This window comes from Amblyomma americanum, chromosome 3 (assembly GCF_052857255.1).
Source record: "Amblyomma americanum isolate KBUSLIRL-KWMA chromosome 3, ASM5285725v1, whole genome shotgun sequence".
Lineage (NCBI taxonomy): Eukaryota > Metazoa > Arthropoda > Arachnida > Ixodida > Ixodidae > Amblyomma > Amblyomma americanum.
The window spans coordinates 152,704,379-152,775,547 of record NC_135499.1 but is presented as its reverse complement, the minus strand read 5'-3'; the positions used below and the strand labels follow the sequence as shown (position 1 = coordinate 152,775,547).

Sequence of the window (71,169 nt, the reverse complement as noted above, 5' to 3'; positions counted from 1 at the left end):
AGGCATCAACGCTTGCCTGATGCAAAAAATGCTAGGTTTGCAAAAAATCATTTTTGCAAACCTAGCTCTTTGATTACCAAGGTCAGCGTGTTCAGCCAGTCAGATGTAACAATCTGCCAGGGAAGAGGAAAATCAACAAAAACCAGTAACAGGGGTTGTTCATTCCATTGTCCTTTCTCATGTCAATGCCAGTCCTTTCGAGCTACTCAGTCACCTTGGCTTGAACTTCCAGGGCAGGGCTCACCCATGACAGCAGTTTTCCATCTCTGCTGCAAAAATTAGGCAAGCACCTATTCCACTTGCGCTGCTAAATAATGATTGCAAAATGCAGTCTCTGTGCAAAAATTGGACACAAAAAAGCTTGCACTACAGGAGAAAAAGTTTTATAGATGCCGACATAGACATGCAGGTTACTGTACACTGCAACAAACATTTTTGCAGCACATTCCGATGTGGAGGGTGTGGTAACTTCAAGTAATCACAAACTTTTGTAAATGACTGAGCGTACATTCCGGACACAATAAAAGCAAGAATAACAGAGCCTTGTGCCTATTTCTTGAACTTTTATGTATTGTACCTCTCAAGTGGCTGCAAATGCAATGATTGCTAGGCAAACCCAACTGAACAGTATGGTGTGCGATCTGCACCAGTTTATGGAAATGAATGATGTGCTGAGTTTCCTTGAAACCTGTGGCAAGTATGCTAAACTACAAACAGGGGAAATGTGTGCAGTTTAGCATGCTGTTTCAAAACTGCATCGAACATGGATTGTGTATCAGAAACGCAAATCAAATATGGACTGAATATTTACATGAATATTCGGTACTTGTGCAAATATCCATAGAAGATTAATACTCATGCAAAATCGCCAAGCACTAGTGATGGCACTGCCGTGTGGTGCCATAACCTGTACAGTTATAGCTATTACTTTTAAAAGATGCAACCCTGATCTCCACTAGGAGATGTACGTAGAGCACTGTCATTATATAGTAACTTTATGACCATCATGCTGCACATGTAAGGAAATTACCTTTTCCTACTGACGACAGCAAATAAAATAGCGCCACATATCAGTAAGCGAGAGAGACGAGGGCTACGTACGAGTCACGGATTCCAAGATCAGGCATCAAAGCAGGGTCTCCTAAACCTGCCTGCGTGCTGCATCGCTTAGTCTTGGAGACCATGGCACTATGAACAGACCATATTGTGGCACCAAACCCTTCTTCTCTCACAGACCAATCACAGCAGCATGCTGTGCGGCGTCGGAGTGGGCCCTGCTATTGAAACAGTCATAGAAGAAAGCTGTGCTGTGCCTTATTCGAACTTCACACTAATTATTCGAAAACTATACAAAATGTTGGGAACATATTCAGTCCATTTCGAATACTCTGGAACATGCACTATATTTGATTTGTTCAGCAAATCGAATAGGAGGATATTCGGTTCTCTATTAGAAAATTTCAAATAATAACACAACCATAAACAGTTTTTCCAGTGACTAAACTTGTAGCTGTGCAGGTTTGAGCAACGATACCTTTTCTTGGCGCTGCACAGAATCAGTTTGCCTGCTCAGGTTGTTAGCATCACGACTAGAAGGAATTTCTGCAAATCAGGAAGTGGGTATAACTGCAAGACTGCCGGTGACATACCCAAAATGCTGCAATAATTAGGGAAAGTGATGTCATTATGTTGGAACAGAGAGCAAGTGGAGAAATAACATGTCAGGGTATTCTAGCAGCCAGAGCAGCATCCTGCCAGCAGATTTAATTGCACATTGGAAGGTAGTGATGGTCTCAAACCTCCACATGTCGCAACTTCCCCCACTGGAACTGTGCCCATGCTCCCCATTTGCATTGCTAGCAAATGCAGGCTGGAGAAGCTTAGGCAGAATAAGGTTTATTGTGTGGTGCCTACATCCTTCCTCACTTTTGTAGTAGCGCAGATTTGAGAGTTTTATTTCCACCAGTCAGTAGAGTTAATAAAAAACAGGTGAGATATAAAATGTTATACATAGCTCAGTCTGTATTGAAAGTAAGCTTAATACAATGCTGAAGCAGTTTTCGAAATATCTGCCTATTTGACTAACTGCGGACACCACTTCAAAGATTGACATTGGTAAGTTTTACCCATAAGGCTCAACTAACAAACTTCTGAGCAGAGGCGCACAGAAACAGCTGAGCAGCACCTGTGCTTCCGTTTGTTCACTTTTGATAGCCATGTTATTGCACAGTCACTGTAGCACATTGGAAAGATGAGAGTGCTTTGGCAGTGCGCAGTCCAGTGCTGTCCTCCCATGAATGTCTTTCACTGCAAGCAAATTGGGACATTTCTTCAGCAGTATCCTGCAGACTTCATCATGTCCATTTTCTGCAGCCTGCAAAGGCAGCCACAAAAAGACCCATCCAAATTTTGACATATCAACTGCTACATCTACTCTCACTGCACAGTCATAGCAGCTGTTCAAGCAATCCACTCCTGACATTCATGCAGAAGAGCAAGAGCTTTAAAGATCTTAAGCTGAAATAACTAAGCACTGCAACAAGTTGCAAGTATTAATGAAATATTCACTAAAGCATGGCAAAACAGCAATATTACGAAGGTTGTTAATCGTACATTCTTAAGACATGATGTGCACTGTAATGATGCACAAAAGAACTGGGGACAGCACAGAAACAAGACAACACTGCACAAACAACATTACTCGCCCTGTTTCTGTGCTGTGCCCTGTTCGCTTTTGTGCATCGGTACACAGTGTGCTTCATACTTTTACAACGGTGCAAGAGCGTTTAAAGCTACTTTCAGATGCTGATGCCCTCCGTACTGACTGTGCACAAATTAATAGTTTTGTCCAGTCTAGCTAGGGTTGCTGGCTACTCAGTCCAGATGCCAGGGCCTTTTGTAGCAGTTCTTCTTGGCACAGCTCATGGCCTCAGTGATTACACGGTTTGGGAAGTGGGGGTGTGGGCACCAGTGCTTATGTCACAATCATCACAATGAAACTCTCAGTAAAACATGGCCTTTTGTTGGCACTTTGTGCCACACAAGCAATGCATCCCTGTGTTGACAGTACGGATAAAAAAATAAAGACATGCCTTTAAGTTCACAGCAAAAATTTCATTACCTTGTGCAATGCAGTTTTTCCATCACTGTCAACAAGGGCACAGTCTGCACCTTTGTTGAGAAGCAAGGAAACACACTTCAGGTGTCCATGGTAAGAGGCACGGTGGAGAGCCGTAGCACCTCCTTTGGTCTGCACATCGGGACGTGCACCATGCCCGAGTAGCAACTCAACTATGTCAGAATGTCCCTGCCTGCAGGCATAGATCTGTAAAGTGATGACACCATAAAGACAGGTGTGACTGCTGTTTGTACCCTGGGAAATATATGGCACTAAATGGAGACTGTGTTCTATGCAGCACTAGGTTAAAGTTTGCAGTCCAGTTTATCTCAAGCTAACAAGAATAAGGTCAACGGGAGACCGCCCTCTGGAGAACACCGCACACCTTGCGTGTCTGTTACTTCTGTGTCGTTGGGGTGCAATCCTATGCGTTCCAGTAAGTAAAAGTAATGCTTGGCTTGAGGAAAAGTAGCTGTACCTTTAAAGTTTGAGTTTGTTACTCTCATTTGCAGCGCAGCTGCTTGAAGAGAACCAAGAGAATATTGCCCATGCATGCACAAAGCAGATATACGTTCCCTATAGCAGTTCAGCTGAGTGGCAACAGGCAGCCCAAAGCTTATAGTTTACATCTATACTAAATTACAGAAAGTCTATCCAGGAAATAAAAACACGGCTAAATCTCGAGACATCGTCAACGTTGGCCAATTTGAAAGAGCCAACATTTTACTGCTAAACTACTAACAGAGAAGGCATTTCGCGGCGCAAGCTTCGGTTTGGACTTAACAGTTTCCTTTAAAGGCACTGACGCAGCTCTCCGAAACGGGGGAAGAAGTGTATGCTTCAAAGGTAATCGTGGTATTAGCTACATCTGAACATCACCTCGACATTATTTTCACTCCACTGAGTGGCAGCGCCAAAACTGGAACCGCAAGTTGGATGCAATTGCCCTGGTTTCCATGATTTCGCTGAAGCTACGTTGCGATAATGTTCGGAAAAGCGGGTAGAAACAGTGGCGACAAATGCCATTTTCACAGACAAGCAACCAAATACACTTCATTGCTGAACTTCTAGAAAGATTAGCGAGGCGAAGAATAGCGACGATGCGCGAGGCGGGGGCTTTCACAGACCAACTGTGGTTCGGTCGCAAGCGCGTGAGCGCCGCGTACTTGTGGGGGCCATCGTGACGCACCCAACTATTCACGTGTAAATTCGACTGAACTGTGAGGCTGTACGCCACTGTAGCTTACGAGTGCGCAGTAGCCGTAAGCATCCACTTGGTCAGGGTCAATGCCTTTCCGAAGCAGTGACTCGACTTTCTCGTATTTTCCGTCGGAGGCTAGAAAAGATCGAGAATTTAGCCACCACAGCGCACTAAGCGTGACCAGGCTAACCTGCACCGAGTAGTCCCCTGCTGAAGTCCAATTCATCCAACGTTTGGTGAACTGATGGCACCGCTGAATCATGAGAGCAGTCGTGCGGGCAGTGCATCATGCAAAATTACACAACCAGCGCACGCGGCGCTGAATACTATGAGCTAGCTTTACAACAGAAAAGCTACATTATTTGTCTGCCCGTTTAAACACTGACTACAGTCCTACAGTGCGCCACACTACCGCCAAGCAGAGCAGACGCTGCTGACTTGAAATGACGATGATATGTAAACAAATGTTGCCCTGAGTTAACAAACTGTTGCATGCAATAGAAAACCTCTATATTTTTATTGCAATGCAACAATGACGAGGTAAAGATATGACAACGATTAATTCATCATACACGTGATCAAATGAATTCACACTTGTGTCGCATACAAATCACTATCCCCATCGCATTCAATGTTGAGCGCGAAATTTCAATAGCTCACGTTGAACACATTTAGAGCGTGCGCTCTAAATGAGCTGCATTCTCTGAGCTGCCGTTTTTGGGAAATCTTCGGAGCATTACCCCGTACCCGCGAACAGCAGTTCTGGCAAGTCAACGCCCTTTTCTGTGTGCCTCACGGACTTCTCTACACGCTGCCGTGCCCTCAGGGCCCTGGGCCCTGCGCTCGCTTGTTCAAGCCAGCCGGCCTCAACTATGAACTACACTGTCGTGGGGGATGACATTTCGCCCGCGGAGCTGGCGTCCGGAGAATGGGAAACCGTTCTTCGCCTACAAGACCGCGCCCGGCGCCTGCAGCAAGACGCCGCCAACGATGACTCCGGCGTTCCTGCCCAGAAGAAACGGAAGCCGCCCGCTATCAAAAGGCGAGTGCCGCTACCGCAACTCCCAAAGAGCGACTACAAAATAGTCTGCCGTCCGCGAGGCTGGAACTTAAACGACTTTGCGCCACGTCAACTCGAACTCGCCATGTGCGCGGCAGCCAAGGTTCCTCTTCAGGCCGCACTAACTGAAGACACCATGCGTGTTAATTCTAATAACAACACGCTCACTCTAAGCACCCCGGCACGCCAGCGAGCTGCAATGTACTCCGAAGTCAAAGCGTTCCAGCTTGGAGATCACACCTATGAAGTGGCGACGTATGTAGCAGCGCCAGACGACTCAGTCAGAGGTGCCATTTATCAAGCCTACGACGGAAGCTCGCCGGAGGAAGTCCGACAAGGCTTCATTAATCGCAACCCGGGTGTCGTGATCCTCGACGCTCGTCAGCTGGGTCGTTTAAAAACGATCCAGATAACATTCCAAGGTAACAAAATTCCGAGCCAGATCTACTATTGGGGATCCGTATTCCATGTGCACCCTTACCGGGAAGAAGTCGAAACCTGCTACAACTGCAGGAGAGTCGGACATAGAGCCGACGTCTGCTACAGACCCAAAGCCAACCTGTGCCACCGTTGTGGCGAGAACCATCCTGCACCTCCTGATGGGGAGCCACTCACATGTAAACCCGACTGCATCGTGTGCCATGGGGCACACCACACCGGGAGCCGGAATTGCAAGCACCGCCTCGTGGTCCGGAGACAACAACCACATAGGCTTAACGAGGGTGCGGCCCAGCATCACGTGGAAGGTGCGGCCCAACGTCACGTGGAGCATCACCCGAGATCCAGGCACCGATCTTCGAGCCGGGCAAGGAACCAAACATGGAACCAGGGCAGAGATAGATCCAGTTCCTTCCCGCCGCTGAGTGCATGGGGCGGCTGATGGAGAGAAGAGCACAAGTTCAGACCGAGGCAGAAGCAGCAGCCGAACCAACAAAAAGGTGAGCTGGCCAAATCCGGCCTCCCAACAGATGAGCGCTCGGGAGAAGGAACTTATAGAACAATTCCACAAAGTGCTTAAGGCGCGTGACGAGGAAAACGCCAGACTAAAGAAAGAAATGGCGGAGCTTCGTCGACTTGTCATGGCCTCGAGAGAGCAAAGAGCACAGTCACAGCAAACACCTGTGCAAGCCCCTCTTAAAGCACCCATTCCCGCATGCGAGGCTATGGAAACAGACAAACGTACCGCAGTTAAAAGACCCCCTACCCCCGCGGAGACCCCCGCGGAGAATACCCAAAACAAACGAGCTGCCGAAGCCTCTGCAGGCGATGTACCGCAGCCGGCTACGCCCGCTCCATTAAGAGCTGACCCTAATGCAATCACTACAAGAGTGGATAGCATTCAGAACAATGTAGACAGCCTAGAGGTTAGAGTAGGAAACTTAGAGGCTAAGGTAGATGCCTTAGCAGTGGAATTCAGACCGTTCCAAACTCAAGTAATGTCTATGTTCCAACAAGTGATGGAGAAGCTGACCGCATTGGAGAACAGCTTAACATCATTACAGCAAAGAGTGGATCACCAATATGGCCCCGTCGCAACAAATTGAGGTATGGCAGTGGAATTGCAGAGGCTTTCGACGCAAACGGGGGAATCTGCAGTTTCAAATTCAAGCACAACAACGTCCACCAGACATTATTGCTCTACAAGAAGCTAGTGGCGCGGTCAAATTACCGGGCTATAAGGCGTTTCTTCCGCCAGGATATGATGCCGGCTCAATTACGGGCGTGTCCACCGCCGTATTATTGCAACGCAATATTACTGCTCTACAGCACTCCATAGAAAGTTCAAAGGAAGACTACGTCCTCCTTGAGATTTTACCCAAGAAACGAGGAGATACAAGTTTGTTCCTGCTTAATGTATATAGCCCACCCAAAGATAAAGGTACCGGTATACCGGAATTACTTATCAAGACTGAAACTAGCGACTAAAGCCCAGCTATTAATAGTAGGGGAGTTTAACGCACCACACCCGGAATGGGGATACACTAGAGCCGGTCCCAAAGGCAACAGGGTATGGCAAGTGGTCCAAAATCTAGGCCTAACTGTCCTGAACAACCCCCAAGAAATCACGAGACTAGGCAACAGTATATGTAAAGACACGTCGCCAGACCTAAACCTGGCAAAGAACATACAAAACCGAACATGGACTAACACAGGACACACGCTAGGCAGTGACCATTACATTATATCTACCACCTTTGAGACAGCAAAGCATAAATCAGTCTTCAACAAAGTAAAAATTACGGACTGGGACAAGTTCAGGGTAATAAGAGAACAAAGACAAAAAGATGAAAGCACAGACCCAGTAATTGAACATCTCGGGGACTGGGTGGAATCACTAAAAATGGACATTAAGGCTGCCACAGCCGAAATCGGCATGGAAGAAGGTCAAGTCACTGACTCTAGGTTATTGCATATGTGGGAAGCACATTTCAGCTTGCAAAACCGCCGTAAGAGGAACAAACACAACAAAAATCTTAAAAAGAATTGCACAGTTGCAGAGACTAATTGAAAAATATACTCTAGAGCTTCAACACAAACAATGGGAGCAAATTTGCTACCGCATGAATGGCAAGCTCGAGTGCAGGAAAACTTGGCATCTGCTAAGGCACCTAGTCTTGACCCCACAGAGGCTAAATTAACTAAACGAGGTCAACTTATGAGATTAGTGCATCAGTATCAAGACACCACAGAGGAGTTCTTAACGGAACTACGAGATCGATACTTAAACACAACCCCAGAAGGACCGCTGCCAAACTATCAGGGAACACCAAACGAGGACTTGGACTCTGAGATTACGGAGTCGGAAATGTGGCTTGCCATGGGGCAACTACGCACCACGTCTGCAGCCGGGCCTGACGGTGTTACTAACAAAGCACTTAGAAACTTGGACGCAGGGTCAGTGACAGCACTCACTGATCTCATGAACAAATACTGGACAGACGGAAACATTCCACAAGAATGGAAACATGCAAAGATTACATTCATTCCAAAGCCAGGCAAGAAATTGTGTATAGAGAATCTACGCCCAATCTGTAACATCCTGCTTAGGAAAGTTAATGGAACATATAATTCTCAATCGGCTACAAGAATACGCTGAGGACAATAACTTACTCCCTAACTCCATGCTAGGCTTCAGGGCTAATCTTTCTACCCAAGATGTTATGCTGCAGCTCAAGGCAGACATAATAGACATGGAACACAGCAGAGGAACTAAAGCCATATTAGGCTTGGATTTGAACAAGGCGTTTGATAATGTCACGCACGATGCTATCTTAAGGAATCTCTCGGACAACAACCCAGGGGAAAGAACTTTTCAGTACATCAAGTCATTTCTCAGTAACAGAACGGCAGAGATAGCAGTGGGAGAGATTAAATCAGACTCTATATCACTTGGAGGTAAAGGAACGCCACAGGGCTCAGTCCTGTCACCCTTCCTTTTTAATCTCTCACTAATTAAAATTCCTTCTAAATTAGCAGCCATCCCGGGGCTGCAACACACATTCTACGCAGATGATATCACTTTATGGACCACAACTGGCAGCGATGGTCAGATAGAGGATACCCTGCAACAAGCTGTAGACATAATACAAGACCTGGCGGGTAAAGCAGGGCTAACCTGCTCGCCCTCCAAGTCCGAATTATTTCTAATCAGCTACAAACCAAGGGGCCCTCGAGCAAAAAATTACGAACCTCCGCCTCAACTGAAAATCTGGGTGGAAGGGCTCCCTGTAAAGGAAGTTCAAACTATAAGAATCCTAGGACTCTTCCTTCAGTCGAATCGGAAGAACAAGGAAACACTAGAAAAACTCCAGACAACCGTCAATATGACGGTAAGACTAATTAGACGAATTGCAAGCAAAAGGAAGGGAGTGAAGGAGACAGAACTTTGCAAAATAGTACAAGCATTTGTAATGAGCAGGCTTGTCTACGCACTCCCATACTTAAAATTAGACAGAGTGAAAAAGCCAAAGTAGAGTCTATGATTAGAACAGCATAGGTAGCATTAGGGCTACCGAACTGTACCTCCACCGAAAGGTTTCTGGGCTTGGGAGTACACACCTTAGACGAGCTTACAGAGGCACACTTAACAATGCAGAGAGGCCGGCTTTCCCGCACCAAAGCAGGAAGAACCATACTTGATCGTTTAGGACTAGGCATACAGTTGCCACCCCAAGATACCAAAACACAGATACCTAAACGCATCGCTAAGGTAATAAGAGTTAAGCCACTAGCTAAGAATATGCATCCTGCTGACCACGAGGGGAGAAGAAGGGCTAGGGCAAAAGCTCTACACAACATATACAACCAAGATGTACATGCAGTATATGTAGATGCCGCAGAATATCCCCAGAAACAAGCGTTCGCACTAACGGCGGTGGATACGCAAGGTAGACTGATAGTCTCCGGCACTACCATAACGAAATCCTCGGAAACGGCAGAAGAGGCGACAATCGCCCTTGCTATCATTAACACAGAAGCAACTACCATACTCAGCGACTCTAAATTTGCCATACGCAATTATGCGAGGGGCAGAATTTCTCAGGCAGCAATGAGCATATTGGGTCAAACCAAAGACTTAGACAGAATTATTGAATTGATATGGGTCCCGGCTCACTCGGGGAACCCTGGTAACGAAGCGGCACACATAACAGCTCGAGGATTCGTCAGCCGAGCAGGGGACGCTGTCGTTGCTGAGAGTTTTTCGAAGGACGGCCTATCATCTTTTCACGATATTACTAATCATTTTAAACTTGAAAGGAGGATATTCCCTCCTCCAGACAAAGCCTTTAATAAGGAGCAGGAGACCACTTGGAGGCGACTCCAGACGCGATCCTTCATAACGCCTTACCTGTTGTCAAAATTCTACCCCGGTGAATACGACCCTGCATGTACATTGTGTGGTGATTTAGCCACTTATGATCACCTATTGTGGAATTGTAAAGAGGAGCCGCCCCCGAAATCTCTAATACAGGTTCCTACTCTCGAGCAGTGGGAGGCCGTGTTGGTCAGCTCAGACTTGGGAGTTCAAACCCGGGTCATTGAATGGGCTACCCAGGTCGCTGTCAGCCGTGGACTGATAGCCACCTAGCACGGATCGTCTGCATTCTGGCTTTTCTGACGAATTAAATGTTTTCCAATCCAATAGAGCGTGCGTTAACCGAAGCATATAAAAAAAAGATTCTTTGTGCGTTTTTTTTTTAGGTCTAGTTATTTTAGGTTTAGCACGTCGGTTATCGCAAGTGATGGCAGCAACGTCCGAGCATGACACCTTGGGTAGCCTGATGGCAGGCATTTTCGCCGACGAGATGTACCGACTCTTTGGCGGCGGAAGTCGCTGTATGGAATGTTCTCAAAGGGCATAGGTGCAGCGGTCCCTTCGTCACTTTGCACAAAGTTGCATGCGTACAGCCATCGTTGCGACCGTGGCTGTAAATTTAACGCGACAGTGTTGAGGGTCCCGTTCAGGGGTAATCCCGGCGTCGTCGACGCGTCGAGAAAAACAGGCGGCCCAAGACGTGGCAACTGCAAAAAGTCTCGACCTCAAAATTTCGACCTCGCTCAACCTAAAACTCACACGTGAGGTAGAGGTCTGATTTGCTGACCTCACTCACAAAATTTCGAGCCGTTGCCGACCTGACCTCACGACGTGAGGTTGAGGTCGAAACATCATGAGGTTGCCCACCTCTGCCCGAAATACTTAGGCCGACATCCATAACCTGCTGTGGGTTTGTTCGGCGATGAAGCCGACTGGAATCTGATACCTGCATGGCGACTGCGCCCATCTCACCGAACTAGTTATGCACAAGCAACAAGAACGGAACTAACGGCGAAACGAGTTTTCACCGATCCTCTTCTCTACACATGCGGATAGCGGTATACGACGACGGCGGGTCTCAAACCTGTAGTACATGGACCCTGCGCTCGAAAACAATGTTGGCATGGGGAAGTGAACCCGCCGCGGTGGCTCAGTGGTTAGGGCGCTCGGCTACTGATCCGGAGTTCCCGGGTTCGAACCCGACCGCGGGGGCTGCACACTAAACAATTTCTCACCCTTTAGGGTGTAAATCAGCTGTCCCCAGACGAACACCCTTTTGCAATTGTTCGGCGCTAAAAAAGGGTGCAGAGATCAGCACCCCTAAGGAAGGGTGCACTTAATGATACTTTACAGGATGTAATGGATGCACCCTAATTAAAGGGTACTATTTTTTCATAACACTTCTACGAATGCATGTTGGAAAGGTGCTCCACATTGATCCACCCATGAAGCAAAAGCCTTGGCCTGATGCGCGCCCTCTAAACTTTCATGCTGTGCACCCTTCCTGAAGGGTGCTGATCTCTGCACCCTGTTTAGCCCAAAAAAGGGTGTTCTTCTGGGGACAGCTGATTTACACCCTTAGGGGTGAGAATTTGTTTAGTGTGTGCGTTTTTATGGAGGCAAAACGCTAAGGCGCCCGTGCGCTGTGCAATGTCAGTGCACGTTAAAGATTCCCAGGTGGTCGAAACTATTCCGGAGCCCTCCACTACGGCACCTCTTTCTTCCTTTCTTCCCTCACTCCCTCCTTATCCGTTACGGCGCGGCTCAGGTGTCCGCCGATATGTGAGACAGATACCTCGTCATTTCCTTTCCCCAACAACCATTCAATGGCGCGGCGTTTAAAAAAGTCTGCACCGATGCAGACGGCGCGTGTCGCTCAGCGATTGAAAAAGCGCTGGCGCACACGACGCGTGTCGGGCTGGTTCTGATAAGAATTTGCGCGGCAAGCGAAGCATTCCGCGCGGTGTTCGATAAGGCGCCAGTGCAGGTGACGCGCCAGCTTTCGATCCTCTTTTTTTTTTCCCTGTGGTTATTGCTTGCTCGAAAAACGCGCCCGTCCAAATTCTTCAAACAGGAAGTGTTGTGAGGCTAAATCGCACTGTTTACAGAACAAAAAAAAAACTTTCGACAAACCCATGTACAACATAGGACTTTCACGTGAGAAAAGATGGCAGGACGATCATGAAACCTAATTTGCGAGAATGCTGCGATAGCTGTTGAATTTACTGTCGATTATTACTTTCATGCTTTTACCTTAATGAATGTTTCTACTCTAAGCATTTTACTTCGCACACGTGGCAGAATTTTTCTGGAGGTTCAAGTTGAGCGGAGGTGGGTGGTCGATTGCGCTTTTGGAGTCTAGAGGTGGGTCCGCGGTGTGTCCGTGGACACGGCTTAGCTACAAGTGATGGATGGTGGATGGCGCTTCTGCAGGGGTAAGCAACTTGATTTGCGTGACGAACTCGAGATACTGTTTTTGTATGTACTCTCGCTGCCGGAGGTTCAGGGTAAGCTCAGTTTCAATGACGCTGTCGTTACTTTTGCAATGGTTCGAAAATGGGAAGTATACATCCAGTTGTAGACAGCGGGTCCGACACTTAAATTGTTTTTCCAGTGTTTGATTATTTCAATCTGTTCCATAGTCCCACAAAACAAAGCTTTCCAACGCACAGCGCGTCGTCCCGCACGCATATGTTTGCGAAATACTCCATGCAGAGAATTTTTCAGAAATTCGTAATTCAAAGAATTACCCTCCACCCATCTCCACCCTCCAGAAGCCGCCTCGCACCAGAAGACAATGAAAGGAGCCCACTACATTCCCACCTCCACTCTCACGCACCTGCACCCTTGCAGAAGTTTCCACCAACCAGAAGTCCTAAAAAAAAGTCACGGCGAAACAAAACTCAGAAACTCAAAGGGAAAACTACCTACGTAAAGCGAAAACCAAAGCCCATTCCTGTCGCAGCCAAGCCGCATCACTTCTCTTGATCGCATTCAATTTTTCGTTCCGGTGCTGCGAGTGTCCCTGATGGGTGGAGGCTAGATGGGGGTGAAGATGGGAGGATGGAGGCCTTCTGGAGGTATGGACGCGAGTGAGTGGTGGTAGGCACAGATTCCGGAGTGTTGAGATTGGTAGTGGGTGCAAGCTTGTACGTCGGAGAGGCATTTTTAACGCCGGGTGCATCTTCCAAAGGGTGTTTCCGTTGTGTGTAGACGCTCACGCACAGACCACGGATATTGGGGGGAAGAGTAAAACAGTAAAACGTAGCTGCAAACGGGGCACAAAGGAAAGTATTGCGCTGAAGAAGAGAAATCGGAAAAATCGAGCGGATAGCATCTCGCCAATCTTTCCCAACTGCTCAGCGCTTTCGTCATCTCGCCAATCTTTCCCAACTTCTCAGCGCTTTGGTCTTCAAAGGCGTTTCGTTCACTCCGCGGAAGTTGGAACCCATTACGTTCAACGCTTAAGACGCAGGGAGACGAAAATTAGGGACGGTAAACGTCGCCCAAATTCAAGCGCTCATACGCACGATGAGACTTGCGTGTCTAAAGCAAGATCTTGATATCGCATTATCGTGCTGCCCCAAAGGTACAGAACTAAAGCAAAAAAAAAAATTGCTGGCCGCAGCTACCGCAGCGAGACATGAAAGCAGCGGCGCGGCGAAGCACAGTCACTGTTCCCGGCATCTGAGCCCAGTGGACGTAATCGATCGCTGTTGGTCTCAACAGCGCAGATCGCCGAAGATAAAACCCCTTCGGTGACATTAACGCGCATGCGCAAGCCGCTGAGCTTCGCGCCTTCTGCTTCGCGGAAGAGAGACGCGACAGTAGCGGCGTATACGGTCCCTTTGGTGGTGCTGCGCGAGTTTCGCGGTACTTCTTGACTTTGTGTCCGTTGCCAGTGGGTTATCGCCGTGTTCACCGTTCCCTGAAGACGCCTAGGTGTGCACCCACGGCCGAGCGACGACTGCCGAGGAATATATCTTCGAGCCAGGCCACCGGCATCGAAGGTGAGTGCGGGGCTAAGCCTCGCGGCGAGGGCGACTTATGTCCGCGAAACCGGCTATTGGCTTTTAGTGAGAAATTCAGATTTACTCGCGTTGTTTTCGCGAGCATTCGATAACAGTTAAAAAGCGATACGCGGTGTTAAGGGGTTTCGTGGACTGTCGCCGTCGGGTTTCTTTTCCGTGACAGAAACGCAGTGCAGGGCTAGGATCCGCGGCGCGCATAGCTTTAGGCTTAGCTCACACTACGGGCAGGCCAGCTGTAGGTATTGAGCCAGCGAGGAAACTGCACCCGGCCAATTCTTTAACAGTACCTCGCGAAAGTCGACCAAACTGCTTGTCAGCGCCTTATCGCGGCGCGGAGCGGCAGAGCTAGCGAGAATAACCGCGTGCGCACAAGTTAGCCCCCGCAACGATTGTCGTCTGTGGGCAAACTTGTGCGCACGTGGTTATTCTGGCTGGCTTAGCCGCTCCGAGCCATAAGGCGCTGACAAGCAGTTTGGTCGACTTTCGCGAGGTACTGTTAAAGAATTGGCCGGGTGTAGTACGTACTACGCCCCGCCTTACTCGCTGCCTCAAGGGGATTTAGATATGCGAGCCCGCTGCCGTTTGTGTCACGGAAGAGAAACCCGTTCCGACCGACGTAGCGACCAAGCCACTATGTCGCCGCCGAACGCCCACGGAGGCGCGGATGTGCTCTTGAATGACATGTGGTTTGTTGTCGTACACGGCGCTCGGAAATTCTCGCCAGCCTCGTCCAGCAACTCCGAAGAATGGACGCTGCCTGCGGTCTGCGGCACATCGTTTTCCGCCGCAGCCAAGGTCGGTAGTGAGCTTTCCTTGTTCAGGCATCGCTGCGGCCCGGCTTCTCGGGGGAACCGCAGCGTTAACTTCTCCGCCACGGTGAGTACTCACAACTGCGATATGTTTGCATATCTACAGCAGGTCTCCTATCTTTTTTTTTCTTTATTTGCAGATGCGGACCAATATGGCAGTTACGGGCCGTGAAAGATTATTTTCGTGCGGCCTGCCTCTTCTTCCTCATGCAACAGGCACTGTAGTACTGTCGGCAGCTTCGATTACACTGCAACGCAGCGTCGAGTTTTCTTAGTTTTCGATAATCAGGACCGAGGATTATCGAAGCGAGAAAACTGACAAGGCTGCAAATGAAAGCGGTGCCCCCCGAGGATGTCTCGACACCAGTCCTGTCTGTAAGAAGGCAGTGGTTGCAGTTCAGTCGAAGGTGAAGTGGTAGACGCCACATGTGCTGCTGACAGTTCGGGAAGTGCACATTATGACCGTCGGACGCCTGAGTAGTGTGAACGTAACTTATTACTTCCCTTTGTTCGTTGGCTTCGTTTACTGAAGGTTTTTCTCGTTTGTCTTTGCAGATATCCGACATATGGTTCCGGGGCTGGTTCAGCATGCCCGAGCCGCGCTCTCTAGCCCCGGCCCGACAACCGTGCACCGGACAAGATATTTCCTTTCTTCCTCACGTATGACGCCGCGTCCCGCCGCAAGCGTTTTATATATACTTGCAAGACTGTTACGTGTCTACAACAGTTGAAGGCCCGCCCAACTCTTGTCATGTTCACCCTTCATAAAAATTGAATTTTTCGCCCTTGTCTGTCTCTCGCTTAGTCGTGCTGCTACAAGTCGTTTACACTGACGTTACTTTCACCCAATATAGCTGAGGTGTAGCCTTCGTTGCATTTTGGTGCCAACCAAATAGTCTGTGCTAACCGGACAGCTTTGCACACCTTCAAGGGGGCCCCTTGTCCAAGCAAGGTGGACGTTAGTCCGGCTCTTTTGCGGTGCGCAAAGTTGCTTTCCTTTGTTAATATCGTCTCTATTTGTTCACTTCGCTTCTTTATTGATTCGTTGCCTGATTCACCTGTTTATCTGTTTGTGTCCGAGTCTCCTATTTTTCAGGGGCACAACATCGACGTGGCACAGGTGCAGAAGGTTGTAATCATCGGCGCTGCATCTGGGAAAGCGGGATTCGTCACCTCCTTCCCGGGGCCTGACGTCTGCATGCGCGGGGACACCACCGGCTTCCCATCAGGCTGCTGCTTCCAGTCAACGCATCGAGGCTCCGGTCAGAACCTCTGAGGCGCCGACATGGTGACCTGCTGCTCCCAGCCTTCGTCGCCGCTGCGAGAGCCCCAGTGAGCCAACGCCGAGTTCCTGCTGGCGTGGTGTATCGAGCTGCCGCCATCATGTCCCTGTCCTCAGCCAACAACGCGAGGCGGTGCGTCGAGGCCTTGAGTGTCCGCCCCAAGTGAGCGAACAGGTTTTGAATTTGATTTTCTGTATAAGGCAAGATCGATTAGCAATTGATAGCACTTTTCCGCGTTTTTTTTTTGTCATACGTGTGAGCTTTGTGACTTCTGTGCTATATAAAATGCGTCGTATGTATACAGAACAGCCAGGTTCGTCTCTTGAAGTACTCACGCAGAATGGTACCAACATCGAGGCACTTCCACGCCTTTCATATTTCGCGTAGTTTTCACTCTGTTGTTAAACTGTTCCTTTTACTTCCGCGGCAGTACTTCCGCTATTTTACTGCAACAGTAGTAGCAGGGCCACTCTACAAAATGCTGGCGTCGGCGTGCGAGAGCAGAAGTTAAATCCACCCTTTAGAAACTTCACTCTCCACCCACATGCTCCCTCCTCCACAGGCAATGGTGGCTGCGCAACACTTACCCCATTGATTATTCCCACCACAACATATGCTGTGGTTCATTGGTTAAGACATACGCCACTGCGCCAAGAGGTGTCTATTGACACCTAGGATGCTCTCCTAGAAAAAAAAAGAGGGTGCCTCAGAGCAGTATGGTGCCTCCTAAGCTAATCTCTCGCCCGCCTCTACTATACAGTACACCTACTATCCATCCAGTCAGACGGTGATCAATGTAAAGCGAAACTGCTAACGTATCGTCATATCACATTGTATGATCACACAACATCGGTAGCAGCTAGCAACGAGAAGCTGAAGATCCAGCTCTCCGACGTAATAGATAGGCTAATGCTGCGGCGATGCAGCTTAAACAAGAGAAGCACGCTACGCCAATCATCTGTCATCAAGTCATTTTTCGTAAAGCCAAGAAAGAGCCTAACATCCTAAGACTAAAAGCGGAAGGCAAAACAAAAAGCCCTCTTCTATCGCAGCTTCGCCGCATCAGTTCTAAGCCGCCGCGGTGGCTCAGTGGTTAATGTGCTCGGCTGCTGCCCCGAGAGACGCGGGTACGATCCCGGCCGCGGCGGACGCATTTCGATGAAGGCTAAATACTAGAGGCCTTTGTACTGCGCGATTTCAGTCCACGTTAAGGAAATCCAGGTGGTCAAAATTATCCGAAACCCTCCACTAAGACGTCCCTCATAGCCCGAGTCGCTTTAGGACGTTAAACCACATAATCCAAGCTAAGCCAAAGCATCAGTTCGCATAGTTTTCCGTCAATTGCTTTAATTACGTATTTGTTATGCTTTTTTTGTTTCAGGTTGGTGCCACGGCTTCGACTCCAACTGGGTATCTCCCTCCTTTGAAGCCAGTTCGTCAGGATCGAAGCTCTGGGTGAGCTTTCCCGTTGTTTGTTTGAGTGTGCATTTTGCAGAGAAGCTATTAAGCACCCGTTCCCTGGGTTTCACGTCGTTGTAGTAACAGCAGCAGTAGTGCGTAACCGGAGAGTTGTTACTACCGGAACCATCCGGGGGTTACTTAACGTGGAAGGAAGAGGACATGACGAGAGCATGGGTGTGCGTGAGCGGAGGGTGGCTGCCACAGGAATAACCCGCAGGCTGGTTACCGTGGCAGAGAGAGAGAGAGACAGGCATAGCAGAATGCTGGGTCTAAAAATTAACATGCAGAAAACCAAAGTAATGTTCAACAGTCCAGCAAGGGAACAACAGTTCACAGATGGAGCGAGGTGCTGGAAGTGGTAAAGGTATACTCTACTTTACTTAGTTAGGGCAGGTAGTGACCGCTGATCCGGATCATGAGAGGGAAATAACTAGAAGGATAAGAATGGTGTGCACATATGCCATATGCGCTCCATGGAGCGCATATGGCAGGTTATCTCAGATTATGAATGACAGTTTGTCAATATTCTTCAAGAGAAAAGTGTACAACAGCTGTATCTTACCAGTATTGACCTACGGGGAAGAAACGTAGAGGCTAACGAAAAGTCTTCAGCTCAAGTTTAGGACAACGCAACGCGCTATGGAAAGAAGAATGATAGGTGTAACGTTGAGACCGGAAGCGGGCAGAGTGGGTGAGGGAACAAACGCGTGTAAATGACATCCTATAGTCGAAATAAAGAGAAGAAATGGGCTTGGGCAGGGCATGTAATGCGAAGGCAAGATAACCGCTGGTGCTTAAGGGAAACGGAGTGGATTCTGAGAGTGGGCAAGCGTAGCAGGGGGCGGCAGAAAGTAAGGTGGGCGGATGAGATTAAGATGTTTGCAGGCAAAGGGTGGATGCAGCTGCCAAAGGACAGGGTTAATTGGAGAGACATGGGGGAGGCATTTGCCCTGCAGTGGGTGTAGCCAGGCTGATGATGATGATGGTTACCGTGGAAGGAGGGAGAGTAGAGCGAGAGAGCGTCGTTTGCAGCGGCTGCTGTGAAACGCGCCGCCCGAGGAGCAATTCAGCCTAGGTTGCGACGTGTTCCTGGAACGGCGCTTTAGAGGAGCGCTAGTCTAAGAACGAGGATGTGTACAAAACTAATAATGATTTGTAGGCATGCACATATACATGTCGCTGTCAAACCACCTCGATATATCGAAAAATGAAAGTAACTCAACGGTTGTCGTTGAATCTCGCGTTACACAGTGGTAACTGTCCTGTGAGTTTCGTGAGCTTTATTGTACTTCAATGTCTTTATTGCCATTTCTGGCCTTGCAAGCACCTCGCCCCTTTTTTATACTTTCGTTTTTGAAATTATTTTTGTCGTGTTGCTATATTTCATTATTTGATTGCAGAGTAAGCCCGCTACAGCAGGCTATCATTTACATTTCTGTAGTTCATTTTCATCCACTTTTTACAGAGATAGCTATATGGGTGTCGTTCCTTGAGGTAGCGTCGTCATCCCCCGCGCACGCCCCTGTAATATACGGCCTGCACAGCCGCCACACTGCACCACGAGGTCAACCTGAACTGCAACATCTCTTTGTGCGCCCTAAAACCCTAACCAAACCCCTGCACCTGTTGACAGCCTAGTGCACTCGGATACTTCACCACTGTCGCCCCGCTTTCCCAAGCCCGCCTTAATTGTCTATCTCTAGAGATCGATTATAGGTGGATTACCTACTCCGCTTGAAGCATGTCTATCCTACGCCCTTCCGCTACGACACACCCCTACCCTTTGCCACGGGGTAAACGTGCGGTTATTCGTCGACCGCGCAAGCCAGCCATCGATGAAATTCGCTTTAATGCAAGGAAAAACATTCGAGAATGTTTTCATTTTATTTGCTACCGCATTAACTTGCTGAGCCTAGCCGTAGTCAGAATCTGAATTTCATTTTGTCATTTTTTTATATCGCCTTTTGTTTTTGCAGGTGCGCCAATTGGGCGTGCTGTTTCGTGCACCGGGCGTGGCGTCTTCCGAGCTGACATTGGGACCAGCAGAGAGAGCCGGCGTAGTTGAAGATTCCCCTCTTCCTGACGAGTACCGTGCTGGGCAAGAAGCATGCACCTGCGGACTTGCCCTGCTCCGTTTGGAATGTGCTCCATTACTCCATTCAGCGGGCTCTCACCGTGAACACCTTTTATGCACCGGGGCATACAAGACTCCCTCAAGATGCTGTTGTGGCCGCAGGGCAGTGCGCGCACCCGTGAGCGAACCTCGGTGGGCCTCTGTACGTGCCTCGAACAGACTGGCTTGACGTCCCGTCTGTTCTCCGCCACGTAGTGTCGTGCAGTGACCGAACGCTCCGCGAGTGCTCCCTTGGACGATCAACAGCTGGACGCGCGCCACTCCAGCTGCAGTGTACATAGTGTTGTGCGCGTACGCTTTCTCTTCTTTTATGGACTCAACACGCGTGCAACCTGTATATATGTATAAATAGTGGATTTGTGTACGTTACCTCTCCCCCTATCCTTTCTTGCTGTCCACTCACCTCTTTTGTTTCACCTCCATTCTGCCTGCTATCCTTTCTTTCCGCTGCCCTAGCTCAGGTGGCAGATGCCGGGGCTAGCAAAAATCTTTATTTTCATATTTCTCTTTATTTTTGAATAAACCCTACTAATACCGCCATAGATCGATGACTGTGCGGCGGTCAGTGTGTTCGTGGAAACAATGTGCTCCATCGCCTTGACCTCTCAACGCAATACGTGCATCTAAAAAAGAAACGACCCCTGGTGCCTTCTAGCGTGGTCTCGCACAAGAGTTGCCAATAAATCCTTTTCACCCTAGTCTCTTTCGAGCTTCTTGTCGCCACTGCAGTGCTCGCCGGTGCCAGCTGGTTTGAGCGCGTTGTGGTTGACGCAAGTGTCGCGCTTCCTAGTGTTCAGACGCAAACAAGACAGGTTTATTCCAGCCCGGCGAATACCGGCACGAGCACGAGACGCGTGCCAGCCGCCGAGAGCCTCGCGCGCAGCAGTGCAGCCAAGCCAAGCAGCCGGTCAAGCCACTGCATGTGGCTACTGCCTACAACACCTCCCCTGACAGGAAAGCGAACTCTTGGGAGGAATGACACAACGTCCACACTTCGTGTGCCGGTGGGAGGCGCCAGCGCAGGTTGTTTGTGAATCTTCTGGAGAAAAGTACCAGGGAGAGAGTCCTCGTATACGACGTCTTGGTTGTCTCTCACCTCTCCAGCGGGCTTGAGAAAAGGGATAAGATGGGTTCGAGTTCGCTGTATAGTGCCGTTCCCAGTGTCAACTATACATGACCTAGGCTCGCTTGCGGGCGCCACCACGTTCCCTTTCGCTTGAAGTCTGTAACCCAGACTTCATATCCTTCCAGAAGGGTCGGAAGTTGCCGTACGCCATGTCGTCTACCGTAGTTTCTTCGCTGCTGTTCGCGGTATTGGGTTTCAAAATTCTGAAGTTTAGTCGCGTCTGGAAAACAGGGAACAAGCCTTCCGGGAGTCAGAGGAATCTGTCCGCAACCGCCTCCCCATCAATAGTTCAGAGGGGCTGTAGCCATTCTTCAATGGAGTTGACCTTGTAAAGGTTCTGGCAACAGCCCGCCTGGTGCAGCTGCGTAGTTCGGCCCGGGACACCTGCAGCCGGGGTCTCTGCACGGCGATAGGCATCTTGGTTCCCACGGCCGGCCCCCCTTGGTTTATTGGATTCGAGACGGAGGAATCTGCTGCCGTTTGTAAACAACATTGTTCCCGGAAGATCGACCGTGCGGTACGGAGGCAGTTAGCGACCGCCAAACCAGGCAGGAGTGGCTCACCCTTTCAACGGTGCCGGCTCTCCGGCGCCTCACCCATTCGGACTTCCCGGAAGACGTGTTCGGCTTGACAGCGTGAGAACTGTCGTTCGGACGCGAAGACAACGCTCTCTCTGGTGGGGGCGATTGTCCGGCGGCACCCTCTCTCCGGCGAGGCATGTGACGTGTGTGTGCGTGTGTGTGTGTACGACAGCACAAGTTAGGCCACGCCCAACCTGGCAAAGACCTCCTCGAACCTGGGGAATCCTAGGGGCCGTACCCTTTTAAAACCGAACGACGAGTGCCGTGGGAAGGAATCCTCGATCATCCTCAGATCTTCTCAGATCCTCCGACCTTCCCCCATCACCCTCCAGTGGGTTGCTAAATCTTGTAAATAATCTAAATAAACCCCCTGTACAGTTTCCTTCATAACCCAGTCCGACAACGTCATTCATAGGAGGCACCTGCGGCGCTGAAAGAGTCAGCGCACTCAAGGACCCCTCATCTCCAACAACTGGTGGCAGCGGTGGGATGGACCGTGCGACATCGTACTTTCTCAACCGGTAAGCGTTTCGGCATTTTATTGTAGGATTCGCCAGGCTTCAGATTTTGAGAGAATAATCTAGAATCACTGGGAAGTTTATGTCAATTGGGAAAGAGTAATCTCACGACATTTTGCAGACAGCATTGCCAAAGCGGAGAAAGCATTGTCATGGACCTTATGAAATTGTCAAAGTCGGACTTGCTGTTGTTATGCGAGGGACTGTCAATAGAAGTACAGGGCAAAATTACAAAACTTGAAATATGCAAGACAATTCAAAAACACGTAGAGGACGATCAGCTGGTAGATACGTGGAACTTGGTACAGGAGGAAAAAAGAAAAAGGGAAGCGGAATGGGAAAAAGAGAAAGAACGGCAAAAGTGGGAAGCTGAAAAAGAAGAAAGAAATCTAAAGCGATTGCAGCTTGAAAGCGAAATTCGAAAAAAAGGCGACTGTACGAGTGCCGGGTCTCCTGAAAGAGCAAGCGATGTACAATCATATAGAATGAACAGATTCATGCAGCCCTATGAAAGTGGAAGGGACATAGGATTGTACCTGGGAAACTTTGAGAGAACTTGCGGAAGGGAGAACTTTGCTCGCAGTACATGGCCGCAACGGCTTCTGACACTCTTGCCATGTGAAGTAGCTGAAGTCATAGCGAGACTTAGCACACAAGACGCAGCTGACTACGACAAAGTCAAAGCCAGCCTGCTAAAAATGTACCGGCTGTCAGCCGAAGCTTTCCGACAGCGCTTCAGGAACACAATGAAAAACTATAGCGAGGGCTATCCGGATTTCGCGTATGGCCTAAAGACGAATCTGCTAGAGTGGCTAAAAGGAGCCGAGGTTTATAAAAGCCGAGACAAAATCATCGAGTGTTTTTGCCTTGAGCAATTTTACCGAAGCATTCCCCAAGTGGTGAAACTGTGGGTTCAAGACAGGGAAAAAGTCGACACAGTTGAAAGGGCCGCTGAGCTAGCAGAGGAGTACGTTTCGCGCAGAAGGTTGAGCACTGAAGAGGGTGCGTCACACGCTCGAAACGCGATGCGAGATAAAGGGCCTAGCAGAAAGGCGCGAAGTGCTAGAAGTTCGGATCAATCAGAGGCAACGAAGGTAGCGCCAGAAAAGCGTGAAGAACAGGCAAAGAGACAGGGAGGAGACAAAGCCGCGAAAAAAGAGTTTGAGGCTAGTAGGCCATTTCGTTGCTACAACTGCAATGGTGTCGGACACTTTGCAGCCAAGTGTACAAAGCAACGTTTGGTGTTCTCGTGCGTCGAGGATAACGCCGAGAATCTAGAACTCCTTAAGCTATACCTGCACGAGCTGCACGTTAACGGGAAACCGTGCAGGGTGCTTCGTGATAGCGCCGCGACGATGGACGTTGTCCATCCGTCTTACGTTTCCGCAGACGATTTTACGGTAGAGCTCTCGTGGATAAAACAGGCAGTAGAAGAACACAGTGTATGCCTTCCCATAGCTAGAGTGATAATTTGTGGACCGTTTGGAGAGCTAATCACTGAGGCCGCAGTTTCGAAGGCTGTGTCACTTCAATATCCTTACCTCTTCTCGAATCGATCAGACCAATTGCTACGCGAGAGAGGCCAGAAGCTCGGAAGCGGGGTGATACAAGCTTTGACAAGGTCGAAAACTCGTCAGCTCGCATCTCAACTAAGTCAGACTCCCGAACCTCAGGTAGCCAGAGACGCACCAGCCAGCATACCGTTGCAAACAAATGAGGAGGGAAGGGAACCAACGAGGAATGAAAGCCAGACAGCTGACAGAGCAGATGAGCGACCAGGGACTTCAACCACTAAGTCGGTAGAGGAGGCAGAAAACGCTGTAGTATCCGTTTTATCTCCAACATCGCGTAGTATTGATCGCCTTCTGCAGGTGAACAGGGAGTCCCTAACAAAAGAACAGAAGCAGGATCCCACTTTGGAAAGACTGCACCTTACAGCTAAAGAGGGCATCGCGAGACGCAACATAACGATGCATGCGAAGGGAGGCTTACTATACCGACGCTACCAGGACAGAAAAGGCAAAACATTTGATCAGCTGGTCGTGCCCGAAAAATACAGAGCGGTCATTCTGAGTCTCTGCCACGGAAATGGCTGGGCAGGACATCTGGGAATCAATAAAACAAAGGAGCGGCTACTAATGGAATGTTATTGGCTGTGTTGTTTCAAAGATGCAGAACGCTACGTAAAATCATGCGATGCGTGCCAGCGCGTGGGCAAGCCGGGAGAGGCATGGAAGGCTCCACTGAAAATTGTTCCATTGATCTCGGAACCCTTCCGCCGGCTTGTAATAGACACAGTAGGCCCTTTGCCTAAAACGAAATCAGGCTATAAGTACTTGCTTACTATGCTATGTCCCGCCACAAAATTTCCCGAAGCAATTCCGTTGAAGGACTTGACCTCCACAGAAATAGTTGACGCCCTTTTGTCAGTGTTCGCGAGAATAGGATTTCCGGCCGAAATCCAAGCCGATCAGGCGACGGTCTTTACAAGCGCCTTGACGACCACATTCCTAGAAAGATGCGGAATAAAACTGCTACACAGCTCGGTGTTTCATCCGCAGTCCAACAGTGTAGAGAAATGGCATTCGGTGCTGAAGCGGGTGCTACGCGCTCTTTGTTATGAGCATAAAGGAGACTGGGAGGATTGTCTGCCGGCCACACTTCGCTTTACGAACAGTCCCCCACGAAGCTACGGGGTTTACGCCAGCAGAACTCGTGTACGGAAGAGCCCTCCGCTCTTCCCTCCGAATGCTGAGAGAAATGTGGGAAGGGACAGGAGGGAACCATACAGTGGTTGAGTACGTGCTTCAGCTACTGGACCGCCTTAACAACACGAGGGAATTAGTAAACCGAAATATGAAAGCTGCCCAGGAGGCCGCCAAGGTCTATTATGACAAAAACGCGCGCCTTCGAGGTTTCACCGCGGGCGATCGCGTGATGATCCTCCGGCCATCGAGAAAAAACAAGCTGGAAGTTCATTGGGATGGTCCAGTGGAAGTGTTGCAAAAACTTTCAGAGACGAATTACGCGCTAAATGTTCCAGGCAGGGGAAAGCAAGTGAGAATCTATCACTGCAATCTGATGAAGCCGTTCGTGGAACACAGCGGGATCGTCAATCTGACTCTAAGTGAACCAAAAGAGCTGGACAGCGAGAGTCAGGGTTGGAAGGGAGGTGCAGACGCTAGTGACAACGTGGAGAACATTCTGACTCTATCCGTAAATGCAGATTTCCTAAGCGGGACCCTGGTCGAAACGCTAAAGCAGTTGTTGAGCGAATTCGCTGACCTATTTAGCAGTCGCCCGTGAAAGACACACTTCCCGACAACGAAATCGAGCTCACCTCTGATGAGCCGGTACGGTCGAAACCCTACAGGGTATCACCGCGGCAAAAAGAAATAATGAACGCGGAAATTCAGCGCATGTTGGAGTAAGGGGTTGTACAGCCAGCGGAAAGTGACTATACTCGCCGCTAATTCTTGTTGAGGCCCCAGGGAAAGATCCTCATCCCTGCGTGGATTATAGAAAGCTGAATGCAATTACCAGGGATCAGCTATACCCGATTCCCAACATAGAGGAAAGGATAGAAAGGGTGAGCGGCGTGAAATTCATTTCCACCCTCGATCTCGTGCGGGGATATTGGAAAGTTCCCCTCTCAGAAAGCGCGAGCAGGTATGCCACTTTCATCTCCCCAGCGGGCACCTTTCAACCCTTAATGCTTAGTTTTGGGTTGAAGAATGCCCCCTACAGCTTCTCGAAACTCATGGACATCGTACTGAAGGACATGCAATGCTTTGCACTCCCTTATTTAGACGATGTGGCTATTTTTTCGGAAACCTGGCAAGAGCATCTAGAACACCTAAAGACCGTGTTTTCCAGTTTGCGACAGGCTGGACTGACATTGAAGACAGAAAAGTGTAGATTTGGTTGCGCTCAGGTGACGTACTAGGGCCGCGTTGTAGGCCAGGGAACTAGGAGCCCATCCGAGTTAAAGATTGCCCCGATCGCAGCATTTCCGCAACCACGGACGAAAACGGCCATTCGCTCATTTTTGGGATTAGTTGGGTACTACCAGCGATATATTCCTAACTATACTCACAGCGGGCTAGTCCCTTAACTGACGCCTTGCGAAAGGGAGCACCTACTAACGTAAGTTGGGATAACCAAAAAGAAAACGCCTTCAAAAGCCTGAAGGAAGCACTCGTGTCCCGACCCTTGCTCAGGACCATTGACTATGGGAAAGAGTTTATAGTCCAGTGTGATGCCAGCGATAGAGAGCTGGGTGCTGTCTTAAACCAAGTTGGCTACGACCATGAAGAACACCCAGTTCTGTACATCAGCCGCAAACTGACCAGTAGGGAGAAGCGTACAGCGCTTCCGAAAAAGAGTGCGCGTGTTTATAGTTTGGGAAGCGCAGAAGTTGTGTTACCTGTACGGAGCAAAGTTTGTATTTGAGACTGACCATTGTCCTTTAACGTGGCTGCGACAGATGTCCCCCAAAAATGGTCGCTTGCTCAGATGGAGTCTGGCTCTCCAACAGTACAATTTCTCGGTGCGTTATAAGAAGGGGAAACTGCACGGAAATGCTGATGGCTTGAGCAGACTGATGTAAGCGGGAGAACTTAGAGGAATCTCTTCCTCTGAGAGTGTTTTTTTTTTTTACTTTGTTCCGAGTAATCCGGCTGTGGCAGTTTCAAAAGGGGGTGTTTCGCGCTCAGTCGGCACAAAATTAACCCAAATTTAAACAAATTTTTTTTTAAAGTGTACTGTTGTCAATGGAAGAAGCCTGGTGATTCTTTGGCGAATTCCGAGCGCTTGCGGGTGGGGCAGTGCTTTGCTGTTTGGAACGTCCCACCTGCGCTTTCCTTTGTTGGTGGTTGTGGAGTTCGCTGACCTTTCCGCGAACTCGTTGGCCTTGTGTTCGCAAGGAAGGCCGCTCCAGTGGGGTCGGAAGTCCCCAACAAAGGGGCCCGTCCCGTCCCTGCCTCCCCTTCGTGCGGCGGACGTCCTCGTTTACGCCGCGCCGTCACGGGGATGACCCGCCGGGAAAAACGCTAACCATGTATACAGCTGTCGACATGTGGTTGTTAAGGGGTTGACGAGGTTTCGGGGGCGCACGAGATACGGTTGGGTATTAGCCGAGTGACCGGAAACCCACTATTCCCGTAACGACTGTGTTCGTCTCGTGCGGTGTATTCTGTAAACACTTTAGGGATCGTTTTGTCGCGTGTGCGAAAGAGATAGGAAAGTGGTAACGGCTGGGCCGTGGGTGCCGTGGGAGAGGGTGGTCGCGTTTGTGCTGTTTGTCTATTTGATTGCAACCTCTCCTTTCCCAAATGTTTAATCAGCACTCTTTCCCCAATCTGTGATTAGTTGGCGGAAATCCTTATTTTCCTTTCCCTGACCACTGATTGGCGAGATGGGTCGTTTGTTATCTTATTGGTTGCTGTCCCCGCTAAGGGCGGAGACAGAGGGTTTAAAACCAAGCGCTCTGGATTGAGCGGGGGCTGAATTCGTCTGATCCACGATTTAGTCATGTAAATAGTTTTCTCCTTGCTTTGTTTCTTCTCGTTTTTTTACCTATGTTGTAAATAAATAGTTCACCTTCTCCTTTCCTTGAGTAATGTGAATGTTTGCGAGTAGAACCACCGGGTCATCAAGAAACCCCGATTTCATCATCAAGTAGTTTCCTCTCATCGCCACAGGAAGTTGAAACTCAACTGGCGCAGTCGACACAGGATCTCAACTGGCGCAGTCGACACAGGATCGCAACTGGCGCAGTCGACACAGGATCGCAACTTCTTTCTACTCAAGGCATTGGACGGAAGGTGAGAAGAACAAGTCGGTGGACAAGCTTTTTGTCCTAAAGGAGAAAACGTGAAGCTGCGTCGCAAGACTGACGTCGAAAGCTTCAGGATCACGGGTCGAGTTCGAGAGGACGTCGGAGGCTCAAGTCAGCTAGGAGCTGAAGGAGCCGGGCAACAACAAACCATCGAAGGTTCGAGTCAGCGAGCTGCTGAAAAGAACCAGGCGTCCACCTCGAAAGGGTTCGAGTCAGCGAGCTGCTGAAAAGTAACCAGGAGACCAAGTCAGGCCAGTCAAACGAGGCAGAAGTCAGCGAGCTGCTGAGAGATCCAGAGCTCAAGTCGTCCGCATCGAGGAGCCTGTCATCATCACTGAGGACGACGAGATCACCGGGGCAGAGAGCAACCAGTAAGGTAGGAGACCTTTCTGCTTTCTCCGAATTCACCATGTCGGTGTAGTGTTAGTGCTAGAAACGATAGCACGGAAAACGGAGATGGCTTCCGTACGGTATGATCAGGAGGGCAGGATGCGACGTGTTGAGCAGGAGGAGGCTGAACAGCTGAGTGAAATTGAAAATTTGAAACTCCACATTGAACTAGAAAAGAAAAAACTTGCACAGATGCAATTGAAGTTAAGGCAGGGGGCGAAAGTCGATAGCGAGGTCTTATTCGCAGCAGTTCAATGTTTTAACTGCATGAAATTTGGGCATTCGATGATTGAGTGTCCGAAAAAGCAGGAACAAGATATTCCCGCGGTGAGAAGAGAGGTGTGCGGGCTAGTATCTCATGTGGAGATACCGGCGCCTGATAAACCAAGCTCCCAGTCGGAGATGGCTGTTGATAAGGTCAGTCAACCAGATAGGGTTGACGATCTGGCATGCCGCAACTTGGAATCCGAAGGTCAAAATTCTGAAGCCTGTGTGGATTCAGGGAACGAAATAACAAAACGGGAATGTGTGGTTCTCCAAAGAGCACAAGCTGATCTAACGCTGTGTGCCGTGCCAGAACAGATCGCTGAAGGCAGAGAGGCGTTAGAAACTTCTGTGAAGCACGCGCTGTCAGAGCGAGCATATATAGAGCTGACCCAGGAGGCGCAGGAGTGGACTTCTCGTGGACAAGAGTTGAACATTGTGCAAGAGCAGGTCGGAGCTAACTCTGAAGCGGCGGGAACGCGCGAGGAAGAGGTAAATCAGGATCTGATAGCGGGCACACTCCTTGCAGGTGATGGTAAGCTAGCTGCCAAAGATGAGTTGGTTAGCCAGCTGGAGCTGACACTGTGCGCAGTGACAGCAGATGTAGCTCCAGGTGTAGGGAAGTTGATAACACTTGAGACGCCCGCGCTGCTGGAGCAGCCAGAAAAGGTACAGCTGCAGGAAGAAAATGAGAAAGCTGATTTGAAAGAGCACTTCATAATACCGCGCGAATCTGTTAGCGACAAACCTGAGGCTTCAGTAGAGCTTCAAGCAGATCCGGAAGCTGCAAATGTGTCTGCAGCAGATTGGGAGTTAACAACGACAACTGCAAAGAGTTTCACAGCAGGTAGGGAACTCGGAGATTCGGATACTGCATTCATCCCTGTAAGTCTAAACATGGAGCATAAGACCTCATTACCAGAAGAGCGGGAGCAAGCTGGTCAAGGTAAATGGGAGAAAAGATTGCTTAAGGGCATGGTTTTCTTTGAAGAGAATGCCAGCTGCCAGCCGTACAGGCAGCTAGAGCTACCTGAAGAGCGATGTAAAACTGCAGGTGAAGTAGCCGGTGACAGGCCTATCCCAACTGTGAAATTCAAAGAGGCAGAGAACGCAGACACGATGGCAGCAGCAACCTTGGTACAATGCAGGGAGCTGGTGAGCGTTGTTGCTTTTGATGAAAACGACGATGTATACCCGATAACGGCGAAAAGCCTTCACAACCGGCGCCGTGCCGGATAAATTGGAATTTTGGTCCAATCTTGTGGACAAAGCTAAAAAGAAACATCTTTTTCGAGATGTAGGTGAATAGAAGTAATTTCTGCCAATTTGGTGCACCGATCTGACATGGTGGATTATGGAATGTGCAGATTGGTGTCCTAACTTTGTGTGCACGGAACGAATTGAGGCTGTGTATGTGTGTGCGCAGTGCTGCTTGGAACCTTGTGGCCGGACTTTAATGTCACACTGACAGCAAGTGTCCGCGTGACATTCTTGGTTGGGAGGTGTGGAGTTCGCTGACCTTTCCGCGAACTCGTTGGCCTTGTGTTCGCAAGGAAGGCCGCTCCAGTGGGGTCGGAAGTCCCCAACAAAGGGGCCCGTCCCGTCCCTGCCTCCCCTTCGTGCGGCGGACGTCCTCGTTTACGCCGCGCCGTCACGGGGATGACCCGCCGGGAAAAACGCTAACCATGTATACAGCTGTCGACATGTGGTTGTTAAGGGGTTGACGAGGTTTCGGGGGCGCACGAGATACGGTTGGGTATTAGCCGAGTGACCGGAAACCCACTATTCCCGTAACGACTGTGTTCGTCTCGTGCGGTGTATTCTGTAAACACTTTAGGGATCGTTTTGTCGCGTGTGCGAAAGAGATAGGAAAGTGGTAACGGCTGGGCCGTGGGTGCCGTGGGAGAGGGTGGTCGCGTTTGTGCTGTTTGTCTATTTGATTGCAACCTCTCCTTTCCCAAATGTTTAATCAGCACTCTTTCCCCAATCTGTGATTAGTTGGCGGAAATCCTTATTTTCCTTTCCCTGACCACTGATTGGCGAGATGGGTCGTTTGTTATCTTATTGGTTGCTGTCCCCGCTAAGGGCGGAGACAGAGGGTTTAAAACCAAGCGCTCTGGATTGAGCGGGGGCTGAATTCGTCTGATCCACGATTTAGTCATGTAAATAGTTTTCTCCTTGCTTTGTTTCTTCTCGTTTTTTTACCTATGTTGTAAATAAATAGTTCACCTTCTCCTTTCCTTGAGTAATGTGAATGTTTGCGAGTAGAACCACCGGGTCATCAAGAAACCCCGATTTCATCATCAAGTAGTTTCCTCTTATCGCTACCTGAAGGCGGAAATTCAACTGGTGCTTTGGGTTCTGCCTTGGGGGCGCTGATATTGCAATCCAGGGGACCAACACGGACGCCACCTCATCTCTTCCTGCCCAGCGGTCGTCAACGCTGGACATTCGAGATTTTTCGGGCTGCGGAGGAGCTGTAAAAATTCTGGCGACAGTCCGTCTGGTGCAGCTGCTTAGTTCGGCCCGGGACACCTGCTGCCAGGGTCTCTGCACGGCGATAGGCATCTTCGTTCCCACGGCCGGTCCCCGCTTGGGTTGTTGGATTAGAGACGGAGGACTCTGCTGCCCTTTGTAAAGAACATTGTTCCCGGAAGATCGACCGTGCGGTACGGAGGCAGTTAGCGACCGCCAAACCAGGCAGGAGTGGCTCACCCCTTCAACTGTACCGGCTCTCCGGCGCCTCGCCTATTCGAACTTCTCGGAAGACGTGTTTGGCTTGACAGCGTGAGAACTGTCGTTCGGTCGCGAAGGGGCTATTGTCCAGCGGCACCCTCTCTTTCTGGCGAGGCATGTGACGGGGGCGTGTCCCTATGTGAAGTGGTGTGTGTGTGTGTGTGTGTGTGTGTGTGTGTGTGTGTGTGTGTGTGTGTGTGTGTGTGTGTGTGTGTGTGTGTGTGTGTGTGTGTGTGTGTGTGTGTGTGTGTGTGTGTGTGTGTGTGTGTGTGTGTGTGTGCGCGCGCGCGCGTGCGCGCGCGACAGCGCAAGTTAGGCCACGCCCAACCTGGCGAAGACCTCCTCGAACCTGGGGAATCCTAGGGACCGGACCCTTTTAAAACCGGACGACGAGTGCCGTGAGAGAAGAATCCTCGATCATCCTCAGATCTTCTCAGATCCTCCGACCTTCCCCCATCACCCTCCAATGGGTGGTTCCAAAATCTTGTAAAATATGTAAAATAAACCCCCTGTACAGTTTCCTTCATAACCAAGTCCGACAACGTCATTCGGAGAAGGGACCTGCGGCGCTGAAAGAGTCAGCTCACTCAAGGACCCCTCATCTCCAACAACCTGTAGGACAAGAGGGTCAGGTGCGGGTCTTGGGTCTTCTTCATTGAAGTCTTCATGATTATCACAGCAGCCTCAGCGAGTCCGTTGCTCTGAGGGTAGTGCGGGCTTGATGTTACGTGTTTGAACCCGTAATCTTGAGCAAACTTAGTGAAATTAGAGGACGAGAACTGCGGACCATTATCGGAGACCACCACCTCTGGAATGCCGTGTCGGGCGAAAATTGATTTGCAGTGATTGATTACTGTACTAGATGATAGCTTCTCTAGACGAGACAGTTCCGGGTATCTGGAGTAATAATCAGTCACGATTAATCACCAATGGCTATTCAAGAAGAACAGGTTCATTTCAACTCTCTCCCATGGTCTTCGGTGCTTTGAAGGGGCATCTTTCGGTTGCTGGACGTCTTGACACATTCAGGACAATGTTTTATGGTGGTTGCGATGTCTTTGGCCATTGTAGGCCACCAAACGAAGTCCTTAGCGCGGGCCTAGGTCTTCGAGATGCCGAAATGACCTTCGTGCAAAAAGTGCAAAATTTCTTTCCTGCACGCGAGTGAGGCAACCACACGGGCTGCGTAGAGTAGCAGATCGTCCTCTACGGTGAGCTGTTGCCGACGCTCGTAGAAGGATCTCACTTCAAGGGGTAAATCCCGCCGAGAAGGCCATTCTTTTGAGCAGAGTTCTCAGAGATACAAGCACACGCGATCTGATTTTTGGGATTCTCTCAGCCACTCAAGGCAGTGCTGTTTGATGGGAAGGGTTGTCCTCACCGTCTTTGCGACGGCGCTGACGAAGGTTTGGCGCCTACAAGTCTTTGATGGCGAGCTTGCCGAGTAAGGGAGTGTGGACATCTTCCAGCACGTAGACGTCTTGGAGCGTTTCACGTCCACGGTAGGTGAGTTGAAGACGCACTACTCCCTTGGTTACGAGAGTTCTCCCATCAGGGAGACGCTGCTCAGCGTTCCGACCCTGAACAGCGAAGGGGCCACGATTGCGGCTGTATCGTCCGGTTCCGCCACTGCCGCCGTCGCTACTACCGGCGGCCTGCCTCGTTTCCCGGCCCTGTAGGGCACGCACATGCAATGTGACCCACTTGGCCACAGTTGAAGCAGCGCACAGAGTTCCGTGCATGGGACAGGGACGGACGAGGCTGCTCTCGCGCACGGCCATCCGTGAGCGCGTTCCGAACCGGCATTTCCACCCGGTGACGCTGCATGCCCGCCTGGAGGCGTAACCCTTTCGCGATCGTTTGACCGAGCTTGGGAATCTCTGTCGACGGTTGGCGAGAGGCTGACCAGACTCCGGGCCTTGTGACCTCTGTTGCCCTGAGCCCGTATGAGTAGGAATCCAAGGCACGACCCGGGACTTCGAAAAGCGCGCCTTCTCCCGAGTACAGATTCGGTTCCCGAGCGGTGGCTCAGTGGTTAGGGCGCTCGACTACTGATCCGGAGTTCCCGGGTTCGAACCCGACCGCGGCGGCTGCGTTTTTATGGAGGAAAAACGCCAAGGCGCCCGTGTGCTGTGCGATGTCAGTGCACGTTAAAGATCCCCAGGTGGTCGAAATTATTCCGGAGCCCTCCACTACGGCACCTCTCTCTTCCTTTCTTCTTTCACTCCCTCCCTTATCCCTTCCCTTACGGCGCGGTTCAGGTGTCCAACGATATATGAGACAGATACTGTGCCATTTCCTTTCCCCAAAAACCAATTAAATTAAATGTTCCCGAGCGGGTTCGCTTCGTGGGCGTGTGCTGCCGTTCCAGGCGCCGCTGGGCTCCAGTGATTCCTATGGAGGTGGTGGGGGCCGGTACGCGAGGGCTGCCGAGATTTCGGCTTGTACCCAGCGCGCTTCCACAGCTAGCTCGTTCAAGTCTCCGCAGTGATTTCCCCGCAGATAGAGAGCAAACGGGGGGTGGCTCTGCCGGACTACCGCCGGTCAGTCTGGGTCGCATAAGCCTATGGGTGGCTCTGTTTGGAACAGCCGCCTAGCTGCCAGTGCAGGGCTGTATCACGCGACCACTACACCAGTGGTCATGTGACTAAACAGCTAAACAGTTATCGCTGAATTTCGCGCTACATAGTCGTAACCGTCCTGAGTTTTTTTTTTCTTTTTTCTAGCGAGAGCTACATTACGGGCAGCCGCTTCGCCTCTTCAGTATGGTCGCAATTTCGCCGTCGTTGCACTTCGGCCGCGGTCGCACCGCTCGGCGCGCCATCTGGCATGACGTCACTCCGCCGTTGCTCGTCGTGGAGCAGACGCCGCTCGCCTCGTCAGTTGTGCGCAGGCGTAGTAGAGGGAGAGGGGCTGTCGCAGTGTGTATATACATACGGTTCGGCGTAGCGGGAGGTGAGCCGCAGCGTTTGTTCGGCGTCGCGTCGCGTCAGCGTCTCGTCTACCGGCGTCGTCGCTCGGAGCTTGCAGGAGAAGGCGACCAAACAGATGAGGGCATGCGAACTGGCGCCTCCAGACAGGGGTGGGGAGACATCGTCGGTAAAGCCCCTCAATTATCCCCTGTCCGTAGCTAATCGTCCCATTCAGCGGCGACGGGAACCTTATGCGGGGGCAAGGGGGACAATAGCAAGGGTACAGAAGGGGCGCCGCTGCCTTCGCAGAAACGGGCCGCGGCTTTTGGCCCCACCAATCCCCACCTACGAGGTATCTCCCTGCGTCGCCTCGCTCCAAGCGCCGAATTTTCGCCTCCGGCGATGCCAGTAGCACACGCTGACGCGACGCCGAAGAAACGCTGCTTTGTGCTTCGGCCGTTATGATGAGCCGGCTAGGCTGAAAGAATCCAGACTTCGGCGTCGGAACGAAACAAGGAGGAGACAGCGTGCCAACGAGACCGAAGAAGATCGTGTCAAACGTCTCGATAAGCGTCGTAATGACGACGCGGCTAGACGAGCTCGCTTAGCCTCCGACAGTGAATCCACGACGGTAGAAGACGAAGTGCCGAGTTTGGCGTCTCTGAAGGAAGCCAGACTTCAGCGTTGGAACTAAACAAGCATAGACAGAGATTAGCCAAGTAAATCATCAGTAGCATTGCATCGCTTAACCACAGCGAAGCCTAAGCGTAGTCATGGCCTGTAGCTCTCGCTACCTGCCAGGTTTTGTTTTAGAGCGCGTCGCACGCCGATATTTGCTTGCAGGGCGTATATTAACCAAATGAAACGCGGACAAGAAAACTGAAATGCCAATAAAAAAAGAGACCTATTAGCTCCATGGGGAGAAAATAGATGCGAGATTGATTAACACTCCTAAAATAGTCTTCACGCCTTCGAAGAAAAATTATAACATGCGCTTATAGTACGGAGCTTCCGCCGGCTATGATCTTCTGATTTTGTTGTTCGTATTTCAATTCGTGTTTCAGTCGTATGCCAGGGGCGCTAGAACAGGGAGTGCATTTACAGATGAAGTAGCGCGGACCCCCCAGCCAAAAGTAACCGAGCAGCCGCGCCGGGGTCGGAGCGGGCTCGCAGACGAGCGACGGCCGCTGATCCCCGGCTGCGAGGCGCCAGCTCGGGTGTCCCTGTTCTAGTTGATGGAGATTTCAACGGCGCACACACTTCTATTTATTTTATTTATCCTCTTTGTCCGGTCGGCATTATAGAGGGGAGTGGGGTTACACAAACGAAAATAAAGGGACGGGGAGGGGAAACAGGGGTACATAACAATAACAGTTATGAAGCCAAATGAGGTTGGACAATACAGAAATTACACAATGAAATTATAAAAATGGCGAGGAGAACAAAGAATACACGAGAATACGGCGGAATCAGCAACCTAAAAAGCAATGACGCTCAAGGTATACGCATACAGACAGCAGCACTCGATGCAGCAAGAAATGAAGCAGATATGAAGTCGCGTATACGACGCAGAACATGATCGCTGGTAGGCAAAGGTACATAACTTGACCTGCAAGAACATCTGGCTAAATGTTTTTTTTTTTTTTAATCAAGCGGCATTGCAACGTACACATAGGTTTCTTTTGAATTCCTCGACGCTGTCGGCAAGCACCAGTGTTCAAGGCAGGGAGTTCCACTCCGATGGAGTTTTAGGTATAAAGGGTAATTGATCCGATGCAGTTCGAAAACGAGGTATTCCTACTTTACAGGGGTTATCGACACGCGATGAGACATGTGCTGGTGGCGTGATAAGTGCATTTGTCAGGGTTGGATTGGTGTGATAAGTTTTAAAGAAAAGACATAAGCGGGAAATTTTTCTGCGTAGCGACAGAGGTTCTAGTGATAATATGCATTTAATGACTGTTAGGCTTGATAAACGACCCTAGTCACTGAGAATGAAACGTGCGGCGCGATTCTGAATTGATTCGAGAGCATTGGTTAGTAAATCTGTGTGAGTATCCCATACTAACGCAGCATATTTCAGTTTAAAACGAACGCGTGATTTATAAAGTACTAGTTTCACAGACGACAGCGCCATAGAAAAATTACGTTTAATATAGCCTAGCATGCGGTTAGCGTTTGCTGTTGTTGTGTTGAGTTTTATGGCACATAGGCAACTGAGGCCATCATGCGCCAAGAACAAGGTATAGGAAAAGTCTTCTGTAATAATGTGTTCATTCCAAGTCAGGTTTGATGCGACAGTAACACCAAGGTATTTATGCGATTTTACTGTTGTTAATGGGGCTCCATTAAGGTTATATGAAATAGGACAAAACATTCCGCTACGATAAAAGCGCATTACTTTACATTTAGTCGTGTTAAGTGTCATATTCCTAGGTGGAGAGAGCACTAGTCGGAAACCGCATCAATATCAGCTTGAAACACACCATAATCATGAAACATGAAGTAAGGCTGGCCGTAATGGACCTTCCAGCGAGGACCCGGGTGTCAGTTGAGTCTGGTCACTTCTTGTTTGACCGCGGCATCCGTCGTCAAAGGAGCAGTTCCCGGCGAACGTTTCCCTATCCCGCGTGGCCTTGCGGGTGGCCGTAGGCTTTAGCCTTGTACCGAAGAAGTGCGGGCCACACATGCGACCACCTGCAGAACTTGGGAATGCCACTCGTGGACCTTCCGCTCTCTGCGCGACATATAGATAGCATCACCCTCAACACGTGACCGGGACGTATCCACTAATGAGAGAGTGTCATAGTGAACTTTGCAGGACTCTCCTTCCTCAGCAGGCCCGGCCTTCATGTGAGGATTTCAGGGAAGGAAAACCGTGTAAAATTCGGCAGCGAGTGCGGCCGATAAGCTCTCTATCACCGAGACTCCCTTCATGGTAAGGCGCTCCCTTTTACTGAGAGACACTAGCTCTCAGTTGCTCCTTACATGTACATGGTGTAAATAGCTGTATAAAGTTTTTCAGTGTCTCCATCGTAGCCACGTACGTCTCCCATCTTCCTCGTCCCTTCTCCGGCCCGACCACGTTACCTAATTCCCAACAGCGCCCCCTGCAGTGTCCATGGAGCAAGCGGTGGTTCCCCGCGGTCCCCTACTGCATGACCACTGATTTGTGCTCGTTGAAACATAACTGAAGGCAGCTTACGGCTGCACCACATATGTCCAAGAGCTGTTGGAGTTATTCCGCTATATTTCCAAGGAGCCCAGTGTGTTCTGCATTTAACATGACAGGTATCCGTCGGACGACTACCTGGCCCTCCTCGAGGTGTTCCAAGGTGAAACCGCAGCCGATGTCTCCAGCCTTTGCGTTGCACCTACCACATACAGCATTTACAAAAAGGGTGACATGGACAACCTTGTCGCAGTCCTCGCTGTTTATGGTTTATGGCGTTTAACGTCCCAACGCGACTCAGTCTATGAGGAACGCCGTAATGAAGGGCTCCGTAAATTTCGACCACCTGGGGTTCCTTAACGTGCGCTGACATCGCACTGTAAACAGGCCTCTAGAATTTCGCCTCCATCGAAATGTGACCGCCTCGGCCGGGATCTAACCCGCGTCCTTCGAGTCAGCAGTCGAGCACCATAATCACTGAGCCACCGCGGCGGCCGCAGTCCCCGCTGTGACAGGGACATTTCCGAGTGCCACATCATCCTCCTCGAGGCCAAGTTCCTGCAGAGTGCACCACAACTGTCTGTCGACGCAGTCATATATAGGCTTTCAATGGGCCAAGGCTGCATGCAGTCTTGATGTTCGCAATCTCCACGCATTGAGTCAGCGTCAACATGTCCTCGATCCGCCTCCCTGCCCAGAATCCAGTCTGCTGTTTCCCAAGTATTTCCTTCTTTTCAGCCCATTGTTGTATTCGGTCTCTCAGTAAAGCACTGAAGAAACCGATACTGTTCGGTAATTGAGCAAGTCCCTCCTGTAAGCTGTGCCTTTGTGCAGTGGTGTAATCCTGTTCTGCGTACACTCCTATGGGACTGCAGCTTCCATAGTGACCTTGCTTAGGCAGTCTTCCACCTTCATGCGTGCTTGAGGACCCGGGTCCTTGATTATAGGCTCATAAGGATTTCATCGCATCCTGTTGCTGTATCCGTGGCTACCCCAGAGGTTGCCCATTCCAGCACCCGGTCTGTTGGGCTGAATCGAAGTTGTCAGCGAACCCACTGTCCAGGAGGCCAAGGACTAGCCCCCGATTTTCATGGGCTATTTGGATTGTACCTTCAGCCCTCCAAGATTACCATAGCCCATCTTGCACCCATGATGATGATCATGTAGCTATTCCATTTGCATTGGGTATGTTAGGTGGGCGTTTTTTCCGCCAGCAGTTACCGGCCCGTGGCGCCATCTGGCGCCCTCACAGTAGAACAATCCCCCTTTGTGATGCCGTGCGTATCTGGATTTGGGACGTTGTTAATGTGAACTCTAATTTAGAACCCCACACAGCCACATAGTTCATACACCACCTCATTCAAGTAGCACATCGTGCACTTAGAACGGTCCTAGGTCCTAAAGGACAGGCCTCTGATGGGTGGACGGATGGGAACCAGACAAATTTTGGGGACAAAACAAAGTGAAAATGTAGCCATTATATTCATTCCAGCATTAAAAGCAGCAGTTGTCAAGAGTGGGCCCCGGTCTGCGGCATCATGTACTAATCCTCTTACCAACAGTTTTTATTGTTCGACTATCAGTCAGGAGCATCAAAATTATTGAGCTTATAATATATACTTCTTGAAGTTAACAAGGAAAGCTTCAACAGTCTAGGTTTTTTCACGGCGGAGCTACACAACTTGTCTCCCTTTTCTGCCGGTCAGTGTCCTTGTGCACTGCTAGAACTACAAGAACTCCTGATACGTCTAAGTTTACCATGTATGCTAGTCTGCAACGATTGCAAAATGCGTTAGGATAGAGCATCGGTAAGGTGCTCATGATACCAACCATATCTCAAATCCAGCAGCGTGAAGAGGAGGTGCAGGGCAGGCAAGCTGCCTACATGGGCTGTGTATGCACCCTACAGCAGGATGAAGAGGAGGTGCTGCAGGAGGGAGGCCATGTAGAACACTTTGTAGGCACATTTTTCATTCTGTGTGCCCAAAGCCTCGAGCGCCAAAAAAAATAACAGCTCGTTAATATAGTAGGCCTTGCAATGAAGAAAGACGAGAGTAATCACTGTGAATACTCAGAATTTTTATTGCATAGACTCACAATTCCTTTTTTTGGTTTACCTTTTTTTTCCTCATCAAATAGCGACACAAACGAATACGAACGACACAACATTATAGCAGCAATAAATAAAACGCTCGTGACACTGGGCACGTTTCGAAGAAGACATGACTCCCATACCTTGCATATTTGCATTGTTCTTGTGAAGACGATCTTCAACCTGTCTTTGATAAAGCATTTCACCGCCAACTTGACCCCCTGTCGCAGCTCACCCAGCTCATTTGCTGCTAGGAAAAATATTAAAAAGCTGAAGTGTTGGTAAAATTGGGTGAACTTGATTGTTTAATAAAGCGAGGCCAGTTTGTTTCGCACAACAGCGCGTGGTGTGGGCATGGAGGACATATCCATCCATGTTTCATTTCCACTTTACTGTGCAAATAAAAGTGCAGGAAAGGACTTCTCACTACAGCTGAAGTGCTTGAATTTGAAATTTCCTCCATTTGCCATGGAACGCTTAACTGCTTTCTGGAATTCTGGTTGCGGGTGACTACTCAAATAATGCTGGCCGTATAAGTGGGATGTCCGAGTGCAAGCTACTGCAAGAGATGCCAAACTAGCTACAGAACATAGCATTTTTTCTTCGAGCGATTGCCAATTAAGAACTTAAGAACAAAGGTAGGATGAAATATGCACAATGGTCACACAACTGAGGCAGTGTGAACATGAGTATAACATAAATTAATTGGCAACTTTCAGTGTCTATAGAACAGTTCAGTGTTACAGCTTCCGTTCACAAATACTAACGGTCACATTCTACGTATCCTTCTTTGTACACCATGCGAATGACATTCGTTGCATTGCATACTTGGACAGAAGAGGTGAAACAATACGCTTCAAGTAGGCAGGCACTGCAAGTCATTGACAGAGTGGAGAGTGAGAACTGCGAGATTATGCGCAGCCAGGGATTGCATACGGCTGCCCCCTTTAGAGACTTCCCTTTCTTTAACATGTCTGTGCTAATATACACACATCCATCACAGAATGTGTAAGGTTTCATCCGCATCCCTTTAAGTAACCGGACAGACTAACCCGAGCATTACACCTTGGATACCAGACGCATTCCGATTGCGTGCCCAGTAAACTTCACCAAGGAATGAAGACAAATTTAGTTGCGTCATTGCAAGTGAAACACTTTGTGCAAGTGTCAGTCAGTCGAAATGTTGTCATAGACACAAAGCACAACTGAAAGCAAATGCATTACAAGAACAAAGCCAGCAGATTGCTGGTGTTTATCGCAGGGAAATGCTGAACTTTCGAAGCTGAAAGTTTTACTGTACCGATAATTGGCATGTTTGCATGACATGCCCAGACGGTAATGATAGTCATGATACCGCTAATAACTGTTTTTCAGACCATATGCATGCACTCAAGAGAGGTCATCATTTACAATGCAAAGAGCAAATGAGGTCAGCCTCAAAAATTGCCAAACACATATCGCGTCAGTGCCACCTGTTGGCATGGACAGTTGGCTTCAAACGTGTTCCTAATCAAAAGCCACAGCATAGCCTTTATCTTGTACCACACCAAGCACACACAGTGTGCACATATTTGCTGGGAGGGCAACTGAGATGTTAGCACATGCATGAGACACACTTCATGCAAATAGCTCAAACACACCAGCTGATGGTAGGATATGCACTTTCCAGCAAACGTGCAGTGTGGATTTGTGACATGGTGGCACTCCACAACAAAGAAGGAAGATGGTTGCACACTGAACATTTATCTGTACCACAATCAGCACATTCACCTTTGTTACGGATTAACATGAAGGGCTTGTGTGTGGTTTTCATTAAGGAACACATTTGAGCAATATGGGCAGTACGAGACACAGCGAACCATTATCACCAGGGGTGCAACAAAAGTCAAGAGGGCGGCTTGGAGGGCATCTGAAGTTAGATGCCCTCCCTAGTTTTGAGTTGGTCAGATCAGCTATTAACAAAAAAAGGCTGGGTAGGGTGCAAGATGCTGAACAGTCTCCCATTCAGGCTAAAGGAAAAGTCTGTCAAAAGGCTTATTTGTATGGTCAGATATTACGGCAAGGAAAAATGATACTTTGAAGTGTTGCAACAATATGTGTGTTGCTTCCACTCTCTAAATACACGACTTGAATGAGAATGAACTTGACTGGCAGCAATGTGAGATCGTTCATTCAAGCAATGCCTTCATAAATAAAAGTGCACAAAATGGTTCGCTACCTGACGAGGTTTCACTGTGAAAAACTAAGGCAGTGCTGGAGAGTGACAAATTCATCAGCCTTACACATGATGAGTTCCAAAAACCATCCTTTCACGCCACTATGTAGAAATTGAAGAATACAATCATTCAAGTTACAAGGCAGATGCTGGCGATCGCGGCTACCTTTTTTGCTCAGTTTGAGTAAGGAAGACGGTGAATATGAATGTTTTTACAAACCGCTATGACGTTGGTAACTTTTTTTCTTTAGATTAACAGTTAGGCCAGCTGTTTCTCCAAAAAGCTACCAATACAAGCTCTCTTTCAAGATAAATTAAATTTTCAGTAATGCACTAGGAACATTCCATGACCAGCCTGAATCAGATGAGTTGAAATTGACCTGGTGAGCCAGCAAATAGTTTTGCAGAAAAAATAAAAGTACCTACTAAGAGAAGGTGTGAAAAATATATGTTGATACTGTATTTACAATAGCCACTCATACTGTACGTTGTTTTGTGAGCTTGATGCAATCCCAATCATGCGAGTCTTCACAATCTTCACGAGTATGCACAGAGAGCACAGAATCACACAGACATTCAATTGCATGCAGACATGTGAGAAGTCCGAATGCAGCCTGAAAAACGGATGCACTGGAATTACCTTCAGACACTTCATGGAACAGTGAAACCAGCAAGTTTACTGAGGATTACGAAAGTGCACACATATGCAAACCAAAATAAAATGTGCACTATGAGAAATCATAATTTAAGTACACACACACATGCTCTGGCATCTAGTTTAGTTAAATATTTCAGAGTAAAGACATGACATATGGGTACCAAATTTACAATGCATGTGTATGTACAAACTGGTGTGTGTGTGTGTGTGTGTGTGTGTGTGTGTGTGTGTGTGTGTGTGTGTGTGTGTGTGTGTGTGTGTGTGTGTGTGTGTGTGTGTGTGTGTGTGTGTGTGTGTGTGTTAGGAACACCCAAAGAAGCATCATGACACCAAGAAAACAAGGAGCTGTATACAGCCAGGGGGCTAGCTCAAGGATCGCCTTTTACACAACATAGACGTTTTTGTGCATAGTGAACTCTCCTCCTTAGCACAGGCTTGCAAAAAAGAAGGTGAGGATTTGCAGGAAAAAATTATTTCACAACAAAATATGCTTTGCTTGCACCTGCATTTACGTTCGTAATTAAATGAAAATCACACAAAGGCTGCTTCAGAAAAGGAGACAGGTTTTGCGCATAACAGAAAAAGAATGCTATAATCTATACCAACTGTCATACGAAATTCGTTTCAACCAGGGGACAAACAACATGTTTACTTTTGATACAAATGACCAGGCCACATATAAATACATTACATGGTTTGTGCCACTACGGCCTTTAAATTTCTTATTTTTATTTATTTATTTATTTACAGATACTGCAGGCCCTTCTCGGGCCCATGCAGGAGTGGTTACAAGGAGGGAATATAAAACAAAGGGAATACGTAAAGTACAAGGGTACAAAAATAACATTTCATCGCTATAGTGGCACAGGGTACTAATGACGTCAAAGCCAGGAGAAGAAACTAGCGGGTTGAAAAGGAAACACATGTAATTGCAAAGAAAATACAAATGGAAATTGGGCGACATAGGTTCATCACGGTGGTACTGACAGTGATTCAACTCTGTTAACATGCTCTATGAATGATTCGATTGAGTTGCAGTTTACAGCAGCCGGTGGTAGTTTATTCCAGCAAAAAATAGCCGATGGGAATAAAGAATATTTATGAGCATTAATGTGGCTTATGGGTTGATGAAGTGCTTTTTCATGGTTATTTCTTGAAGAGTGACGGAATGGTTCCTGGAGGTATGTTTCCCTTGAGATGTTCAAATGACCGTAATAAAGTAAGTACAGAAATTTAAGCCTTGATGTTATTCTGCGCTGTGCTAAGGTGTGAAGATCTGCTTTGTGAAGTAGGTTAGATACGCTAGAATGTCTAGAAAAATTTGAGTATATGAAGCGTACTGCTAGGTTTTGAATACGTTCCAGCTTGCCTATCAAATATTTTTGGTGTGGGCTCCAAATAAGATCCGCGTATTCTAAGGTCGGTCTTACGAGTGTAAGCCACTTAATGTGAAAAATTCACTTTACACCACTACCAATCAAATAGTACCCTCATCTCCCCCCAGCAGCAGCTGATATGGTCCTGAAAAACACCAAGAACAACAAAAGCGCATGTCCCAATACAATGACACACACTCCATGGTGTTTAGGCAGTTCCTGAGAGGACACGACATTAGGGTGTACAATAAACAGCACATGAAAAAAGCAAATTGTTCCCTGCATCAGCCAAAAGCAGTCATACTGGTTTGCACAATAATCTACAGATGGACATCCATTAGCACAAAACGTCAGTTAAATAACTGTTGCCTGCTGCGTGTTTTTCAGACGAGACTGACAGGGTTTAAAGTCTGCCCCGATAAACATAAAGTGTCATATGTATTGTAGCAGGGCAACCTGCATGTGCTGTGCAAGAAAGCCACGCACAAGTATGTCAACAGCACAGGATGCAACATCAAGATGGCATATGTTGCCCAAGATAAGCTCGAAGTAGTTTCAAGTGTTAGTGGCATCCTACAAATATGCGCATTATTACTAGGCTACAACACCACTGCTGCTGATCATGTAATGCTGATAAGTGCTGCCACTAGTTATGTCCTCATGCGCAACTTACTCACCATACGTGTATTTCACATGAAGAAAAAAAAAACAACATTACATTGCTTATTACATTAAACGTCAGTTGTATTGTGACTGTCTTAACAAGGAAAGCAGCTCAAACCTTATTTGGCTCTCTAGTACAAACTAATTACGATTATTGTGATTCAAGATATTGTCAATAACAGGCCAGGAAAGCTCTTAGGTGCACATGTTCGACACTGCAGACAGCAAGGTTGGGGCACTCTCCAGCTCCTGCGCAATGTACTAGGAACACCTCAGACCTTTGTGCAAGCCCAGTGACTCTTTGGACCTCGTTCTCAGGCTCAACAGAGGAGGAGAAAGACAATGCTGTTAAGCGACCATAAAGAAAACGAGGAACAAACAAAAAGAGGAGAGGTGAGGTGAGGCACATACAACTGCCCCAAAGTCCTCCTCGCGCTTCAACAACAGGGACCCGAGCCAGCCAGCCAGCTGAGACACAAATAAATAGCGACTACAACACGAGGATGAGGCAATAACAAAGCCTCTGCTAAAATCTTCTTGAAGAGGAAAAGGAAGTAAACTGACGAGCACATGCCACAGCCACTGTCGACCCCTCTGTCCTGTACTGCAAGCACGAGAGCCGACAACGGGGAGCGTCCTGTCGCACACTCGTGATGAACAAACTTGGTCGGGGTTCTGTGCAAACAGCTGCTCCTCCCGTGTGCTTGTTCTTCCAAGCTTTCTTACTCCGACTCGGTAAAACATATCGCAGCACTGCGCGAGGTTGTCCACCAGTTCACGCAGAGTTCCAGCAGTCCACAATGACACACCACACTGGAAGGTCCATGTTTCAGGCCGGCAGGGTTGAGGCATATCATGGGCTTGCCACTACTCACGGGGGCCCCTCATTAATTGAAGGGGCTGTGTGCTGAAGGCGAGGAGGAGGAGGAGGGCGGCGTGCACTTGCGGCGCGGCTGGTGGACGAGGAAATGCGTCAGCTTGGTGGGAAGGTAGCTCAGGTTGAGCTGGTAGAACTCGACCAGCTGCAGGAGGTCGTAAAATTTGGTACGGCCATTGTCGAGCGAGTAGCACAGCTGGTCTTTGTCTTCCAGCTGCGGGAGTAAAACAGCAGAGAAAAATTTGATTAAATGCTGCACTCAACCCTAGCTGCTGAGGCAGATTCTGCAGTCAAATCTTGTTGAGCAAGCAAATCAAACTCCACAGATGCATTGAGTCACTTCCTTAGCATTTCTCAAGATTACACCGACAGAACTTTTAATGAAGGCATCCTTAAATAGGAAAACGCAAAGAGGCTTGTTTGGTACTACAAGCCATGCAGCGGAGAACAAAGAAAGCAGTATAGATGGAAAAACAAGCGGCGATACTTGAAACTTACACTCTTGCTGGATTTTACTTTCTTAGCAACACAATGCAGCAACTAAGTGCATTAGAAAAGCGTGATATGGCTATGTTTCGGCCAATAAAATAGGGAAGGAAAACTACTTTTGCAGTTGGCACTTGTTCTCCCCGTTTAGTTTTCCTGAAACAGTATGCCGCCTCTGCGTCACAGTTTTTAATCCTAATGAAAAAGGAGGCTGTGATCATGTTCCTTTCCACAGTGCTGCCATACTGACCTGAACTGTCAGACAGACAGCTTCAAGATAAAAATACTCCCTTCAGTATATTCCCCCAGCTACAACCCAACCATGCATATGCATACTGGCAATCTTTGTCATGCCAAAACATCAGATTACAATTAAATACACTAAGTAAACTTAGAGTCAATATCAAATGCTAGTAGTTAGGTTCTATAGCTACAGCCCAACTTGCCATGACGACTCAGTGGCTAAGGCATTTAACTGTTGTAGGATGAATCCTAGGCATGGCAGACTTATTGATGGAGGGAAAATACAAGAATGCTGATGTCCTGAACAATGCCAGTGCATTCCTCAAGGCACATTCCAATGTATAAAAGCGGTGTTGCAACTCACCGAGATGATCTGCACATGATGCACCTTTCCCCGATAAACATAGCACAGCACGTAAGACCCAGGCTTGGTGAGGCTCTGCCGCACGAGGAAAACACCGTCCACTGTTCCGTGTTTGAGCAGTAGCTGGGTGGCCTCCTCGCGTGACATACCACTGTAGAACCAGGGTTGCATGTGCTGCAGGCCCAGCTCAGCTGCGGCTGCAGGCCCCTGCCACTGGGGTGGGGGCCCACTGGGCTGCTGCACAGCCGTTGGCGACGCCTGGCCTGACCGACAGCACGGCAACTTCCGCTAGAAAGGCAATCAGAGAAACAGGGACTCTCATTAGAACCAAGAGGTCTGAGCACTTGCTTGCAGCAGCCATCCAATAACTCAACTACCTTGTTTATGCATGTTAGTTTCCAGACACCTGCCCTTGCTCAAACACCAACTCATTAGTTGAGATTTCAGCTACCACATTCCCAGTAATGTGTTGCCTGCCAAATATGCCAAATATTCGACACAAAGCTGCAAGACCCAGCTGCAAGACCCAACTGCAACCCGATCCCAGTCAGCATCTCTGTCATGAGAATAGCTATATTACTTATCACTAATGCTGGAGTGTCAGATGCAGCAGTGCCCAATGCTTTCGTTTCCCCCACAAAGGCACATGGCTTGCAATGTTTGCTGCGATTGTTTCCACATGTCGCTAGGTTTCAGCATCAATGAGAGCGCCTCCCATCAGATCGAGCAAGGGTGAATAAAGTTTCTTGAAGCGCCAGCTTCTCGTGCCCACACAGAACTGTCCATGACTGCAGACTCGGAGAGTCCACAGTTCTGGTTGCATTCTGTAAACGCTCCATTAAAAGGCGTACACAAGCTTCCCTAATCTCTAACCACTTCTTTTAACATGAACTACAGTCTCCTGAGTTCACAAAAATGTAGACAAGCCATTTTGCATCTAAGCTTCACAAACTTTGCGATTGGAACCCCGTCCTTGCCCTCGAACATGGCAGCACCAAGAAGGCACAGCATGGCTAAGGTCAGCAGCAAAGAACTTACCTTCCAGACATGCGCTTCAGCTGCAGCCACAGCTTCTGCCTCCTGGGGGTCCTCGATGACACGCCCTTTACTCCCCGTGAAATCCATGGCAACCCAGGGTGAAGACATGGGGTCCCGGCTGGGCTCTGGAGCCCATGCGTGCTCAGAGTAACGGGACCGAAGCTCTTTGTAGTTTTCCCGCAGCTTCTTGCCAAACTGTGACAGCACAGGACGAATGGGATTGCATAATTACAACTCAAGTAGACAAGAGGGACAAGGCAGGAACCTATGTCCATGCAACATTTAAAAGTGAAAAAGTTTGCAAGTCAAAGCAAGAACTGAACAGTTACTAATCCTGTAATTTATGCTACAGTTACAATGTACACTTCCCTGTCCATAAGACACTGAAGGTAAAACAGGTCCATAATATATGCCACACAAGAAGTACAAGCCAAACATGACTGATCCTTTTAATGAGCAAAGTGCGGAACTATTTTCCAGTATTGTCAAAGAAACAAACAAACAAAGCGCAGCTAAGTAGGACAATTGAGTGCAGAAGTTTTATGACAAAACAAATGTTTCTTTTTTGTCTGAGATATGGCCTGTAATGCCTTTAAATATCGTCATGTACTGCACTCAGTAAAACAACAGAATGATCTAGAGAAGAGTAGGAAGTCCAAATACTGAGCGAGCAAGCGTTTTCATCTAAAAAGCAAGAAAACTGCCAAAGAAAGGAAGTCATGAAAGAAGGGCACGAAACAAAGGCTTGCAATGCTCGTAGTCCGAGTGCCCAGCACAGTCACTGCAACAAGAGCATGCTGATGCCGTGTAATTAGATTACCTTTGCAAGTCTGAGTGCAATGATCCAGCACTGGCGCTGCTGCTCTGTGCTGCTGCAAAACCACATTAGATCGCTGCTGCTGATGACGCTGGACCTCGTGGGCTGCACGGTACAGAACAGAAACAGTGGCAACATTGTGGTTTTCTCAAAGCGAGACTCGTACGCCATTTAGGTGCACAGTGCCTAATAAATCCCATAGCAACATTCAAAGAGGGGACATATCCTATATTTCTCCGTTTCGGCCACCCACCGCGGTGGCTCAGTGGTTAGGGCGCTCGACTACTGATCCGGAGTTCCCGGGTTCGAACCCGACCGCGGCGGCTGCGTTTTTATGGAGGAAAAACGCTAAGGCGCCCGTGTGCTGTGCGATGTCAGTGCACGTTAAAGATCCCCAGGTGGTCGAAATTATACGGCGCCTATTACTTCCTTTCTTCTTTCACTCCCTCTCTTATCCCTTCCCTTACGGCGCCTCAGTTCAGGTGTCCAGCGATATATGAGACAGATACTGCGCCATTTCCTTTCCCCCAAAAACCAATTATTATTATTATTATTATTTCGGCCACTGACCATGCTTGTGTTTTCTTACTTTAGTTTCTGATGCTCTTTATTTTTTGTGCTCTCACTTTCTTCTCGCTTTCGATATTTTGACTGTAACATGTTCAATGCATTTTTGAGCATCCTCTCCAGTCTAAGCATGGAGGGCTTGCAGTATTAATTGAAATTCACAAAAATACCAACTATACTGCCTTGAGCTACCTGTGGTCATGAATATGTCAGAGAGCACCTAAATTAATACTTTAGGCACCAATTAAGTGAAAGCCTGTACACCAGGCATTTTTTAAACATTTTCGCTGAGCACACTGTATCCACCACAAGAAATGTGGCAGTTACTTCAAACAGAAAACCAACTTCGGAATTCCTTTGCGGATGATATGTGCTGCACAAACTCTGTTATGCAGGACTATAAACCTTGCCAGACAAGCCAAGCTAGCTGGTCAATGTGTGACCACCTAATTATTATACTAACCTTGAGACAGAACTGGAAAGCTGTTGGTCCACTCAAGCTTTTGTCGTATGGCACGTAGACGTTCCAGTCCTTCAGGCTGGCGACGTGCTGCAACTGCCACGCCTCCTGCAGGTGGGATAAGCAAGGCACCAAGGCAATGCAGTGAGGACAAAAAGAACACTGGCCAGGATGATATAACCTATGAAAAATATCAAACATGCACAAATGCCAACAAATTAAAAAAAGGCACTTGCAGCTTATTGCATGGACTCAAGATGATGGCTTGACAAAGAGAAAGTCAAAACAGAAAATAACTCCCACTGTGGGAATTTATATATATTACATAACAAATTACCTCAAAGTCAAAACCAGAACAGCCGCTTAGTCCGTATTAGCTGTCAATGACTGCAAACAAAAGTACGCTATAGTGTAATAGTATATCACATCAAGCTCTACTGTAGTGTCAGCTAAAATAAAAGACAAGGTGGAATACATGTTTATATTTTGGACTGCTGTGAAACCAGGGTCAGAAATTGCTTTTTCAACAAAATTTCGGTTGAAAAAGTAATTTCTGACCCTGGTTTCACAGCAGTCCAAAATATAAACATGTATTCCACCTTGTCTTTTATTTTAGCTGACACTACAGTAGAGCTTGATGTGATATACTATTACAATATAGTGTACTTTTTTGTTTGCAGTCAGTGACAGCCAATACAGACTAAGTGGCTGCATGAGCATTAAAAGGGCCTGCATGGTTCAGCAATAAAAAGGATGAGCTCACCTTGTGACCTGGTGGCAAGACTGAGAGTTCGCCGTCTTCGACACGGAAGTACGACTGCTTCCAGGACTGCTTCCCAGGCTCCCGGTACCACAACACGCTGTGCACCACAGGACAGCGCTCGCCTTGGCTTAGGATGTTCTGCAAAAGAAAAGACAGGCAGTTCCATCAGTCAACTGTGTCCGTAGTATCGGGTAAAACATCTCGAAATCAACATAAGGAATTTACTGAACAGAAAAACAGACTTGCCTCTTAATATTTAACGTTAACATGCAAGGCTGATAACGACCACGTGCTATCACAAGTGAACCCATACCTCCAACCCTGATAGCCCAACAAAAACAAACAAAACAACAGTAGACGCACAGGGTGTAAAACAACAATTAGTAACAACACTAGTGCGGATGAAGACAGCATTAAGAAAGGTACAAACAACAGCATAAAAAGCTGCAAGGTCAATGCAGGAGACAGAGCATGACACTGACAAAAAATAAAAAGAGACCTACCTGCAAGGTTATCAATTTTGCAAGGTCTGTTGACTCTGCCAGGCAGTCCAGCTGAGATCCTAGATCCACCATGTCAAGGGAGAAGAACTGCTGCATAAAAACACAAAAGGCAACTAAGGAGCTGGAACAATGCTAACAACTCTTTATCAATTTCAACTACAACAATGGCATGCCTGCAGCTGGAAATGTGATGCAAAAGCAACTAAAAGACTTTCAATAGTACAGCCATCTGTTGTATGAGGTGCACAATGCACGGAGCGAACTGCCTCATTTACAAAGGAAAGTGTCGCCAAGTTAACACTGAACATTCCTAACCTGAAGTGTATCCCTGCTTAATCAAAACAGCGAGAAAGTACAAATCTTCATTCACTGAACACGAACTGTGCAAGCAAAGTAAGAAATGGAAGAAATGTGAAGAATGCTTCGTGTGAAGTTAGCACAATAGTACCTTGGGCGACAAATATTGCAGAACAGAGGCGACAGACTGCTGGAAAGAATACCTCCCAGCAAATCTGTTTACTTTCAGAATTCCTCTGTTGAGAAATGGTAAACAGTTTCACTGAAATTGTTTCCTGCCAGTCATTTGACCCATTTTTTAAAAATAAACCTTGATTAAAGCACATCGAGCCTGGCAAAAATGTGATATATCTAGGCAGACAAGTATATACAAGCCACGAAAATATTATCATGCTCAGCTTTTAAAAGCGAGTACAAACAAACTGTACTAAGAATAACTAAGAAGAATAAAAATCTGGTGTGGTAAGTGACACATGTGCAATGCAACAAGCCAAGACTGATTAAAAAAAAAAGTGGACTAACCAGGGGAGAATTAAAGAATTCATATTTCCTGAAGTCTTGCCGAAAGTAGAATTTGTTTCCACTCTGCTCCCTGTTCCTTCCCCAGGATGCGTACACTTGCAGAACCTCTTCGTGGTCTTCAAGGCTGCGTTCTGCAAAAGCAAAAGCACAAACATGCCTTCAGCAAATGACTCACTAATTAAAAACTGCTTCATTACCATTGCCTATCTTCTGCCTTAAATATGTGTGAATTAACAGGGGGAATGAAAAGAAAGATTACAGCTTAAATTTGGCAAACAAGTCGAGTACAAAGTTTCTCACATCCAGATTACTCGGGGCCATCAGTTCAAAAGGTGCCGGCAAAATAGAAATGCGAGCAAACTAAAAAAAAAAAACAAGCTATGCGTCACTCCACATTTTTCTGTTCTTTCCGTCTATTTTTTTCCCAGGTTAGGCCCTGCACTCTTACATATATATTCATTCTTTACATTTATTTAGCCAGCATCATATCTAATCACGTAGGCATTTAATGGCGCGACTACGCTGCGTGCCTCAGAAACCCGCCAACGAGCACTCATTAATTTCACGCCGGTAACGGTGCTGGCCATCTGAAAGCAAAATGACAACGCATCCATCATCCGCATCCTCTAGAGATGAGCAGCTAAGAAAGAACCGCCCACGACTCGGGCGCAGAAGACGCCGCTTGTGACAAAACGAGATACCGTTATTGCTGTGGAGAGTCATTAATTCGGCAGCTGCGCCGGATGCCGCCGGCGTGAACAAAATGCCTACGTGACCGCCTGCTAAGATACCACGTCTCACGGACCGACCTTTGGTCATGATATACACCCTCCGCTCACTTGTTGAACCTCCCCGGACATACATATAAGCCTCCAGCGTTATACTCACTGCTCGTAGAAGGGCGCTACGAAACGACATGTACCCAGGCGGCGGGCGATAAAGAGACGATGTTTGCACTGCCGGGATAAACCGCGCTGCGCACGGCCGACCGCGACGACAGGCACCCGACGTGCACTCACTCTCCGCAACACAACCAGCTGTCGCCAAGCGCCACAGCAGCAAGCAAAGGCAGAGGTTTCTGGGCAAGGGGGACGCGCGCATGAGAGGTCCCATACTCGCGACACGCGAGATTTGTCGCGTGATAAATGGCCACTCGACGACGTCAGAGGTGGAGGGAGAGAGAAAACCAGAGGAAAGAAAAAAGGAGGAGGCACGACGTCGTAAAAAAAAAAGGGGGGGGGGGGGGGGAGAAGAATCTAACGCAACGCGCGCTGGCGCCGCGAGCCTCTTTCCATCGTCCGTCAGGTCTCTCGCGGAGGAGGAGGAGGTCTCTTCTCCTCCTCCTCTTCAGGCAGTTGCGCGGAGACGGCAACGGCCGCGGACGCCGCCGCGCTGTCTGTCGACGCGATCTTCGCTCGCAACGCGCACACCTCCGAGCGCTCGCTCTCGCCTGGCCCTCTCCCGCGGCAGAGGCGCCGTCGCCGCTGGGAGCACACGTCACCGCGCTAAACTACGGCGCGTGACGCGTTAACCAACAGAGAGGCCGAGCAACACCCTCTAAATACCCCGAGAGGCGCAACTGAAATGCCTCCCTCTCCACATCCGCACGCTCTTCCGCGCGACCGCCGTTCGGAGACTGGACGGTGCCGAGCAGGGCTCGATCTAGATAGCTGCACACTGCTGCGCCAGTACAAGGTTGTGTAACCGGAAGTGTACAAGCGCAGGCAGTAGAGACTGCAGATAGTGCTTCGGCAGAAGACCTCCGCGAAAAGAGAAGAATAACAGCCGCCTTCGCTGCAAGGAAAGAAGAACGTACGGAAAGACGAATTACGAAATTTAGGCTCAATCGCACAGCTGTGCCGCTTCAGCAAATCAACAGACCGTTTCGCAGGTTGTCGTCTAGTCGGTGGACTAACCGGAGAAAAGCGCGATAGCGAAACTTGCTCCCGCAATGTTGTGGGCAATTGCGTCATCTCGTCTCGTTGCGATGCTGTTAAGCAGAAAGGGGAAATTTTTAAAAACGAACAGAGAGAGAGAGAGTTCGTCCAAAGCCGCATTCTTCTTGCCTACTACCACGCCTACTACACAGCCAGTAACTTTTCGGCCGAGAAAGTTATCACCTTCGGATAGTCCCGGGCAGCAAATTTTATGCAACCATAACACGCTGAAACGCTGCATTTTTTTTTTTTAGGGAAGCGACGTCGTGTCACGTTGCTATACCAATAGCCTTTTCCAAAATGTGCTCCCCAGAAAACACTCGCTGGACCGTTGTGCAAATGACACTGCGCTGTGCGCACACGGCGCAAGCACAGTAGAGGCGCTGCCCGCCTGCACCTGCTCACAACAGTCCAAAGGGCAGGTGTTTAGACAACTGCGTCTACCCGGAGTGAAGGCCTTCGAATTCCGAAACTTCACGCGGCACTGACGACGTTCGCCTCAATCGGTGCGTATACAGACTGAGGCGCTTCGCGTATACACCGCCCGGTTTCGCAAAGCTGTTCGTGTATAGTAGCCGGCCAGCCATTGGCCGGCAGCTGCCACGGCTACAACTCGCGCCATCAAGTCAAGCACCCAATTCATGCCGCTCGCTCGCACGCGAGGAATTCGGCAGGGGACTGGCTCGCGTCCACCGATTTCGAAATCGCCACAGCCAGACAATAGCTAAGGCAACGGAGTTGAGAACTGATCTAACGTGCAGGGGGTGACTTTACTGGAAGGCCTGAAAGGGGGCGTCTCCCCGCTCCCTTCGAGCGACAAACCTGGCGTGCAAGCAGTCTCCCCGTTCTTTCCTACGAGGGAAGTTCCACGAAATGCACGGCGCAAATAGGCACCCACCCCTTCAAGAGTAGCCCATAAGTTCTCGCCCCTGATAGCGTGCGAACAGCCTTGATGGTTGGGCTCCTGATAAGCCTACGTCAGCCGTAAGTTTTATCACAGCGCCAGCAAGTTGCCATATCGCACAAGCCTATAGGCTGCAGACACGATACTTATAGAGATATATATGCGCTGCTTAAAATAAAGAAAGACCTTTAGAAAGTTTGTAAGTTCGTGCAGGCTAGCGCTCACTTCCGGGTGCCGCGTTCTGCACCTCTTCATCCCGTAGCGCTCGGTAGCGCGAAACTTGACGCAAGAAGCGTGCACGCACCGACATGATCTAAACTAAGCTGAACACACCTTTTAGTCGTGCGAGGAAGTTTCCAAAAGGCTCTCCTATCGGTCGATCGCAAACCAAACCTACGCACGAAAACAAATTTTAGGAATCGTGCCTCGGGTTAGTTCTCTCTGAAGAGTCCGGTTTAACGTCAGCCTTTACCGAAAGCGCAATGAGCAGGAAACGATCGAAGCTCACGGCGTTTTGGAGCGCCACGCCCTTACGACACTCGCCTCTCAACAAAGACAGAGTGGGGGGGGGGGGAACAAAGGCACCTGGCGACTGAGGCCACCCGGCAACCGAAGGCCCCAGGCAATTTGCGAACACCGCTAAACGAAGCAAATGAGAGAAGGTGACGGAGGGGGAAGTTAGCAGGCAGACTTCGAGGAAAGCGCCGGCGATAAACTTTTAATGAGATCACGCGCCTTCTCCCGACTGGGACACTAATTTGCATTCGGGAAGCCGGCCGTGCCCGCACACGCGCACTTCCCTCGGGGTCAGAAAATTGAAGAGGGCGGGGAGGCCCCACAGACCCTCAAAGATAAACGCAAAGGAACGCGTAATACACTGTACAGCGCTGTCCTGCGCCAGAGGCGCGGAAATTGCGCTTCTTCGCCTATCTGTCTGGCCCAAGTGGCGACGTTTACATGACCTCGACACGGTGGAGCCGAGTTGGTCTGTGGGGAAGAAAACCGGTTAGCCGGGACTGGGAGTCGAGGGCTCGGGTCCAGCCAACCCGACGGGTGGTCGCGCTTCCCCAGGGCGCTCTATGTCTGTCGACTCGCTGGAATCGAGTTCACGCACAGTCAAGCCCTCGAGTGGGGTGACCTTGCTCACTCCTCGCCTTACTCAACCCGCCGCTGTCGGGTTCATGCAAGCGGGGCTAATGTGAAACTTGAAACCTGTTTTTCCTTATTCACTTCCTCGTCTAACCAATGTAACCTTCCAGCTCATCCTGACAAAAGAGTTCAGACGTGATAAGGTAGCCGTGTGGAGAGTCAAATCCGTCCCTACATATAGAGTCCCCAATTACGTCTTTTCTGAGACGGAATTCTCAAAACTGCAGTTAGCTCTCATACCGCGTTGAATAATAAATGCACGAGAAACGCTTGCACTGACGTACAGCTGCGAAAATGAAATAAAAACAGGTGCCGTAAGCACTACCAGTAACACGGCCAACAACGAAACGGGTCCCAGTGCCGGAAATGATTAGCCAAGCAAATCGTTCTGACGCTCCCTCAGCATCAGTGCAGTAAACTAGCAGGGCTTTCAACAGGCACCGCATCTAAATGTGCCGGACCACATTTTTTTCAATCTCTCAAACCCCCTACGCAAGGCATTGCTGTAGGCATCGCGTGGATTTGGCAGCATTTTACCCGTCGCCGTAGCAAAAGGCACTTATACCGCGGAAGCTCAGTGGCTACAGCGCTGGATGCTGAGCGCGAAGTAGCGGCATCGAATCTCATGACAGTATATCCATAGAGGCGAAAGGCAAGACGCCCGTGTGCTGTGCCCCCTCCCCTCACTCCCTGCTTCCACCCCGGCGTGGTTGAGGTGTATACCACGCGTGAGACAGTTTCCTTTTCCTCATTACCAGTAGAACTTCTCTTTCAAGACAGGGCACGTGCGCATGCAGTGAGTCGCAGAACGGTATTTATCTGAACAGCGGAGAAAAAAATTTGTTGTGGTTTAAACTTTCGTTAACCCTGGTAAGAAGCTAAGTCTTCCTTTGCGTGGCTATATACGTTCACCAACTTTCGTTAACCCTGGTAAGAAGCTAAGTCTTCCTTTGCGTGGCTATATACGTTCACCAACGCCACACGCACTGCCGAACGGATTGTCTGTAAAGCGTCGATGAAATGCCCGATGGGGCAGTTGCCACCTGCCACGGCGGGCAGATTGTGATGACGTCAGTAGGTCACATGACTGCACTGACGCTGCCCTCTTGAAAGTCTAGCGTAGTGAACCAAGAGAACACGAGAACGCACCGCACACAATGTCCCCACTGCGAGAACAGAGAAAACCGCACTCACGCACCACCGCTCCACCACGAGTATGGACTTTCGTCAATCGCGACTATTCAATCTCCCGACGAGGAAAGGCCACGGGCTTTGATGAGGGCCAGCGTTCAACGGCAGCTGTGGTTTTAAAGAGAAGGGAGTCCTCCTCCAAGTCTCAGCCATTATGCAAAACATACTTCGCGTATGCACGAGAGAGCGAAACGACTTCGCGGTAATGCAGTGCGCCCCAGCTGCCCCACATGCAACGAGACAATGGCTACAGTGTAACTGTACAGGCGGGGTAGTGGAGGGTTAGGACGCATAGTATATCGGGTTTCGCCGCAGGAATAAATAAAACAAAATCTGGGCGCCAATTGCAGCATGTTGCCCGCCACGAATTTGTAAGGGCCGCGGCTTCTCGGAGAGAAGACGGAAAAAGATGATGCGATTCTCCCGAAGCAACAGGAGAGTGCGCGGGGTGGGTTGGGCAACGCGCACATATACAAGCGTCGCTATTGCCCAAATCCTGGAAAAGAGAAGAAAAAAAAGAATCTTGCGCAACTGTCGACTTGACGCGCGCTCGTCACAAGGACAATTCAACAGCAGCTGCGTTGTCGATTTCGAGAGGGGATATTCGTTATCTGTAAGACCCCCCCGCCATCCAACCCGCGTGCAAAATGAACCATAAAAAGCGTGGAAAAGTCGGGCACACAGGGAAACATAGACCGCCACACCATTCGAAAGAAAAGGCGACCGGCAAAGGAGAGATCGGCGAACACACGTATGCAAGCACCCAACATTTCACCTTGCCTTTAAGTGCACACCACGCCCCCCTTCAGTCGTGCATAGACTGCGAAGAAAACAACCATTTTCGAGGCTTCCGCGTGTTTCGAAAGAACTTTTTTTTTTTTTTTGTGGGCGCCTGTACGCACCAGAAAGGCTGAGAGATAACGACCAGAGCGATAGAGTCCAGACACATAGGGAGTAAAAGATTCCAAGCTGCTGCTTGCAGCGCGATACCGTCTCACGATTTAATTAAAGGGCGCGCTTTCCATAAAGCACATTTTGTTGCCGTAATTACGTATAAACGCCGCCTGGACGACGAAAGAAAGAAAAAAGAAAAACGCACGGTTTTCCAAGCTATCGCTACGCGATTTGAAAAAAAAAAAAGAAACAGTTCGCGCAGATTTTTAATAAGGCCAAATACGACGCATGTATTAGAACCGCTTACGCAAAAGGGTGCCCTTTCGCGTGCGTCCTCTGCCGTAATAATAATTGGTTTTTTTTTTTTGGGGGGGGGAGGGGGGAAAGGAAATGGCGCAGTATGTCTCATATATCTTTGGACACCTGAACCGCGCCGTAAGGGAAGGGATAAAGGAGGGAGTGAAAGAAGAAAGGAAGAATGAGGTGCCGTAGTGGAGGGCTCCGGAATAATTTCGACCACCTGGGGATCTTTAACGTGCACTGACATCGCGCAGCACACGGGCGCCTTAGCGTTTTTCCTCCATAAAAACGCAGCCGCCGCGGTCGGGTTCGAACCCAGGAACTCCGGATCAGTAGTCGAGCGCCCTAACCACTGAGCCACCGCGGCGGGGCTCTGCCGTAGGCCGATCCCTGAAATCGAAACGTGGATGACTTGTTTCATAAGGCAACGACGAGTCGAAGCAATGTCGAACGTATACCCGATTTGTCGGGAAAAATGAATACGCCGTAGCAAGGGTTCACTGCATATCAGGTTCAAGTGGAACTTCAACAGAACCGCTGTTTTTACAGAGGGCTTACTTTACTACAAGCAAGCTATCAGGGAACGCCTTTTTTGTGTGTGTGTGTGCACTTGACAAGGTGCAAGAAAAGGAGCGATACGTTTCAATTGATAAGTGACGCTAAAAGCTAATGGTTCCGTCACAAATTCCTCCGAAATGGGCGGCGTTAAGGCGCGGTGACCCTCAAAGGTTACCTGCCTTCCCACTACGCAGCTTTGAGACATTAATTTCATTAGGCCGGCCGACCTGTGCGTCGTGTGGATCGAAAGAAGGAGTTCATGTGCTGTGGTTTTTGCAGACGTAGCTGAATATTTAAGACAAAAAGTTACAATCTTAGAATAACAAAATAATGCGACGCAAACAACTACCACGCTGAACATACAGGAATAATTAGAACAACCAAAAAGCATGATTGAAGCGGGATACAGGTATAGTGATGACATATATACGCAAGCAAAGATAATAAAAGAGCGAGGTAGCGAGAATTAAAAGCTCAGGAGTATACGGAAGGCAAGGAAAGTTCTCTCACGTCACAGAGGCAATTGGAGGTGGACTGGGTTGACGACGAGGCAGTTAGCAGGATCACGCACTCGAGAGGCCGAACTCCCCAAAGCGCACTGCCTGGTGCGGGACAGAGCGGGCCTTTTTAACCCTTTCCTCAGGGTATCGCGGCGCTGCCGTCAAGGCTACGAGTGACGGGGTCAGTGCTCCGAGGAGCCCGTCGGAACATGTCGGAACGTCGGGGTGGCCCACCCGTATTTTCCGGGGTTTAGGAGGCGGCTTGTGAGAGGTGCTTTGGATGGAATGAAGCGGACGTTCTGCAGCGGGCACCCGGATCTTGAGCAGCGGGCGCGGCAGAAAATGGGATCGAGTGATGATGACGTGATGATATCCGCATAGATAAAGGGTTCGCTGCGACGACTGGAGGTCGCAGGAAGAGGCCCTTCGATTTGTGGCCGTCCCACTTCATCTGTTGTCGTTGGTGACGATGACAATCAACCTATAGTCAGCTAACCGACCTGCGATGCGGCGATTGTTCACATAACGAAAAGCTTTCTCTGTGCGCCAACCTGCGTCTGCGCGTCGAAATCTTCTTGAGCCGCGTTTACATGAATGCGCATTCGGCCAATTTTTATGAAAAGAGCAGGTTTTGAAAAGGAAAGGCGTGACTCGTCCTCCAAGTTCCTCGACGTTTTCGCACTTTCCCTCAAAATGTGGACTGGAGTCGACTTCGGTCGCATTCATGTAAACGGGACTTCGGCATTATGAAATCTTCACCTCCCTTTCACACCCTCCGCTTTCTTCTTCCCTTTCCTTTTTCCTATACGCAGCGCCCATAGCAGGCCGGACACGTTTCTTCTGCCGATCTCTCCATGCTTCCTGTCACTGAGCCTTAAACCCTCATAAACCAAACCAAACCAAACCTTCGCTCTCTCTCTGTTGAAAGGAGATAGCCAGTGACGTCATCGAGCTCTTCCGAACAGGAAAAGAAAGCCAGCCAAGGAAGCGCATGCAGGGTGAGCAGCCAGAGAGGCACGAGGAGACGCTTGCCTGTCAAAGCCGCCTTGGCGCCGTGCCGGGAGCCGTTCGCGAAGCAAGCACGACTGCTGACCTCCGCGCAACAGGGAGGAAGGCCCCGGATTACGTGAGCGGCAACCCGTGCACAACCCGGGGTGTGTTAGGTATGCACGGCTCCTTCGAGGCGGCCCGAAATGGCGCCCCGCTCCGCGGATTACAAGACAGACCCTCCTCACCCAGTACGACGCGAGCTAGTCAGTTAAATTCGATTGCTGACATCCTCTAATAAGAGCGTTGACTTTACGAAGCGCGCATCCCCGGGCACTGACGGCGACAAGTGGGGTTGCGCGCAGGTTTTGATTTTTTTTCTTTTTAGCCTAAGCTGCTTTTTCGCGGGGAGTTCTATTCATTCCTCCCCCAACTGCAGCACTGAGGTAAACAGGAAAAAAATGAAATGAAAGAAAGATAAGCCATGGGAGAAAAAGTGCAACATACGACCTTTCTCGGGTATAAAGCGGCCGTCTATTTTAAGCCTGTCTGGAAATCACGTACGCACACTAACATCGAAGGCTGAACGTCTCACCGCCTTCGATAGGCGCTGGAAGACCACAGCTCCATTAATCAGCCGATCCCACAGAGAGGTAAGAAATAAATAACGAACTTGAGGTCACCTCCGCGTGCTGATGGTTGACAAGGTCTCATTAGTCAAACGGAAGACACTGTACGCGAAAAAGAGCGGAGCCCTCCACTCGGGAACCAATTTCTCTTTCTTCTTTCACTCCCTCCTTCATACCTTCCATTACGGCGCGGTTCAGGTGTCCAACGATATATGAGACAGATACTGCGCCATTTCCTTTCCCCCAAAAAACCAATTATTATTATTATTATTATTATTATTATTATTATTATTATTATTATTATTATTATTATTATTAAAGAGCGACGCGATGAGGACTGCCGTTGTTCGGTTCGTCGCTTACAAGTGGGGGGATCCTCATGCAAGCGACGGGGACATAGGAGACGAGCACCAGAGGCTATGCGCTTTCGCTCGGCGCCTGCGCACACCTGATTAGTCGGCACTCCCGTAATCAGCCACCTCGATCTGCTTGCAAGTGAGCAAACTATGAGCAAGTTGTGAGATAATGCGCCGCGAGTGATTCTGCATCGTTGAAGCGCAGCCGCACGCCATGGGGATCGAACGCCCGGACACGACTCGACACGCTTCTCGTCCTGCATGCAGTGCGCCCGCTCGTATCACCCGCCACATGTTCATAGCCCACCTTTGCGCACAAGCAGAGTTGTTCCCTTTATTTATAAACTTCGGGTCTGCTTCCCAGCTAAGGCTAAAAAAATAGTTTCTCTATGGCGACAGTGCAGAAGCTGCGACGGTGGTGACCAAGACAGATCAGGAGAGGCACTCACCTCTTAAAAGTCATTTTTTTAATAACTGCAGGTTTACAATGCCGTTGCGTCAGAAGATACCAGGGTTTCGAGGGCCAATGTGACAAACCGGAAACGGTCAGCCGGGGTATGACTGGCTAATCGCGGGGATGAGCGAAGTTTTCTGTGGATCCAGAACCAAGCACCTAGGGAAGCGACACGGGCTAACAAAACGCTTCGTCGCTTGCCGGCGTCGCCTGGGCCTTCGCGCTAGTTTCGCATACACTTGCGAGATGACTATAGGGGCTTACGAGATCCTATTCGCCATTTCTTACCATCGTCTATAACCGCGTTTACATGAATGCGACAAAGTTGACTCCAGTCCCCAATTATGAGGGAGAGAGCCGGTTTTGAGAAGGAAAGGCTTGACTAGTCCTCTATATACTCTCTTCCTCGAAGTTTTTGCCCTTTCCCCCAAAAAGGGGACTGGAGTCGACTTCTGTCGCATTCATGTAAACGCCGCTTATGTGCCTCTGCGCATTCGCTTTCGGCGAGCGGTTTGAACATCTGGAGCCCCGCGTTAATCCCGCAGAATGAGAATTTCGACACATGTCCAACCGAAGGCGACTGTGGCATTGCTACTCGACAAGCGGAGGCAGCGTACAGTCGGTTGTGGCACGATGAGCCATCTCGGAAGACAAAATAAAAAATAAATAAATGAAAAGATAACCAACAGAGACAGAGCGACGAAAAGACCAGTCTCCGTTCTTCTCTTCCCTCTGTTTTCCCAACGTCTTTTAGCGCCGGGAAAGCTCTTGAGTCGCGGCTTCATAAGCACGTCGCGAAGCTTATGTACACACAAGCTCGGCGGCAGCGGCAGAAGTGGTGGAGGGGGGGAGTGCAGTTCGAGCATGTCACTTTGCCGAAAGAGAAGGGGGGAATAGGGAAGTCGCTGCGGGCTCCCCTCCTCAGCAAAGAGCGCAGCTTAGCGCCTTTTCACAAGAGCCAACCCAGGCTGCTCGTCCGCGCACACACGGGTGCACACAGGGCTATGTTTGTTATTGGAACAGGCAAGCGGCGCCGGCGGTTGGCAGATCAGAGACGGCTTCGGGAACAGACCTCCGACCATGCAGAAAAAGAGATGGAAGAGTGTTTTAAAGAAGCATCGGGCAAAACATAAATGCTGGGCGAGATGAAAGAAGAAAAAAAAAAGGTTTGGTTGAACGTTGTTGGCACGAGCGCACGATGAACGCGGAAGACGGAGGGGGAACGGATTTGAAGAGCACTGCAAAAGAATCTCCCCGGTTGTTGTTTCTGCTCTTTTCTCCCCGCAGTTTCTTTTCGAGCGCGTCGGACGTGCAGGACTGTGGACTTGCGCGCTGCCGCGGCAATACCGGCTTTCTTTCTTTTTCTTTTCTTTCTCCCTCTATTCTAGCCCCGTCGCTCGCTCCGACGTGTTGCTACGCAAAGAAGGGCTCGTTTGCTGGGAGATTTTCGGGCGCGTCCGATGGGAGTGAAATGGAGTGCCGACGCCTTCTCGCTAGGAAGCTGCGCTCACTGAGGCGGCAAAGTTTGCGAACGCAGAAAAGAATCTCGACGGCTCACTGAGATTACGTGGCTTGTTATAAATTAAAACAAACAAAAGAACTTAACGAATATAGCCAAACATGAAGCCCTCTTCGAGAAAAAAAACACTCCGCACTGCGTCTTCGAAACAGCGAATGTCTGGTTCAGTGCGACGGTTTTAGCGGGGAATAATCTGCGCTATTGAATATAGTCATAGGCGAAACGGCTATGAGCGTTCAAAGGCTAAAGCTATAAATAATACGGCACACGTACTTAATCTCTCCCATTATAAGCGCGTAAACAGATGAAATTCAAAGAAACTGACGCTCAAAAATGCTGCGATGGCCAAAGTGGTGCTGCGCACGATACTTCTGTCGGCGTGATGTCGGGGGGGGGGGGGGGGGGGGGGGGGGCACCTATGAACAATTGCGGCAACTGCCATTTAGTGCCTGGACATCATTCCTGCACGGGTTGTCCTCGAAAGTTAATCTATCATGGGAGTAATTCTCATTAGTATCCACCACGCTACAGCAGCCTTACTGCTTCAACTGCGAAGAGGCGCCGCAGCATTCCTTTCAAACCCTGTGGCGGCACTCAGGTGGATGGTAATGAGTAACCGATTGGAATCTTCTCCACATTGGGGGATTCCCCTAAACACGTTGCACTGCGGCTAATTTAGGCCGTGCTACCACGTTGGCGCTTTTTTTTTCTTAACGAAGGTCAAGTCGAGGGCAACTGTCGCCGAAACGAAGCAAGCGCGCTGGCGATCTCCCATCTCAGACTACTCCTTGATACTTCCCAGAGAAGAACCTCGTTGTAAAGCGAAGGGAAAAAAACACCCGCGCACCCTTCATCTAGATCTTGCAGATGGCGTTTACTGCCCATCGGAAAGGTTTTTCAATGCTTGGCTTCACCCCAAAGAGCGCATTTAAGCCGTTTGACGAACATTAATTCACTGATACTGTATGCCTATGCAGGCTACTATAGGAGTGGAAAGAATTGCATAAGTGTGCATTCAAAATTAGGTAAAAATCCCCACCCCGTCGACAGAACGGTTCGGTCGACAAACCGGTCGAACCTTTTCCAAGCGTTTCACTCTCCAGAAAAACGAGCACCTAACCAGAGGATGCCTGCACTCGTTAGAAAAGCGAATTCCTGGCGGTGCCACGGAATTCGAACCCACGCAGTACCTCCCGCATACGAACTGGACGTTGTGCCACTATGGTCGGATACAACGCTAGATCTAAGCGGCAAATGTCCGTCAAAGGAGGCTCCCTCCAGCCAATGGCGCTGACCGATTTCCTACAATCGGTCAACAATGGCTGGAGGGACATTTGCCGCTTCGTTCTTGCGTTGCACTAGCCATGACACCCACTGCTTACCAGGATGGAGAGCTCAGTTAATTTTGATTCATTTCGATTGATTGGTTGAATTTTGATTGATTTCCAATTCAAGATAAAGCACCAATTACGGTGCGCATGCATCTTGGTTTTTACGCTGTGCATGCATGTGTTTGTTTCGCGTAATCTTGCACTGATCAATGCGGAGTGAAATGCTGGGCACAGAAACAAGGCTAGCCGCTTGGTGTATGCTGAATAAGCCAAGTGGCATGCCAGTCTCTTCCGTTGCTACGTGTCGAGACTGCCTCGACCAAACGCTTAAAATTAACCGCGCCCGCAGTTGCCCCACGGGATCGCAATCATGCAGCACCCTTAGGTAGGCGACAGCTGTCGGCTCCAAAGAGGAAGAAATAAAAAAAAAACGCTAAGGCACCGTCTCGAGTCACGACCGGCGAGGCGTGCGACAGGCAGTTGCGCAAAAGGAAAAAGTAAAAGACAAAAAAGAGAAGAGAAAAAGCCCTCGGATACTCCCGGCTAGAGAACTCTGCTGTAGGCGGTTCGCGCGCGCAAAAGCGACAACCTCCGCTATTCGCACCGGCATTGCGCCCGAAAAAAATTATCCACTGAAGCACCGCCTAATCGCGGTAAAAGGAAGCGAGCCCTCACACACGCGCGCGGCAGAACCGGCGCCAAAAAGAAAACTGTCGGTGAAATTTTGCAACTTCAAATTTGTATGCTAATGGCTAACCGGGGCAGAAACAGTGAGCGGTAAAGATTTTAGGCCAACCTGACAAATAATAATGCAAGAGACAAAAACAAAAAACGCGAGGCGTACAACTCCACGGGCCATCGAAGCCGCAACTGACAGAAAGAAGTGCGCGGTGTGCAACTCGGGGCCACTGACTCGCGGCACTAGAAACTCAAGTGCAGGAAAATGGTAAAATATTGCGCACTCATTGGCGCGCCAGGGCTAACTCTCGAAGAGACGGAGTGTTCGGTAATGACCATCTACTGACTGACGACTTTTAAACGATGGTATACATGTCGTCGCTCCAGGGTATTGGCCCTGTCAACAGCGGCGCTGATGTCAACACGAAGCGAGAACCTCTTCGCACCAGCCTAACGTGAAAATTCAAGACAGAGACACTCGACGCAGGAAAAGCGACAGGGATGGTGGAGATGCAAAATAAAAATAGTAAAGGCGACACTCACCGATGCGGGGCTGCGCGATTCTCTCGACGAGCGTCCAGGTGGGCGACCGGGCCACGTTCAGCTTGAGCGTGAGCAGCTGACACAGGTCGATGCAGCGGAGGGTTCTCCTCGACCACCATGCGCTGGGTGCCCCCGTCCGGCAGGTGGAACGTCAGCGCCGCCTGCGCACCCCGCACGGAACACACACACACCTCAGGTAAGAAAGCGACGCTGCTCTTGCTCTTCCCGCCTGCGGCAGCAGCAGCAGCACAACGACTCCACGCGCCTCGCCGCCGTCAAACCGCCGCCAACGCCGAGAGAAGGAGGGGAGACCCTTCCCCACCTCCTCGTCGACGCAACAAAACGCGTCAGCTCGCAGGGCAGCGTAGCGACGACGACGAAACTTTCTCCGCCGCCTCCTCCCCCGCGCGCACATCTTCGCCGCGCGCGCGCGCGCTCCCTCAGGAGGGGCTCCGTTGGCTGCGGCGTCGCGTTCGCCGCCGCTGTTGCCGAGGCCTCCCTTCCCCTCACCTCCTCGCCCCGACGCACTCGGGAAGAGGAGGAGGAGCGCGATCGCACCACCGCCGCGCTCCACTGCACGCGCGTCCCAAGGAGAAGGGGGCGGACCGCTGGCCTGCCGACGCTATTATTCCCGCCAGGAATTTCCACATTTGCCTCTCTTTTTGTCGCCAACGGTCGTAAAGCAACTCGATCACTCACCGCACAGCCACTCCGGGATTTACCGTTTTGGCATGCAGTCACTCGCGGCGCTCGCGACGTGCCGTGGCAGAGAACGCTCGCCTAGCAGACGACAGTAGGGCCCGCCGAAAGCGCGACGCCATTGGTCGAAGGTGGGCACGTGATCTGTTCTCCAGAAAGGGCGGCAGAGTTTGACGACGCGGCTGTCGTTCGGTTGCTGCACTGCACCCCTTCCCTTTCCCTCACCCACCTTTCTCCCTCACCACCTCCAGGCGTCGGATGGCGTTCGGACCTCCAGTCCTGGCATTTTACTCGGCGTCGTGTTTTATTGCCCTTTCTCATTGCAGCGCCAGCACTCCCTGCGCGCAACTTGGCTTGACAGTAACGAACTTTAACCCTGACTGGTCGAACGAAGAGAGACCCCGCGCTACGAGTCGTAAACCAGTGGTTTCCTCCTCCTCTCCCTGGTTCGGTTTTGCGCCTTTCTCGCTCGCTTAGGGTCCGACGGCAGGCTGCCATTGGCCGCGTTCGGGCGATAGCAACGGCTCGAACCAATCGCAGGAGGAGGCGATAAGGACGCAGCGGTTCAAAACGAAAGAAAACGTAGCGAAATATACGGCCCCAATTTAGGTATCGTCAACCCCGGAATGGACGGAAGTGACGGCGCGGAAGCCTATCTTGGAAATTTACAATTTTGATCTGTCAAGATTTTTTTTTTTCAATGCCAGTAGGAGGGGGATTTTATGAAGCGTTCTCTGAAGGCAGGCGCTAAATTATCGCGCGGTGCATGCCTGTCGTCTCGCTGTCGCAGGCGGTCAAACCTTTAGCGCCTGTTTATTCCCTTTTTTTCTTTTCTTCCAAGCAGCGCTTGACACACGCTGTGCTAGCTGTTTCAATACGCAGCTCGCGAGAAGCACACGGCGTTTCGCGGACCTAAAAAAAATAAAACGCGAATAGCGGCGCAATTATCCCTCGGCTGTCGCGAGTCCCCTTAATAAGCGTGTGGCGCACATTCGTCACTGTCGAGAGAAGCGTACTAAGAATAAACAAAGGCTCCTTTCACAGACCAGATGCCAACTGAATGCAAGCCGAACGGGAAACCCCGCACGAATTAAGTCAGAGTCGCCGGTGATTGCCGCCGGTTATAAGAGAGATAGAGATACAAAAAAAAAAGAAGTTCACTTTCATTAGCGAGGGCAAAGGCTCTAGGAGGAGCACTGTTTCCGTGTCCGTACTTATCCCTAATTCTATTCCTTCTTATTTTTCATCGCCTAACGCAATCTCTCCGCTTCTGGGCGCTATCCGTGTCAGCAGGTGTATTATTCACCAGGAACCCGTACCCAGGTATCCGCTCCGCTATACTAACTTCAGGGGCAGCGCGGTTCTGGCCAGTTTCCAACCTACGCGCCTCGATATACCTCCGCCGCCTGCACGTTGCATGTATAGTAGCAGGCCATATCGCGTCGCGCGCACAGTTAGGCGCCTCCAGGCAGAAAGCGAGCGTGGGCGACCTAAAGTATTACAAAGAAAGAAAAAAGAAAGAAAGGAATACACATCTGAGGCGCCGTGTTCAAACTTGCCGCGGAGGCGGCCACTACACCGAGGATAACTTACTGCCTTCTCCAGAGGCGCTATTTTTGGGCGAACCGCGCTTTCGCGCGCCGCTGTAACCTCTCTCGGAGGCGAGGTTATACCGTAAACGTTGCTGCTGCCTCTGCTGGCCGTTGAGGCATCCGGTAGCAATTACTGATCGCAGCGTTGGGATTACGAGCGCGGAGAAATCACGAGGAAAGAATGACGAGTGAAAGAGGCCGGCAACTGACCGGGGGCAAGGTGCCAGCGCATGCGCTGAGACCAGACTATAACCCGAAGGACAGGCAAAAGCGACAGAAGCGAGAAACTTGAGGCAACAGACTAACACCCATGCCACACGCGCGCACGAAATGGCAGTAACTGCTCAATTAGAGCCCAAAGTTTGTTAATGCCTTTATTCTCGTACAATGGCATTTAAGGTCATTATACGAAAGTCACGACGACGATAACGCTCGCAAGGCAGCGACAAATTTCGCCTGAATATAGACACTGCTAATAAGCGCAATATCTGTGGAATGTTGTTCAAATATAGTCAAAAATTATTTTGCAGAAAAATACCGCTGTTCTTGCTTGACAAGTACAAAAAGCAGCCATAAACTGGCATGTCGGCGCACAAGTCGAGATGCATATACCTGTCAGAAGTGGTGGTAGAAATGGCGCCCATCGCATCGAAAATGCAGTAGAGGTGCCCCACACCTGACTGAAAAATACGAATTGACCATTTGCTGCCGGTTAGAAAGTCGTCACTAGCAAATCAGCATGCTTTTCTGCGTGTGGAATGGGGGCAAGAGTATACGCATTGCTCGGGCGAATGAGTTGTGGCGAACTCAGTACGTTGTTGCGAATGGAGGCTAATTTAATGCTACTAAATTTAGGCGTGTGGCACCACACGAATGTCATTAAAACTTAATGACACTTAATAAGCACTTAATGGCATAACATTTGCCCGTGTGGCACGGGTAGAAGACACATTTCTGCGTTGCAAGGTCGTGTTCAGTTCTTTAGGTACCGCGTTTTCTTCTTATAGGCTTTGTTCATAAGTCTGTCTCGTTCTTACAACGTAACGAGAGGAGAGTGGGCCGGCGACGCCCGAGGGCTGCAACGTGTCCGCACACGCACTTACATCAATGTTGCCGCGAAGGTGATCCTGAGCCGGAAAGATCAGTCAGTTACTACGGAAGAAGAGAACTTCGCACTGGGCAAACGTTTCTTCAAGCTAAAGCGCATGCGGCTCACGGGATTCTGACAAAACTTAGCTGCAGCATACAACGACCTTGTTTATCCGGTGAGACTAGCTGATTTATTGACTAAACGACCGACTGAGTGATGTTAAAACGGGCACACTCAGACAAAAAAAAAAACAAAGAGGAAGTGTGGATTAGAGACCGTGCGAATAACAAATTAAAGCCACCGTTTTAAACACTCCAATGCGAGGGTAGGCCTATACAACTGCTCGTAACACGAAACTTGGGGCGAATTTTATGACCGTTACCTTTCGGACTAACCATTCTGCCGTGCTAACATTGACAGCTGTGGCTTGTGACGTCTGGCTGACATCTGAACAAGCAATGTCATGCATTCGCCGGCTACAATGTCGAAGACAAGGTTTAAACTTGAGCTTAACTCCCGTACATAAATCCAGTAGTGTACAGAGCTCCAGCGCGTATATAACGGAGATTTCGTTGCGTGTTAGCCCGGCGCTGGTCGAAGTTAATGGGAAGCCCGTTCGCTGCAGCGCGTATCACAGACCTCAGCGCTGCTTTGGTGGCGCGTAGAAATCCTATCATCCAAAAGACGCGTCGCCCACACAACAGCACAGCGAGGCTGTGGGTCACCTTCCACATCTTGCACACAGAGCAAATGAGGAAGGCGAATAATGACCTTTAATTGACGCGCCATTGGGCTCACGCGTAGGCGGTTGCGTCGGTGAGTGCTTGCCGCCAAAGCGCTAGACTCTCCACGGGCCTAGACGTCGACGGCGGCCTGCCGATCAGAAGGCGCCCGCGCGCTCGTGACTCAGCCTGAGTTGTTCTCTCTAGGGTAGGTACACAAAGGTCTTCTCCCGCGAAAAAAAAAAGGAGGGGGGGGGGGGGGGGGACGATGAACAAAAAGATGTCTACCCGCACAAGAAACGTACCCGTATGAATGGCAAAGAGAAATGTCAATAAAAAAAATCTGAGAACACAGACGCTACCTACACGGTCGATTGCAAGGAAAGAAAAGAAACAATAAAGCAGATCGAAAAGAAGGCGCGATGTAGAAACAATATATGTATGCGGGCGAGCAGGCGCAGAGCGGGGAAAGGGACAGGCTCGCGACGGCTGCACCTGTGCGATGAGAACCCCCCCCCCCCCCCCCCCCCCCCCGGTTAAAACCCGGCGCCCGTCAAAGGGTTCGCGGGAAGGCGACGACAAAGACGCGAAACGGGAAAAATTAATAAAAGATGGGCGGCAGGCTACGACGACGATATACCCTTTGTCTTCATTATTCTGAAAATTTGGCATACACGTGCGCTAAAAATCAGACAACCACCTTTGTCGCGCACACGCGTCGGTATCCCCTTCACTGTGTCAGATGGAAGTCAGCGCTCGTGTGTCAACTTCTCATTGTGTGTCGTCTTTTTTTTTCGGTGTTGCGCAGCAATTCGTCGTATCCCTTTGTTGGGGGGGACTCTCCTCCGCATACAGGCATACTACACTTTGCGGCAGGCACATCTACGTCAATGTCATCCGACGGTGCCTCCCAGGTGCCGTCGAAGTAAAGGAATACGCTCGACCTCAGCGGAGGCCCAATAACAAAAGAAAAAAGAACGGGAGAAGGAGAACTCAGAAGCGCAGGGTTGCTCTGCGCTAAGGGAGTATTCACGAAAGTGAAGTCCTTAAAGTACAGGCCATTCGTTGTTCCCGCCTAGCATGAAATCGAAACAAGCGAAGAGACAAAGAAGGGAGGGAGGGAGGGTGCGCTCGCCACTGCTGCGCCCACCGGCGCCGTTCGTTCTGGGGCAACGGTTCGCCGAAAACCGCTGCCGGGAAATGATGCTCGCAGTAAGTAGAGAGAGAGCGGGGCCATCGGGATTCCCGGAACGCGCTCACGCCACCACAAGGCACGGAGCGCAGAGAAAAGGGGGGAGGGTTGAACATCACGCCGCCGCACTGCTTCTCCGCTACGCCGCACAGCAACAGGCCAACACGTGCGTTGCGTGGACGCAGGGGGAGTATCTCTCTCCCTCTACTCCACTGGGACGGCATGCGAGAGGAGGAGGAGGAGGGAGAAGACAAAGGGACACACCCCGGCCTGCGCTTTGCCGGATGAGACTGCCGCACGCCCTCTCTTGGGATGATTCAACTCTCTCTCTCTCTCTCTCTCTCTCTCTCTCTCTCTCTCTCCCCTCCTCTTCCAATACGATGATGAGGAAGACGACGAGGAGGCGTCGAAGCGACACGACGAGGCCAACACACGCGCTGCGCCTCGAAGGCGCAGCTTTGACGTCGCGACGGCAAAAAAGCGCGATCTCCCCTGGAGACTTCGTCGTGCGACTTCCCAAAGTGCGCAGTATGTACTGCGCTCGACGTGACA

The 71,169-nt window shown here is 49.6% G+C and overlaps 3 protein-coding genes and 1 long non-coding RNA gene across 5 annotated transcripts in view; 2 read left to right on the top strand and 2 right to left on the bottom strand.

The window, feature by feature from the left end:
* The window catches only part of ck (unconventional myosin-VIIa ck), a 174,835-nt gene extending 174,295 nt beyond the window's left edge, over window positions 1-540 (top strand). For both annotated transcript variants that reach the window (XM_077658424.1, XM_077658425.1), the window contains exon 46: window positions 1-540. This exon is cut by the window's left edge and continues 1,027 nt beyond it. The gene's annotated coding sequence lies outside the window, so the exon portion shown is untranslated.
* Window positions 368-4,763, bottom strand: LOC144125220 (uncharacterized). Its single transcript, XM_077658431.1, has 4 exons — window positions 4,510-4,763; window positions 4,366-4,454; window positions 3,122-3,325; window positions 368-2,374 (listed from the first exon to the last, which is right to left on the bottom strand). The coding sequence occupies exons 1-4, from the start codon at window positions 4,607-4,609 to the stop codon at window positions 2,231-2,233; spliced, it is 537 nt and encodes a 178-aa protein (XP_077514557.1). The 5' UTR covers window positions 4,610-4,763; the 3' UTR covers window positions 368-2,230.
* A 9,248-nt stretch (window positions 4,764-14,011) lies between these two features.
* On the top strand, window positions 14,012-20,610 carry LOC144123397 (uncharacterized). The gene is made up of 3 exons (XR_013313080.1): window positions 14,012-16,480; window positions 17,700-17,773; window positions 19,756-20,610. It is a non-coding gene; the product is annotated as an uncharacterized LOC144123397 (long non-coding RNA).
* Window positions 20,611-39,509: 18,899 nt separating this feature from the next.
* LOC144125207 (growth factor receptor-bound protein 14-like) lies at window positions 39,510-65,441 on the bottom strand. Its single transcript, XM_077658415.1, is given in 11 exon segments — window positions 39,510-43,137; window positions 43,847-45,546; window positions 46,426-46,713; window positions 47,464-47,658; window positions 48,284-48,385; window positions 49,311-49,415; window positions 50,071-50,208; window positions 50,574-50,663; window positions 51,393-51,523; window positions 65,323-65,422; window positions 65,424-65,441. Coding segments are annotated over 10 exon segments (1,371 nt in total). The 3' UTR covers window positions 39,510-43,137; window positions 43,847-45,342.
* Window positions 65,442-71,169: the final 5,728 nt, after the last annotated feature.

Excerpts from the sequence above, each read along its gene's own strand:
- LOC144125220 (XM_077658431.1), bottom strand. The coding sequence starts at position 4,609 with ATGATGCACTGCCCGCACGACTGCTCTCATGATTCAGCGGTGCCATCA. Across the intron at positions 4,455-4,509 it reads CAGGGGACTACTCGGTGCAG|CCTCCGACGGAAAATACGAG; the intron begins GTTAGCCTGGTC and ends GATCTTTTCTAG. Across the intron at positions 3,326-4,365 it reads CTTACGGCTACTGCGCACTC|ATCTATGCCTGCAGGCAGGG; the intron begins GTAAGCTACAGT and ends ATCACTTTACAG.